Source organism: Pteropus vampyrus, unplaced genomic scaffold (assembly GCF_000151845.1).
Source record: "Pteropus vampyrus isolate Shadow unplaced genomic scaffold, Pvam_2.0 Scaffold472, whole genome shotgun sequence".
Taxonomy (NCBI): domain Eukaryota; kingdom Metazoa; phylum Chordata; class Mammalia; order Chiroptera; family Pteropodidae; genus Pteropus; species Pteropus vampyrus.
The window spans coordinates 735,538-807,626 of record NW_011889253.1 but is presented as its reverse complement, the minus strand read 5'-3'; the positions used below and the strand labels follow the sequence as shown (position 1 = coordinate 807,626).

The 72,089-nt window shown below is 38.6% G+C and overlaps 3 protein-coding genes across 3 annotated transcripts; all 3 read right to left on the bottom strand.

The window, feature by feature from the left end:
* Positions 1 to 12,897: 12,897 nt before the first annotated feature.
* Positions 12,898 to 32,334, bottom strand: VGLL1 (vestigial like family member 1). Its single transcript, XM_023524554.1, has 5 exons — positions 32,292 to 32,334; positions 30,120 to 30,338; positions 19,481 to 19,900; positions 17,656 to 17,715; positions 12,898 to 12,941 (listed from the first exon to the last, which is right to left on the bottom strand). The coding sequence occupies exons 2-5, from the start codon at positions 30,319 to 30,321 to the stop codon at positions 12,898 to 12,900; spliced, it is 726 nt and encodes a 241-aa protein (XP_023380322.1). The 5' UTR covers positions 30,322 to 30,338; positions 32,292 to 32,334.
* A 13,803-nt stretch (positions 32,335 to 46,137) lies between these two features.
* HTATSF1 (HIV-1 Tat specific factor 1) lies at positions 46,138 to 62,364 on the bottom strand. The gene is made up of 10 exons (XM_011382413.2): positions 62,159 to 62,364; positions 61,758 to 61,994; positions 59,467 to 59,647; positions 58,785 to 58,832; positions 58,164 to 58,318; positions 56,051 to 56,214; positions 54,916 to 55,015; positions 50,021 to 50,110; positions 48,990 to 49,127; positions 46,138 to 48,454 (listed from the first exon to the last, which is right to left on the bottom strand). Exons 2-10 carry the CDS (start codon positions 61,938 to 61,940, stop codon positions 47,150 to 47,152), a joined length of 2,364 nt encoding a protein of 787 aa, XP_011380715.1. The 5' UTR covers positions 61,941 to 61,994; positions 62,159 to 62,364; the 3' UTR covers positions 46,138 to 47,149.
* Positions 62,365 to 67,287: 4,923 nt separating this feature from the next.
* On the bottom strand, positions 67,288 to 71,674 carry BRS3 (bombesin receptor subtype 3). Its single transcript, XM_011382412.1, has 3 exons — positions 71,100 to 71,674; positions 69,217 to 69,568; positions 67,288 to 67,759 (listed from the first exon to the last, which is right to left on the bottom strand). Exons 1-3 carry the CDS (start codon positions 71,531 to 71,533, stop codon positions 67,346 to 67,348), a joined length of 1,200 nt encoding a protein of 399 aa, XP_011380714.1. The 5' UTR covers positions 71,534 to 71,674; the 3' UTR covers positions 67,288 to 67,345.
* Between the last annotated feature and the right edge of the window lie 415 nt (positions 71,675 to 72,089).

Below are 72,089 nucleotides of genomic sequence, written 5' to 3'. Positions count from 1 at the left end.
ATATAAAGTTTGTGGATTAAACAGAACAAATTTCTAAATTAAAACAAAATAGTGATTTCAAAGGCCTTTAGAGAGAACTGCCTACTACATATTATTCTGATGTTCTACAGTTAAGTAGAAAACCAAATTAAAGCCCCATAAGTCCAGGTTGGAATTCGTTAAAGTGATTAAATGGATGGTGATGACTTTAGCTAGCAATGGGAAGAAGGGTCCAACATACTGGTAAAGTGGCCTGTCTGCTTGTACTAATTGATGGGCCAATATTATTTTTTCCATTTCACACCAAAAGGCTGCTAAAACTAATGATCTTTCAAGAGAAAGCAAAAGCTTTCTATTTCTTTATCTCTGGCTTTTACAGGGTTACATTTTTAATACTCCTTAATTGCTCTACAGCAGTTGAGTGTAGGGGTTAAAGAACATGGGCTTTGGAGTCAGACAAAACCAGGCTTGAATCCTAGCTCTACAATTCTTGAAAGACCATTAGTTTTAGCAGCCTTTCAGTGGTTTGGAAATCATTGCTATTTCTTTCTGATATGTCTTCTGTTTGTTTTCATGTACTTCTTTTGTTATTTCTGCCCAGATGCCTCCTAAAAGTTCCATCCTGGAGCTTCCAACCCTGCATTTCCTCCTGAGACTTTGAGTCTATAATAGGAATCTGGCCATGTGAATTTAATAGGTCTTAGGGATTAGCTCCTCTGTTTAGGGAGAACCTTGCAAAGCTTATCCACTTTGGAAAGCTTTAATGAACACCTTGCCCAGAATGACTGCACTGAACCACATCTTTCAGCTCTAGGCCAAGAAAGTTATCCCAGTTTGAGAATCTCAAACTGTAAAGTTCTGTAGGCGTTTAAATATTATCACTATTACTCTTATTATTATAGTCTCACATTCTAATAATGACAGCTTCAATAATAGGACACACAAAATCCATTAAAGAAGATTAAACATTTATTGGGTGCTTACTCTGTGGAAGATACTATGCTAAGCATCAGGGGAAGAATAATGTACTGGGGAAAGCTGAATAACAAAATTATAATTTTTCTTTCTTGATAAACTTTTAGAATGAGTTTGACATTTTATTTTTTAGCTTTATTCAAGTATAATAGACAAATAAAAATGTTTAAAGTGTACAACATGATGACTTGATATACATAGCTAAATAATTATCACAATCAACTTAATTAACACATCCATCACCTCACATAGTTATCATTTTCTGTGTGTGTGTGTGTGTGTGTGTGCGCGCGATGAGGACACTTACCAATTTCAAGTATATAATACAGTAGTATTAACTATAGTCACCATGTTGTGTGTTAGATCTCCAGAACTTATTCATTTTAAAACTAATCAATCCCGCCCCATTTCCCTCAACCCTTAGCCCCTAGCAACTCCTATTCTCTTCCCTGGTTCTATGAGTTCAGCTTTTTCAGATTCTACATATAAGTGATATACAGTGTTTGTCTTACTGTGTCTGGCTTATTTCACTTAGGATAATGTCCTCCAAGTTCATTTACGCTGCTGAAAATGGCAGGATTTTTTTTTTCTTTTTATGGCTAAATAATATTCGTGTGTGTGTGTGTGTGTGTGTGTGTGTGTGTATCACATCTTCTTTATCCATTCACCTATTGATGGACAGTTTTGATTGCTTCATGTCTTATCTATTGTGAATAAGGCTGCAGTGAACATGGGTGTGCAGATAGATAGCTTTTCAAGATCCTGATTTCATTTCCTTTGGATATACACCCAGAAGTGAGGTTTGCTTGATCATATGGTAGTTTTTAATTTTTTGAGTAACCTCCATACTGTTTTCCATAGCGGCTGTGCCAATTTACATTCCCACCAACAGTGCACAAGGGTTTTCTTTTCTTCACATCTTTGCCAACACTTGTTGTTTGTTGTTATTTTGATTATAGCCATTCTGAAAGGTGTAAGATGAAATCTCACTGTGGTTTTGATTTGCATTTTTCTGACTATTAGTGATATTGAGCATCTTTTCATATTGTTGGCCATTTGTATGTCTTCTTTGGAGACACATCTATCCAGGTCCTTTGCCCATTTTTCAATCTGGTTATTTGGGGTTTGTTTGTTTTTTGATGTTTTTGGTGGGGGGGGCGTTGCTATTGAGTTGTACAGGTTTCTCATATATTTTGGTTATTAACCTCTTATCAGATACAGACATACTTTGTTTTATTGCACTCTGCTTTGTTGTGCTTTATAAATACTGTGTTTTTTACACGTTGAAAGTTTGTGGCAACCCTGCATCGAGCAAGTCTATCAGCACCATTTCCAACAGCATTTATTCACTTAGTGTCTCTGTGTCATATTTTGGTAATTCTAGCAATATTTTAAATGTTTTCCTTATTATTATTATATTTGTTATGGTGATCTGTGATCAATGATTTTTGATGTTACTATTGTAATTGTTTTGGGGCACCATGAACCTCACTCACATAAAACGGTGAACTTAATTGATAAATATGTGTGTTCCATCAACCAGTTGTTCCCTCTCCCTGAGTCTCTTTATTCCCTGAGACACAACAATATTGAAATTGGGCCAGTTAATAACCCTACAATGGCCTCTAGGTGTTCATGTGAAAGGAAGAGTTGCACATCTCTCACTTTAAATCAAAAGCTAGAAATGATTAAACTTAGTACAGAAGGTATGTTGAAAGCTGAGATAAGCTGAAAGCTAAGCCTCTTGCGCCAGTTAGCCACGTTGTGAATGCAAAAGAAAAGATCTTGAAGAAAATTAAAAGTGCTACTCCAGTGAACACAAGAGTGATAAGAAAGCAGTCTTATTTCTGATATGGAGGGTAAAATGTTATCAAAAAGCATCGCACGCTACAAAGAAATTGTTCATGAAAGGAAGAGTAAATCGATGCAGCAAACTTCATCTTATCTTATTTTAAGAAGTAGCCGCAGCTACCCAAAACTTCAGCAACCACCACCCTGATCAGCCAGCAGCCATCAACATCAAAGCAAGACCCTCCACAAGAAAAAGATTATGACTTGCCAAAGGCTAAGATGATGGTTAGCATATTTTAGCAATAAAGTATTTTTAATTAAGGTATGTAAATTTTTTAGACATGATGCTATTATACACTTAATAGACTACAATATAGTGTAAACATAACATATGCAGTGGGAAACCAAAAAAAATCATTTGATTCTATTTGTTGCATTATTCACTTTATTGTGGTAGTCTGGAGCCGGGCCCACAATATCTCTGAGGTATGCTTATATATGGTTTGCAAATATTTTCTCCCATTCCACTGTTTACTTTTCATTTTGCTGATTGTTTCCTTTGCTATGCGGCAGCTTTTTAGTTTGGTATGGTCCTATTTGTTTATTTTTGATTTTGTTTCCTGTGCTTTAGGTGTCATACTCAAAAAGATCACTGCCAAGATCAAATCCAAGGAGCTTTTCTCCTATATTTTCTGATAAGAATTTTGAATAAAGTTTAACATACATATAGGAAAGGGCACAAATCTAAAGTGGCCAGCTCATTGAATTCTCAGAAAGTGAAAACATAAGAGTAATCAGCACCCAGATCAAACTATAGAAATTATTAGTACTACCAAGATACCTCTCCCTTATACCCACTTTCAGCCACTAAGACTCCACCTCCCAGGAAATCTTGACTTTTGTTTTTATCTTTATTATGTTCTTCCTTGTACTTTCTTTTAGTTACCTTGCTCTTTCCTAATTTTTTTTTAGTTGAGAATTTAATTCATTTCTTTTTATTCTTTTATTTTTATTGATGTAGGTGTTTGGAGCTATGAATTTTCTTCTGGCCACTGTTTTAAATATGAACCACATGATAGCACTTATATGTGGAATATAAACCTAAAAGCAACAAACAAACAGGACAAACAAACAAAGACTCATGAACATGGACAATAGACTAGTGGTGACCAGAGGGTGGCAGGGGTAGGAGGGAAGTAGATGGAGTAAAAGGGGTCAAATATGTGGTGACAGAAAGAAATCTAACTATGGGAGGGGAACACGGAATATATATATGCTTTACTGTTAAATTGTACACCTGAAACTTAGTGGATTTCATTAACCAATGTCACCAAATAAATAAATTAATTTTAAAAAATAATTTTTAAAAATAAATAGCTAAAATTTAATATAAATAAATAAATAAATAACCATAGATTCTGATATGTAGTGTTTTCATTATCATTTTTTTATTTGCAAATTATTTTTTTGTTTAATTTTTATTTTATTATTTTTTTCTTTTTTAAAAAAAATTATTTTATTATTAGTTTCAAGCATATAGTACATTGGTTTGACATTTATAAAGTTTATAAAACAATCCCCCTAATTGCTCTTTCCTCTGGCTCTCCACCTAGTTATTACATTACTGCTGACTGCATTCCCTATGTCATGCTCCCCATCCCCCTGACCATCTATCAACGTGTACCATCTATCAATTTGTACTTCTTTAACCCTTCATCCCATTCTCCTGTTAAAGGTGTGGTTCTGGGCAAAGATACACTAACGGCCAACTTCTGCTTCTGTAATCTGCTTGCTTGTTTGATGTTAACTAGGGTGTGGTTAATCTGTTTGCTTGTTTGACGTTAAACCAGGGTGTGGTTCTAGGCTTTATAAACTGCCTCTTTTGGGAGCTCGGGGCTGATCTCCATCCTGCGTGGTAGAGAGTCAGTCGTCGGCCAGCTAATAAAGGCTCATAATTCATCTCAATTAGCTCCCGTGAGTCTTAGAATTGACTGCGCCACAACACTCCCAGTCCCCCAACTCCTCTCACCTCTGGCTGTCACCAGATTGTCCTTTATATTTGTGAGTCTGTTTTTGATTAGTTTGTTCTTTGTGTTCCTTAGATTCTGCATGTAAGTGAAATCATATGATATTTATCTTTCTCTGTCTGACCTATTTCACTCAGCATTATAACATCTAGGTCCATCCACGTCATTGCAAATGGTAGGATTTCATTTTTTAGATGTCTTTTTCTTACACTTTCACTTCTAAGAGTAGATTTGCTAGGTGGTATAGCATATGTATGTTAAATTCATTAAAAAACTGCCCTACTTTGTCCAAATGATTATAATGTATTCACTTTTATCAGCAATATGTGAGAGCTCCAATTATCCAACATCCTCTCCAACAATTGATACATCAGTCTTTTTAAAATTTTAGCCATTCCGGTTAGTGTGAAATGCTATTCTTAGTGTCTTTAATTGCATTTCCCTAATAATGAAGATGAATATCTTTTCATGGGATTATTGACTATTCTTATACCTTATATTTTGAAATATCTTCAAGCTTTTTGCCCATATTTTTATTAATTGATCATCTTCTTATTGCATAGATATATGAAGATATTTTTAAGTCTGTGTGTATTCATAAAATAAATATTTTCTCCCAGTCTGTGGCTTGTCTTTTCATGTTCTTAACAATGTCTTTTCATGAGCATACTTTTTTATGTGAAAATTATTTTTTTGGTTTAATTTGGTTTAATTTTTAAACAAACTGTAGTAGAACATGTTCTTAACATTTAGAACATCTTTGTAAACATAAACATGGGTCTGTTTATTCATTATTCAAAACTAGTATTATTAGTAAACTTAATATTAATGGAAATAGGTTTATTAGTGTAGTTTCTCTCTTTGATTATGTACTGAGTGACCAAAGTATATTTTTAAAATACAGTATCAACTGTGATAATTTCTAGATGGGGACTTTTTAATACACTAGAAACCATACATTGCTCTAGGTGTTTATTTCAAATCACCTACTGATACCCCTGCTTCAACATCTTAAACTCAGCATGTCTAAAATGGAACCCCGACTCCCCACCTGTTTCTGATGTACTGCTTTCCTCTCCCCATTCCCACCTGTTCCTCTCCTAGTCTTCTTCACTTCATAAAATGCACACCCACCCACCCAGGTGCTTAAGCCAGAATCCTGAGCTTTATTTCAGATTCCTCCTTCTTCCTACATACCATCCATCATTAAGTTCTGTCATTTCCCCTCATAACTGTTTCTCATTTGTCCTCTCCTCCCCCTCCCCAGTGCAACCACAGTAGCCCAAGCCACCATTTTCTCTTGCCCAGACCTCCACAATAGCCTCCTTTTTGGAACAATGCTTTCATTTTTGATGCCCACACAGCAGTCAGAATAATTTTTAACAACAATTCTTAGCATTGCACTTGGAAAAAAAATTCAACACATGGCCCACTAATACGAATGAATGTCATCTGTTAACCTGTCCCAGCCCATCTGGTGCCAATAAGCTCTAGCTACACGGTCTTCTTTCAATTCTTTAACATACCAGGTTGGGACATTCTATAGGACAATTGTCCCTGTCCATGTCTCCATAGTTAGAGATAAATCTGATATCAGAACTTCTATGCCTTTATTCCTTGTCTCATGTTCTTTACATATTATACTACCTTCTGAAAACCAAAGCTTAAAGCCATCATTACCATTATTTTTCAAGAAATGTATAATTTCTGATTCTTTTCCTTTTAATTGAGTTGTTTAATAGAGGTATTTTTTTTAATTTCCTAGTGGGTCTTTTTGTTTTTTAATTTCATTTTTAAATTCTAGTTTTATTCCATTTAGAACCTTGACTTTTTACACTATAGATTTGTTCTGCTTATTTTTTGAGCTTTATGTAAACGGGATCCTGCTACTTCCCCTTTTGGAACTCTAAAGCATTTCTCTTTTGAATATATATTCTCCAGGTATCGAGACCTTCAATTGGAAATGCTTCTATCATAATTTCAATAATTCCAGAAGTTCCTGAGGTTAAGCCAGTTAGAGTAGACACATCACCATTACAATTGAGTTTTGGGACATAAAATGCTAGCCAAATGTTTGGGAAATTTTGAAAATGTGTCCCAATTCTCTCCCCAAAAGTGCCTTTCTCTCATTAGCAAGCTAACTAACAGAATATGAGAATGTAATGTTATTTTCTCTAGTTGTTATTTCAGTGTATTTTACTTTCCAGCTTCACAAAGAACATAGTCAGAGTATTTCAAATTAAATACTCTGTCGTTGCCTTCACAAAATGAGCAAATCATTACCAGAAAACTAGGTTTTTGTACCATCTAGTGGTGCATCCAAATATTGCTGACATGTAAAAATTTTTTTTTAAGTTAATGGTTCTTAAAGAGATTCTTTAAGGGCTTAGGTCCTTGTAGATTGTTCTATATGTAGATTACAGATACAAGGAAATGGTCAGCTCCCTCACTCGGTTATTATGAGCTCTGTGCCTTTACTCTTCACTTTATCATGAGCACCACAAATTCAGGTCTGCAATCTGAAGATTCTAGGTCTGCACTGACTACAAGGGTAAAGGCAAGCAACAAACTTACACTGTTAAACCAAAGAATATATTGTGTTCAAAATCTCTCTCTCTCTCTCTCTCTCTCTCTCTCTCTCTCTCTCTCTCTCTCTCTCTCTCCCTCTCACTCTCTCTCTCTCTCTCTCTCTCTCTCTCACTTCTTAGACATTGTTTAAAAGTCCCCAGAACTCTGTAAGAGGTTTTTTTTTATTTCAAATGTGGGAAAAAAAAGTACATAAGATTAAATTAACCATCAACCAAATAAATGAATGGGACATCAAACTAAAAAGATTCTGTTAAGCAAAAGAAATCATCAACAAAGTAAAGAGACAACCATCTGAATGGGAAAATATATTTGCAAGCCATACCTCCAATAAGGGCCTAATATCCAAAATATACAAAGAACTCATACAACTCAATAACAACAAAGAAACAAATGATCCAATCAAAAAATGGGCAGAGGACCTGAACAGACATTTCTCCCAAGAGAACATACAAATGGCCAACAAATACATGAAAAGATGCTCAACATCACTAGCTATTAGGGAAATGCAAATCAAAACCACAATGAGATACCATCTCATACCTGTTAGAATGGCTATAATCAACAGGACAAGTAATAACAAATGTTGGAAAGGCTGCGGAGAAATAGGAACCCTCATACACTGCTGGTGGGACTGCAAATTGATACAGCCGCTATGGAAGACAGTATGGAGGTTCCTCAAAAAACTAAGAATTGATCTACCATATGTTTCAGCAACCCCTCTACTGGGTATTTACCCTAAAGACTTGAAAACTCATATCTGAAAAGATATTTTCACATTGATGTTCATAGCAGCATTATTCACGGTGGCCAGGACATGGAAGCTACTGAAGTGTCCTACGATAGATGATTGGATAAAGAAGCTGTGGTACATATGTACAATGAAATATTACTCAGCCATAAGAAGAGATGAAATACTGCCATTTGCAACATGGATGGACCTTGAGATAATCATGCTAAGCAAAATAAGCCAGACAGAAAAAGTTGAAAATCACATGATATCACTTATATGTGGGATATAAACCTAAAAGCAACAAAGGAACAAGTCAAACAAACAGAGACTCATGGACATGGACAATGGACTAGTGGTTACCAGATGAGTGGGGGAAGTGGGGAGGGGGGAAAATACAAAAAAATAAAATAAAATGTTAAAAAATTAATAAAAAAAGAAAAAGAAAAAAAAAGAAAAAAGAAAAAAATAACCATCAACCATTTTAGGTGTACCATTCAGTAGTGTCAAGTACATTCACATTTTATGCAGCAGATCTCTACAGGAGGGGAGGGAGGGAAAATGGAGGTGCTCTTTCTTATTCCCAGAGACTCTAATTGAGTAAATCTAGAGAATAACTGGAGTATTCATTTTCACCAAGCTCCCCAGGTGCTAATGATGCAGTCAATGGGGCTTTTGAGAATCACTGATAGAACCACACAGGTTTGCAGAAGTAACCATATTCTGTTATGTAGACAGTTGTTTGCTGGTCTGAAGGATGGTCCAAGTAGGTGAATAAAAATGTGGCTGGACTGACCTGGTGTTCCAATCTGGCACCAACCTTAACTCTACCTGCCGTGTGACAGTGTCATTCAGCCTCATTATTCTGAGCCCAAACTACCTTTCCAATTTGATTTTCAACTAATTGTCAACCTGAATGTTTCACTCCATCTGGACTAGTCTAATCACCATCTATCTAGTCCATCAGTTTTGAGATTTTTCTATGTCTTTGTTCTTAAAATACTGCTATATGTTTGTCAACTGGGTCCTCCAGGAAGCAGGCACTAAAAGTTAGGGGTATGAGAAATTTATGGGGACTTGACGCGTAACATCTGAGAAAGATAAGAGGGGGAGGAAGCAGAATTGATCAGGAAAGAGACAAATTCTCAGACAATTTAACAGGAACTCTGGATCAAATATTGTCCATTAGAGGAGTACCACATTGGGAAGAAGTGGCCAGGCCCAAAAACCCTTATAACGCTCAGTCATTGGCTGTGGGCTGCCCACAAAGAGCATGGTTTTAGCAAGTCCTGAGGTACTATTATGTGAAGGCACTAGACTAACTGCACTCCTTACAATTAAATGGCAAATCCAGGGCTGCCACAGTTCCTCCTTCCATTCCGGTGTCCAGACCCTGTCCTCTACTTTGAGCCCCAGAATGGTAACTATTGATAGGTCTTGTCATAACTACTACATGTATTTTAAAATATAGGCGATTAGAGCTGGAAATGACCTTAGAAATTGAGACCCGTGTGTGTGTGTGTGTGTGTGTGTGTGTGTGTGCACGCGCGCGTGTGTGTGTGTGTGACTCGTTCGAGATGATATAGCTGGTTGCAGAGCCAGGACTGGAACTCAGGTATTCTCTCAGTCCAGGTTTGCAGTAGCATTAAGAAAAGGCTGCTCATTTTGAAAGATTAGTAGAGGGTCACAGTCTTCACCTACAAACTAACTGTAACTACTACAAATAGACTCAGCTTGCTTCCAAGCATACAAAATCATTAAAATGAATAAACAAAATAACCCTTGTCTTTGAGATCTTTGAGGCTTAATTGAATCTTAATTTATAAAGTGATAAAACTGTAATCCTTATAAAAATGCTATAGCCCTGTTCATTTCTATAATCTATAAAAATTCAATGACATATTTTAAAATCTTACACATTAAAGGAATTGAAATGCACCACTGCATTATTACTTCACATTTTAAAAATATAAATGGTTTACAAAATTATTTCCAAGTGATTATGTCAAACTAGGGAAACAATTACAAAAATAGCAGAGGTTTATATGGCAGAAAGATAATTTATATTCTAGTTAGCATTTATTTGTGGAGGGGTGACTAATTTTCAGCGTTACGCGTGATACTTATTTTTAGCATGGAAATGTGCTTAACCACAAGTCTCAATTGGATCTGCAATGCGTTCTTATTTAGAATTCTTAAAAGACAATCTTTGTTACCAGAAAAAGAGAATTGTCACTTTTTTTTTGCTTTTTCAAGGCAAGAATCATTCATGTATGTGAGAGTTAACAGCCCATATAAAGCAATTCTCATTCTTCCAGACTGTTAAATTCAGGAATGGGTGTGTGTCGGGGGAAGGGGAGGAGACAACTGGTTAAGTCAGAGTTGGTCAGGCCACTTGTCAATTTTTTTAAACTGTATAGAAAGATGTGAATGAGGTTTATGGGCTCTAGCCCTATTGGGCTTCAACTTTCCTGTTTCAAATCTTGATCCATTCAATTCCACATACCCCTTCAATTAGCATCTTACAAGATCACCTAGGCATGTAGGTGAAGACATGCAGACAATGCACAGAGGCCAGCTACCCCACCTTTGTGAGCAAAGGGTGGTACACATCTTGTGTATATATTTAATTGCCAGAGTAAAATGCTAAAGTGACTCAAAGAAATGCTTTTCAAGTTAGCTTTTTGGAAGTGAGGTGGGAAAGGAAAACAGGATGGATAAAGAAAGCCAGTAATCTAAGTCTGGGATTATGTAAGAGCTGATCTGGGCAGGGATTTACCTATGTATGTCAGAGGAGCAGGGGTCTCTTGGAGACCAGAGGTCTTTTCTTTTCTGTTTATTAAAGTGGGAAAATTGTCTACTGCTTTCGGTTTTATCTGAGAGCTTCCAGGCAGAGGGATTTGCAGGGAAATGTTACCAGATTACTTCAAGCTGCAAAAGATGCCGGACCTGTTAGAATCACTTCTTTTCCCTAAATAGCATATAAGGAGAGTTCAATTCTGAAGGTACATGTTATCTTCTTACACAGAAGAGTCTTTCTAAAGTGAGCCAAGAAAAACACTCTTCTATAATTGTGTCACAAGTGCTAGAATAAGCCTTCACCCTGAATTTTCCCAACCATCCTCTAAAAAACATGGCTTTTGAAGGTAAATAACTTTAAGATAAATAAAATGTACTGGATAAAATTCTTTTACAAATCTAAGAAACATATGTAACACACTGGAAAAACTGTTTTTGAGATAGAATTACTGTATTACTTCCAAGGTCACCAATTAACTCATGCAATTGCTGCGGTCTTTGCTTACATAGCAGATGGGGGGAAAATTATCTAAGAGCCATCCTGATGTTGATAAGTATTACTGTGGAGAGAAATGAGCTATCAGAGACCCGACTTCAGCACTGACTGGTCATTTATCAGCTCTGAGGCTCAGTATCTACATGTATTATGTGAAAATAATGCCAATCCCAGGGTTGTTGAGAACTTTGCACAAGATCATGGAGATCGTGGGTGTGAAAGAATCTAAAATTAAGAATAACATAATTTGAAAAAGTAAGTTTTATTATTCACCTTCTATTACACAGGAACAAGTGGGGTATGAATGGGAAATATTGGCTGCAGGGACTTCTGGGGTTGCCACAGGGTAAGCACCAAGCTCACAGTGGACACAAGGCTGTCTACCAGATCGGAGAGGTGAGCAAGTTTGGAGCAATTTGTTATTCTATCTAGAACAATCCAAAGGGAGGTGGTCCAAGTGTCATGTCTTGAACCAAGTCTTGCATTTCACCTTTATTTTGTCTAAGATGGTTGGGTTATTATCCACATGGGTGGCCCCAATGGTTCTCTGCTAAAAGGAAGTTAGTATTTCCCAGATGTCACTAACAGTAAAAGAGCTAAAGAAATGGTTACACTGTTTACAGAAGCCAGGTTGGCCCCTGTGGAAGGCAGAAAGGTGCTGCCAAGGTCCAGATGAACACTTGTGAGGTGTCAGATGCCAGAGTCTGCATCCTCAGAGTGAGGGCAGACAGGAACTCATGGAACTGCAGCTAAAAAATGCTTTGGATACAGAACTTACTTTAGGCCAGCTTGAAATGAGGCAGTTTGCTCACTAATTTCTAATAGACTAATTCTCAGATTTCTCAGCAATTCCAGTTGGAATTACTTATTTTTAGAATTAAGGAATCAAATTTTCCCAGCAAAAGTATTTCATCAGGGCCAGTCTGAGGCCTTTTCAGCTTGCTTCGAAACTTTGAGTATGCAGGGAAAGCTCAGCCTCAACCCATTCTCAATAGATCTTGCCCACCCCATTTTCACTGATTTTGGTAGAGGTAGAAGTGAAGCTTGGTCACAGTCTAGTTAAGGATGGAAAGCTTCATGTTGGTCCTGGTATCTCTATTCCCTTGGAAAAGTGGGACAACCCCGTAGGATACTTCACCAGTCAGTCTTGGTTCAAAGGACCCTGCTGGTGGAGGGTAAGGGGACTATGATTTCTAAGTAAGAGAGCAGCGAGTGCAGTGGCAGGGTGGGATGAACAAGCAGGTGGGCCTCTATACTGCCTACATCTAAACAGCTTTTCTAATGATTTTATATGTTGGGATTTCACTTAACAAGATTGAAAATCCCTGCCACAGAGCATAGGTGCCAAGGAAGAGAAGAGTACAATTTTAGGGAAAACAAAAACTTGCTCCTGACTTAGTGTTCTTTAGTGGCAAAAAAGAGAAAAAGACAGTGATGTCTCCAAACCCTCTAGATTCATAGTACAAAATCATGAGCAGGTTTGGGAAAAGAAATTCTCTTTTTCAAACCGAAGTTCAGTAAAAGAACAGATCTTTTCTTCTTTCTGGAGACTCACCATCTGAAAAATAGAATAAGTGTGATGAGGAAGAAGTTGAGTCTGGGGTTAAAAGAGCCCAGGTTTGTACCCTGACCTTATCACTGCCTATCCGTACGACCTTGAGCTAGATATCTAGCTTATCTGAGCCCCACTTTCCTCATCTGTCAAATAGGGCTACTAATGATACCTGCTTCGTAAAATTCTGGTAAGGATTAAGTGGGTTAACTACTTGTAAAGCCCTTAGAACAGTGCATGGCACATATGTGCTCAATAAATGTTAGCTATTATTTTGTCAAAGAGATAGCGTCATTATTTATAGTAGAGTGGAATTATTGTGCGGCCATGATGAAGCTCAGTTTAGAGGGGAAAATCAAGGACTTTGAAGTCAGAAAAAAACTGACTCTGGCATTTAATCACCTTTGCTTTGGGCAAGTTACTTAATCTCCCTAAGCCTCAATTCTCCTATCTGTAAATAAAGATAAAAAGAGCACCTGTGTTGCAGATAGATAGTGGTTGTTATTTTGCTTGACTTTGTGATTCTTGTCATTCTCCTCATTTCTAATGACCTTTTACTTCACTCTACCTCAGCCTTGTTATTTTGCTTTACTTCATGATTCTTGTCATTCTCCTCATTTTTAATGACCTTTTACTTCAATCTACCTCAGCCAAACATTCTCATGGTCACATGCTAGATTTTGTCATCACCTACACAGGTGGCACTCTTGTCATCTCAATTTCAAACATCTGTTCTCCAACTATCACTTCCCATGTCATTGGCTTAAGTAGGCTTATTACTACATTTTAACATAACCTAATCCTATATCAGCCTCCAATATCCATCATCTTCCATCTTTCTCCAGTTCCTTCTTTGTACAGTTTAGAGACCATGGTAACTTATGGTAATCACTCACTTGCAAATACCCTAAACTCTTTTTTCTCTTTCTTCGTTCATGCTCACTTGCCAAAATCTTAACCTTGCCTGAGCCTCACCATTTGCCTTATTTGAGCATTACACTAACCTACCAGCGTTGATGAAAATCACACAACCCAGATGACTGCTTCAATTTGAAACATGATCTCAGACTTGAGATCAGCACTCAGAAATCCTGCTCATGTTTTCTATAAGCAAGCTTGCTTTCCCAATACCAAAGAAGACTTTGTCATACTTTTCCACTCTTTTCAACATCCCACATTTTCACTGTCAGCTGATCTTGCTCCATCCAATAAATTCCTCTGTCCTCTTATTTGATCTCTCAGAAGCCTTTGACACAGTTGATCACTCCCTGTTTTGAAACATTCTCCTCAGTTTCTGTAACATCACACTCACCTGGTTCTCCTCCTGCCTCACTGACTATTCCTCCTCTGTATCCTGTTGGTTCTTCATGTCCCCAACTTCTAAATAAATATAGCCACATTCCAGGATTCTGTACTCTGCCTTTCTTTCTTCTCTGTCTACACCCTCTGTTTAGGAGATCATGTAATTGCTTTAAATGTCGTTTAAATAGTGATCAATCTTAAGTTTACCCAGTCTTCCCTTTTGGACTCCACACTTACATATACAACTCTTTAAAAGATATATCCTCTTGGATGTCTTATAGGCACCTCAGACTTAATATGACAACAGAGTTGTGTCTCCTACAATCATCCTCATTTTAATACATGTATCACTATCTATCCAGTTGCTCAAGCAGGAAACCTAAGAGCTAGCATGGATTCTTTCCTTTTCCTCACCATTCCCATCCAGGGTATTAGCAAATCCTAAGAGCTAAACCTTACAAATAGATATCAAATACCTCTACTTCTGTCTCCACTGCTGCTACCTAGTTCAAGCTACCATTTTCTCATATTTCTTGCCTCTTAACTGGTCTTTTTGTTTTCATTCTTGTCTTTCTTCAACCTATCTTGTCTACAATAGGTTATATGATGTTCTCAAGTGCACATTAAATTTAATAAAGGCGTACCAGGGCTCACCAAGTCACTTAGAATCTAAATCTCAAACTCCCAACATGTCATCTGGCCCCTGCCTACCTCTCCAGCCTGGTTTCGTGCCACTCTCCCTTTCTCACTACACTCTGGGTCTTTGCAGGAGTGGCTTCCTCCACCTTCCTCCATCTTTACCCCAACTCTTCCTAAAGCTGGCTCCCTCACTTCATTCAGGTCCCTGCTCACACACCACTTCCTCTGAGCTTTCTTTGACCAACTTATCCAGAGTTGGCCTCTGTCTTTCTCTATTTCAACACCTTGTATATTTCCTTCACAGTACTGATCATAACTTGCAAATATTGTTTTCTACTTTTTTTTGGAGAAAGAAGGGTTTCTGCCTTCCCTACTAGGCTATTAACTCTTTGAGGGCAGGAACCAAGACAGATATATATACTGTCTAGACATTGAACCAGTGCACAACCAGTATCTATTTATACAGACTAAAAAAATATTAAATTCACTAAAAATTTTGGCATCAAAGTTTTTGGGACTCACCTCCAGAAAGGTCTCTTGATTACCCTTCTGGCTGATCACTCTTCTGCTCCACATGGTCACTGTCTCATAGGTACCTGACAGCCCGCATGAGGGGACTAGGACATATTGAAGGGGCAGGGGACTGAGCTTCTTCCTTTGACAAATATTTATCTGAAGCCTCACACAGGAAATCTTTCAGAACTACCAAAATTCTTACCAAAAGGTTTATCCAGTTCACTTTGAAATCAGGTTAATATGAAATATATAAAGGATCAAACATATGAAGGAGCAACTGAGCCCCATGCCAAATCTACAGAACCAGGAAATGAGGGCTCAGGGTCTGTGCACTTCACAAGATACCCCTGTGGTTCTCACCATAAGGTGAGACCGAAATATCAGCTTAAAAGCATGGGCTTTGCTGGGTTTCCTGGTCCTTTCCAGAGCCTAGGAAGTTACCCTTTCTAGTCCCTATGCTGTGCCGCCTTCCTCTACCCAGAGCCACGGTGACAGGATAGCCACCTCCTCTTAACTACTCTCCACATGGACCATGGAAAGGTCATCCCCTGCCTCTTTCCCAAGGTAATATTGCTCCTTTGTATTTTTTTCAAGCCTTCTGCATTCCTTTCCCCTTATTCTAGGATAGCGTCGTGGCCACAGACAGTGAACCCATTTTGCCAGTTGCTAATTTTCACTGTTGTACACTTGATTTAAAATGGAATTATTCTTGATGATTTATGTTTATTGTAAGTTATTATTTTGATTTTATGACACTGTAAACAGAGATATCTCTACCGTTTGCTATGTGATCTTAAGGAAAGTCCTTTCATCTGTTTTAGACTCAGTCTCATCTGTAAAGTGGGGATATTTATTCATTCATTCAATCTCTATTTACCGAATACCTAATGTGTAAGGCACTTAGGATAAACTCATACACATATCACAAGGTCATTGTGGGAACTGAGCTGGATATTGTGTGGGGTATCTGGCTCACAGTCACCACCCATACATGGTGTTGTTGCTGTTATTTTTCGTCTATGAACAATTTAAAGCCTCAAGTATTAAGTAATTCTAAGGCTTACAATTTAAAAAAATGTATAAACTATTAACAGGTATTTAGGAGACTTTATAATCCTGACTTTCATTAGAGGCTGGCAGAGCTCACTCCCTTGGGCAGAGTCTGAGATGAAGCCTGACTCAGCCATGCTAAGGTTCTTGAACCAGCCCTAAATCTATCTCCTCACTTGGGCATAGCCAATTAATCACTGAGGGTGGTTTTTGCCTTGTTTGTCTTACACAGGGCTTTAAACAAAATAATTTACACTACATTGGCAGATATATTTGCACCATTTCCTTTATCAATGTTTTTATTGTTTCCAGCATTCGCTCATTCATAAAATATGTATTGACCTCTATGCTGGGCACTGTCACAGGTGCTGGGGATGTGGAGGCACACCCCTCAGTCTTGGTCCTCAAGGAACTGCCATTCTACTGAGCTCTATATATTGGCTCCCCCGTAAGTGCCTGAGATCAGGGACTATGGTGGCAGCTGTTCCTTCTGTTCTTCTCAAACATGCAACATGGAACACAGCTTGAGGCCCACAGGATGCCCTCAAAAAAGGCAGTTTTTGATGGTTTACTATGTAGCAGGCTTATCGTGTGCATTCAGTGGTTTACTTCTCATGGTTTAATCTGGCTAATTTACATTAGGATTTTCATCTTTGTTTTACAAAGGAGTCAATTGAATTATGGAGATATTATGAAACGGGACCAAGTTCCTGAAGCTAGTAAAGTAATGATGCTGCATTCAAACCCATGAAGAGCTTCATTTCATTCCCCTCAAATTGTCTTCATTTGAAAGTTCCTACTAACACCACTTTCAAATTGAGTGTGGAGCCAACGGTCCTGGCCTTTGGACTTCGGTGGCACTTTCCCTGACTGTAGAGTCCTGGAGCGGCCATACGTTCTAAGCTGAAAACTGGACATCTGGGACAGAGCAAGCTAATCCTCATGAATTTGTTCATTTTTCTGAGTCACCTCTGAAAAAAATCAATAGGGTTGCTTTTATGGCAAAACAAGAAAATTGTCAAGACATTTTATAAAATAATAAGTACGTGGGCTGTTTGAGATTAAGAACAAATTATAACTATTAAAATATTAAATAAAAGAAATGAGGGTCTTTTCAGCTACTGGAGATCTTGGTTTTTATGCTACAAGCTGCTCTCCAAGTTTGTTCTTAGGATACGGAGACATGCTATCAAAAGCAGAACCAGATACTTACTTTCACTTGCAAGGCTGGCACTGGCAAGTCCATGATCTGAGGGGAAATATATTTTCTTACCTAGAAAAGAAACATGATTAGAAATGATATCTCGAAGGCAGGGTTAAAAAGTGCCCAGTAGCAACTCAGGGGCCTCCAAATCACCTGCTCCTCAGTTTGTGGACACCTGGTATATTTTCTCTAAGATGCTACAAAAACAAGAGAAGCTTCTGGCAACCTAGGTCTCATTCCTATCTTACAGGCCGCATTCCTGATTAAGGGTCACTAACTTCCTGAACAGATCCTGAACCATCAGTCACTGATTAATATGACTAATGTCAACATTAGTAGTGGAGTGTGAAGAGTTTGTAGCAGTTGAGAGTTTAGTGATAAACATTTGTTCGAGTATATGTCTACAGATTTTGGAGACTAGGATGTCTGCATTATAGTTTCACTGTGATGTACCTGTCATAGTATAAGCTCACTAAATATTTGCTTAATTGGATTTGAACTATATACAGTTATGTTTGGGAGGTGATAATTTGAACCATCTGTGTTCTAACCAACTGTTGAACAAGGCTCTGCTGTGTATGCACAAGGCATATATACAAACACAGTTGGCCTAATTTTCCCTCTGAATCTAATAGGAGCAGATTTTTGAAAAAGAGTACAGGGGTGGGAATTTTCATAGGTTTCCCAAGCATTACATTTTTATTATTTACTCCTTTTAAATATATTCTTAATCAAACTCTGGAAATGATGGAGTGGTATTTTAATGAGAAATTTGTTTTCTGCATTAGGATGGAACATAGTACCAGACATAGAGAGGTTATGCTGAACAGGCCCTTTGTGTACTATATACTTAGTTTAAAGGCAATTTCTAGCAATTTCTTTCAGGCACGGGATACTAGAACCACAGATATATATGGACTAGGGAGCTATAAAAGAAAATTCACCCAGAGTAGAGAATGCCAGAGGACTCAGACTTGGCCCAATCAAACTATAAAATATATATTATTACCAACATTTCATACGAAAGGCAAATCTTGTAGCAGAGTGGTTTGCTCTTTTGCTTAAAGTATACCTCAGGCCAATTCTTTCCTATTCTTTTACAAAGAAGGGAGTATTGTTTTGTTTTGTTTTTGATGGGTATTTTGCATCTGATAGGCACTAATTAAATGTTTGTTGAGTGAGTGAATTAAGGAGTGTTTTAGTTCAAGGGGAGGGGTGATGGTCAGGGAACAGGAACCCCAAGGAAAACAAGCAGGAGGACCTCAGTGTGCAAGCGCAAGCCACAAGCAGCCAGGCACTGTGATGGTCTCTAGGCAGCAATGGGGCTGCCTCTACAGTCATTTTGAATTTTACTGTGTAGAGCAGATGGCTGGTATAGATTGCTGTTGTTTTTGCCCAGAAGCCTGGCATCATTACAAGTTGCCAACCTGTTTGGAGGATAGAGTTTGAGCTGGTAGGTATGCCAGAATTCTTGGTTTTACAAATGGATTATTTGGTGGCTCACAGTGAGGTGAATGCAGGGTGAATGCAGACCCTACAATTTTAGGCAGTAACACATCATTTTTCTAGAATAAGTCCAAGTCAACAGACTTGGTGAATATTCCTGGCCAAGTTCATCTGGCTGGCTCTCTATATGACCCTTTAGTCATTAGAATGTTAATGTCAATGAAGCCTAGTGAAGATATATGGAACATTTATGCAGAACATTCTGTCCCTCAGAAGCCCCATGTCCGGAGTGGCAGCAATTAGTCTTGATACCCAATCTTATGCCAACTCACTCTCAACCCCAACCAAACAGGGATAAGCCTCCAAATATCTGGAGGCACTTTCTTACAGTGGGCCGAGCTGGAAGGCAGGTTGAAGGGCAATTCCGAACTTCCGGCTATCTGGGCAGAGCTGCAATCCTCCCACATGGCAGATTGCTGAGGCTGGGCTACACATCTATCTTGCTGGAGGAGAGTTAGGAGAGACTCATATTTCTCATCAGGCGGGGTCTCTGGAATCAGGTGCCCAGCAGAGAAGGCGTGAGCATAGTCAGGCTCTGAGGAACTGGGGCTCTCTGGGGAGGAGAAATGCCACAGCTCCTCAGGCTGAACAGAGGGGCTCCCAGTCAGGGACATTGAATACTGATCCATAGACATGGGATCAAACCCGTTCATGCCGTAGCTGGTGGCATCATCTACAAAAGATGTTTCTGGCTCTGGCTTTGTCCACTGAGAAGAGAAACGCCACTGATTTGGAGGCATGTCAATATCTAGGAAGGAAAAATTTAGAAGACATATTAGATGTTCATTTATTGTTTTCAAAATGCAAGTAACTTAATATTTTTCTGGTTAATACATGTCATATTTTTTAATGTGAAGAAAATGTAGAAAAGGTAAAAAAAAAGTCACTCTAATTATAATATCCAGAGACCACCAATATCCAGCATTAGGTGTACTTTCTAGGATTTGTTTCTATTCATGTATGCATTGTTTTCATATCATAAGTTGTTTTTAAGGCTGCTTTTGCATCATTAAAATATTATGAATATCCTCCCATAGCAATGAATTGTGCCAACACCAGCTTTTAAAATGGCTGCACAGTATTCCATCATAGGTAGCAATGTGACTAACAAACACAGTATTTGTGGGCAGCTCAGTTAATTTTGTTTTTCAATTATATTAACAACACTGCAATGAGCACCTTTGTATGTAAGCTTTGCACCCTGTCCAACTAGCCCCTCAAGGAAAATTTTCTAGAAGAATTGCTTGATTAAAAATGATTTGTGTTTGGTCGTTGCTGTTGTGTGGTTTTCTTTTATAGCTGGCATTTTGAGTACACAGAATAGGAGGACTCCACAGAACTTTATAAAGGGTGTAACACTTGCCTGCGTCAGTCACTTACACAAGTCTAGGAGTCGAAACTCCATTTTCAAGATGGATCTGGGGCATGGGGGTATTATAAGACTGGACCAAATTAGCAAAGTAGGTTAGCCAAGTAGGAATCGAAGCTGGATTGATAAGTGATGAGGTGGGGAAGTGGTTGCTTGGACCTCTTTCTACAAAAGCGATATGTTCAAGATCAAGCAGTAACTTGGTTTCTTCTTGCAAAGTTCTTGTGGACTAGCTAATGGGGTTGGAGTTTCCTTTGGTCTCAGAGACACTAATTCTAATTGTGCCTATAATAGCAGCTGAATCTGAGTTCTCAAGAAGTTTAGAATAGTTCATGACACAGATGGATATTTTCCCCATTCTCAACACCCACTCAGGCAAGAGAGGATGAGGGATGGAGCTCTGACAGATGATACTTAAAGCCTGAAGCCTCTCATCTATCAAAGATAATGAAATGGGGAGGGGTGTGCATGGGTGTAGAGACAAAGGGAGATTGGAAGGCTGGAGAGGCTGTCTGGTCTCCTTCCTCTCCACATGTGCCTCTCCTAGCTCTCTTGACTGTTTAATTTGCCTGGATTTTGGACAAGATAAAAATGTCTGAGAAGTCTGCCCAGTGATACTGGAGTGCTTTCACCCACCACCATAGCTTTTCATGTCATACACATGATAAGGAGGAAAAAGCCTTAACCTATGCGGCAGAGACATTCTGTCCAACATTTCATATCGTTCACAATGAGGAATGGGTGATAGCTGGCCTCTGGTAATGGAACCAAAAGCAAGGAAACATATATTAAGATTTGTTGCTGGGGATGAATGCTACTTTTGAAAACTGATTATCTGCAGGCCAGTAGCAATTCGGGGCACTATATAGCACAAATAGACTGATTAAGCTGACAGTATAATCATTGTCCATGCTTCAAATTCAATGAGGGTACTTCATATCCTAAGCACAAATTAAAAATAATGTGTAGCCTCTGACAACTGGGCAATTTCCATCTAAACTGGCCTTATAATCTCATACATATGACATAGGTGCTGAATGCAGGGTCCTAGTGTGCTTGGAATATTTCTATTAACTGTTTCCCTTCCAGAATTATGACTGAAATGTTAAGGGAAGTGGGCGGTGTGCCACTGTTCAAGGTTCCATTTGGTTACTGAGTGCGCCAAAGCACAGATTAGATGGGAGCAAGTGAGGAAGCGCAGAGTATCCCAATCCTAAATTCAATAGTAGGCATTGGGTAGCTTTGGGAAAACCATCTTCCCAGACCAGGCTTGGGTGTTGGTGTCCCATGGGGTGGAGACCCTGAATTTTGGTAGGTCACCCTTTCTCAGGCTCCTTAGGCCTACTGCTCCCACAACCACAACCATCTACCCCATAAACCAATGAAGGTATCCTAAACCATAGCCTGGACTGGCTTAAGGTTGCTGCTGCTGCTGCTAGAAATGACCCTGGTGACACTTTCTTATCCAAGTTTTTCCTCTTAGTTACCTCTGGAGATGAGATAAGAAGCCTTAGGAAGACTCTGCTGCCTTCTAAAATACCAAACTACATTAATGAATGGAGAACAGGTAAGGAATACTTTGGTTCTGGGACACTTGGGGCAAGCTAGAATTTTTTTTTCACTAGAAATACAAAATGCTTCCAATTCCACATACTCCAACTCTGAGCATCTAGACCCTGCCTCTTACTCCCATCCATGCCTCTAGAATTACTGAGGCCTCTGGTCCCAAGTGAGTCCCTGTTCACAGAGTCCTAGTCTCCATTTCCCACTTCACCCTTTTTGGGTGAAACTCACAGGCCATTCCCCTCCTCCTAAGGAAACCCAGAGACAGCACTCACATCTACCTATATACAGCTCTGAGAGCCCCCAGAACCCTCTAGAAAGCATCTCTAGGCACTAAAGAGTTTGCTTTCCACCCCCAACAACTCTCTCTCTCCTCCCTCTCTCTCCCTCTCTCTATTCTTGCATAGTGGTCCTGCCTTATTCCAGACAAGTCACCCCCTCAGAAAGGCTCTCTCTGAACTTCAAATCTAAAATTTGTTATCCTGCTGTACTCTGTGACTGTGCTATTTCCTTCAAAACAGTAATCCTAACCTGTAATTTCTTCATTTATTCATTTGTTCATTTATTCACTCACCACTTATTTTCCCCACCAGCCAATATGCTTTATGAGGACAGATCATTTCTCTTTTGTTTACTATCATATCCTCAGGAACTCGCATAGTGTCTGGCCCTCACTAAATATTATTCTAATGAATGCATGTGTGCATGCACTCACATGTACACACGCATGCTTACACACACATGTACACACAAACATGTCCACACTTTCAAAACACATGCGCGCGCGCGCACACACACACACACACACACACTCCTTGACACTAAATCTTTCTATACTGAAGAGAGCAGCATGAAAAGTGGTTAAGAGCATAGACTTTGAAAGTCAGACAGGGTTGGAGTCCCATCTCAGTTCTGCCACTTCCTAGCTGTGTGAACACTGAGAATGTTACCTCCCATCTTGGATCCTCTCAGGACTTTTGTGAGGTTAAATGAGACAATCCACATAAAGAGCTTAGCACAGTGCCTGGTACATAACAGATACTCAATAAGTGATAGCTGTTGCTGTTATTATTATTAATCATTGCTTTGATTTGTAAACCCAGGTTGGGCTCACATTCATAGGCTTCTTTCCTACTTTGCAACTCCAGGTAATCAACCTAGGGAAAAACAAAATGATAATGTAGAGGCCCAAGGAGCCTCCCTGCCATTAGTCACCTAGGGCTGAGAATCAAAGAGAGAAAGGGACTGAGTAAAAAAAAAAAACAAAAACAAACAAAAAAAAAACAGAAATAGCAGCAGTATTTCAGGGCTGATGTGGAGGATGGAGTAGATACTGGCTCTTAAAGAGATTTCAGAAATCTTTGCTCAGTGTGTGTCCACTCCCAAGAAAGAATACATCAGAGGTGGGTATGAATGACTAAATCTAGAACAGCTTTTGCTTATTGAGCACTTACTATGGAGCAGGCACCTTTTTAACACTGCATACATGATCTTATGTGATCCCCACAGCAACCCAGATGAGAACCAGAGTGGTTCAAGTAACTTGCCTAAGGCCACACAGTTAGCAAGTGGTAGAGCTATCTGATTCCAAAACTCATGCATGTTCTGGCTATGCCTCTCCAGCATTGCAAAGAGTACAGTAATAAGCTGGGCACTTCCCCACACTACTGGGGTTGGAGGGATAGCAGATGAGCATAACATTTCTGAGAAGCAATTTCTGACAACAGTGTATGTTAAAACCTTAAAATTTGTGTGTATCCTTCGATCCAGTCATTGTGCTGATAGCAATTTATTTTAAGGCTATAATCAATGATGGGTGTAAAAATTTATAATATAGCGTGTATAATATAGCAAAAGATTGACAACAACCTAAATGTCCAAAAGCTTTAATACAGCTATAAAAAGGATACTCTTGAGCTATTAAAATGATGGAGTAGAACATGTAATGGCATACGATTATTGTCGATTAAAAAAATAATTACAACCTGTTATGTACAAAATGATGTTATGTTGTAAAGCTTACTATGTGTGCATAGATGCACAAATGGTTTTGTATCCTGATTGCTTATCTATGTTTTCTAAAATGTTCAAAAATTAACACATCATTTTCATCATTAGAAAGTTATTTTTTAGTAAAAAGTTAAGAAACCTCTTGACTCCGTGAATCTGAGTCACAGTTGTGAAACACCAATACGTAATTGCCTGATTTCCTTCCGTCTATTGTTTCTTCTTTTCTTCCTTGTCCTCTCTGTCTCTGCCTTTCATAAAATCCTGCTTTGTGATGAAGTTGAAACCAAGAACTCTCAGAACACATACCTGCATCTTACACCATGAAAAGTCCAAACTTTGGCCTGCTCAATCTGCACACATTGACTCTCCCTTGTCTGCCTTCTTTGTATTATATTCTTTGTATGAGCTGAGGTGAAAATAACACTGGAGACAGAGGGACAGCTTACAGGAGACAGTCCTCTTTTAGGGCACTGGGAGGGCCTGCTCAGTCCCTCCCCCTCCTTTATTCACCTCCCCGGGGTACCTAGTCTTTTGATGATTACTCAGATTCCTTTTCCCAACTGAAAATGGAGATGAAATACAGGACATGTGCTAGCATTTGAAAGTGGCTAAGAGCTCAGGATCTGGAATCAAACTGATTTGGTTGTAAATAGCCGCCCCTAACTAGCTGTGGAATCCTAAACAAGTCACTTGACTCTGAGCTTTGGTTTCCTTGAGCACAATGAGAGTTAAGCAATAAGTTGGTGTGAGGATTCAAAGAGATAATCCATGTGGCATCCCCTAGCAAGGGGCCTGGCTCACAGGATTGTGTGCTCAATAAATGTTAGCTATTGTAAACAGTATTAGCAAGTCCTTATGGGCATTATTAACCCTCTCATTAGGGTGTTGTTAAGGTCTACAAAGGCAGGACAGTGAAGTAATCAAGAGGCTGGCTCTGGAATCTGACTGACCTGGATTTCAATCTCTATCACTGGCTTGTTGTGATTCGCTTTGTCACTTACCCTCTCTGGGCTGCATTTTCCTCCTCTGTAAAGTGAGGATATGAATACCCATTGTAAAGTGGTTTTGTGAAGTACAATACACATGCAAGAAAATGCACAAGTATGAAGTGCGCAGCTGGAGAATTTTCACAAACTAAGTTATGAGCACCCAGGTCAAGGAATAAAACATGACAGCCACCCCAAAAACTCCCTTCATGCCCCCACCCAGTCAGTCACTAACCTCCCTTTTCCCTGAAGGTAACCACTCTCCTATCTTCTAACACCATAGATTCAGTTTGCCCATCTTTGCCCTTTATAAATCACTGAAATGACTGCAGTAATTGTAGCCTGGTGTCTGGCATCCAATATGGGCTCAGTATATGTTGGCACAGTTTCCTCTCCCTGACTGGAAAGGAAGACATCAAGTTGTCAGTGTTCACAAGGGCCATAAACAACTAGCATGAGTCTATCTCATAATATTCACACTAAAAAAGAAATCCAGAGTTTATTCCTCACTCTTACTAGATTACGGAGGAGGGGAGAGAGGAGCTGAGACCCTTGAGACCAGCTATAAAAATCCTCTGGGTCCTCAGGTGTACACTCTCACCTTCTCAGCAGCCTTTGAACAATTTTGTCAGGCCTGGGGTTGGGCTCGAGGCCACATAGGAAGAAATCAGGGTGGAATATGCACTAGGACCATGCCACTCCAAATGGTAACTACTGAAGCCTCTCAAGTTATCTACTTTGAAATCACCAAAGTCCTTTTTTCTTTTTTCTTTTTTTTTAAGGGAGATTAATTTAAAGATACCTTCAGCTTGTGTTTTCTGAAGTACGGCCAGTATAAATTATACATAAGTAAATAGAAAAATAGCTTTGATTTTGGAAAGGCAGCCAGGAAATTTGATGGCATTTCCTAGCCACATAGGTCTGTATTTGGCCTTTGCATATTTGGCTTGACAGGGTGCCCTTAGAATGTGGCCCAGTCGGCGCTGTGAGCCCATGAATGCAAGCCTGTTCTAGGCATGGCTCAGGGTCTGAGAGGATGCACACAGTAAGAAATGGCCACTTTATGAATTTCCCACTATTTTTTGAAGCTGCATGTATCTCATATAACACCTCCAAGTGAGAACCACTGGGGGACCATTTTCTTTCATGAGGCCTTCCCCTGAGGCAGCAGAACTTCTGAGAAACTTGACTGCTAACTTCGATAAAAGAGAGGCCTTGAGGAAGACAGGCTCTCTGCTTCATTTGCGCAACCAGCCGAACAAACATTTTCCTAGCCCACACCACGCTCTGTGTGGGAGACATCCTCTTAGTCAAGGGAAATGTGAGATTCTCACAGGAAAAATGCAACAACCAAGAAGGTAAGTAGAGAAGAAAGCTGCCTCTCTGTTTGGCCTGCAAAGGCTGGCTTGGGCAAAAAACATGGCCATGTCCGTGTTCCCTTAGTGGGCCAGGACTTTACAAAATAGAGTGAAGTCAAAAGGCATGGGAAACAGCTGCCACACAGTAGAAGCCCCTGGAATATTGGAGGCTTACAAGAGGGGCCTGCTGCTCTGTGATCTTAATGTTTTGAATGCAGGCACTCATATCCACTCTAGCCATTTAAAAACACATGTCAAGCTTTGGCATCACCACCACAAAAATAATTAACATGGCACTTACTACGTGCCACTGGACATGCATTATCTCATTGACTTTCTCTATAGTTAAATAATACTAATTTTAGAAATGAGGAAACTGAGGCACAGAGAGGTGAAACAATGTGCTTGAGATCATATTGTTAATAAAAAATGGAGTTGGCCTGGCCCCAGATTGCCTGATTCTAAAGCTGTACACCACATGATGCTCCCTCTATACAGTGACTCCATCTGTGGCACACAAGCAATATCCTGTAATTCAAATCACAATCTCATTCACTCAAGCAATATTTATGGAGCACCTTTCATGTGTCAGGCATTGGAAAGCAGCAGTTAACAGACCGAGTCTCTGCTGCCATGGAATCCAGACTCTAGGGGGTAGGAGGAGACAAGAAAGAAACACATAAATATATAACATACCTAGTGGTGACAAATGCTAAGAAGAAATAAAACAGGATAAGACAGAGGGTGACAAAGTAAAGATTCTATTTTTTAAATAGATTGTTCGGAGAAGCCCTCTATGAAGAGAGGACATTTGGATGGAGACTTGAATGGAGAAAGGGGAAAATCATGTAATTATCTGAGAGAAAGAACATTTTTGGGAGAGTGGAAAGAACATGCAAAGGGCCTGAGGCAGGACTGTGCTTGGCATGTTCTATAAATAACGAAGAGGCCAGACTGGAGTGAGTGAGATGGAAAATTGTACAACATGAGATCAGAAAAATAACAAGGGCGCAAATGAGGTCGGACCCCATTAAAAACTTTAGGTTTGATTCCAAGTGAAATGGGAAGCTATTGGAGAGTTTTGAACAAAACAGTGCTATGATATGACTTTAATTTTAATGGTATCATTCTGATCACTATCCTGAGAATAGACTGCAGGGGAGCAAGGGCAGAAGCAGTGAGACCAATTAGGAGGCTACTGCAAAAATCCAGAGGGTAGATTAGATGATGGTTTGTCACACCAAGACAATAGCAGTGGAGATGGGGAGAAGTGGTCAGATCTAGGACATATTTTGATATTAGAACTTACAGAATTTTTCAAAGGACTAAACATGGGGTACGAGATAAAGAGGAGTTAAACATGACTTCAATTAATTACAAGGATGCAGCTCCCTTTTACTGAGATGGGGAGACTATGAACAAAGCAGGTTGAGGGGGAGATTAAGAGTTCAGTTTGGGACCTGTTTTGTTTGAGATTCCTATTAGATGTGTGAAGTGAAGGTATCAAGTAGGCAACTTGATAGACAGATCTAAAATCCATTCTGGACTAGAGCTATGCATTTGGAATTGATCAGTATATAGATGGTATTTAAGACCAAAAGACTGGAAGAGATCCCCTAGGGAGTAGGTTTAAGATAGAGGAATTGTCTGAGACCTGAGTCCCCCAAACATTTAGAAGGTAAATAGAGAAGACCACCTAGCAAAGGAGACTAAGAAGGAGTAGTAACCAGGGAGATAAGAGGAAAACCAAGAGTATGATGTTATAGAATCCTAGTGAAGGAGGTATTTCCAAGAAGAGGGAGCAATCAACTACAGCAAATGTTGCTGATAGGTCAAATAAGATGAGGACAGCAAGGACCATTGGATTTGGAAAGTGGAAGTCACTGACTAACCTTGATAAGAGTGGTTTCAAAGAGTGATGAGGATGAAAGCCTGAGGAGTGGATTTTAGAGAGCAGTGGCGGAAATAAAGAGGACAGAGTATACATGGACACGTCTTTTGAGTTTTGCTGCACAGAAATGTGTCAACAGTTTGAGAGTTGGTTTTATGTCAGGTAAGCTTTTACCAAGCAAGCAGGATAGAGGAAGTGAGGGACTATAGATGGATAATACTTACAAGGGAGTGACTGGAATGAATCTGAGCCAATGTATTCAGATGTAGATGAAAGAGTCAAAGAGCCAAAGAGCCAAAAATGGCAGACTTGTCTGTGCACGAAAAGCCTGGGATTTTGACCCTTCTGAGGAGCCAGATAGATGTTCTGAATCTCATTTACCACATACCAATTCCCCAAACGACTCAAGATCAGTCATTCCTGCTTCTGCTCTGAAGTACTCAGTACACTCTTAGATATCACCTCCCCACTTCTCCACCCACCTCTTTGTGCCCATTTAAACAATATCTTCTATAGCATCTCCTTTAGTATGTGCTGCCACTACACCTCCTTCTACATGTTTACTTAACTCAGAGCTCTGAGAAGATCACGTCATTTGCTGGTAAAAGAATTTCTAGGAAAGAAGTAAATTCTGCAAAGGTGAGTATAGATATCTACCAACTTCTGCCCAAACCCAAAGAGCAAAGACAGAGTGATTGTGTCTGAAAACAGGTGATCTCTTCCCCTGCAGAGGCCCCACTTGGAAGCATATACATCCTCCAATGAGAGCAAGGGATTCAACGTGTGTGCTCAGCAACTGCAAAAAAGAGCTCCTAAAAAAATCAGTGAGACCTTGGTCTATTTGCACATTTCAAAAAAGGTGATGAGGAACCTTATCAACTCACATCCAGCTGACAGAATGACGTCTCCATTAGGCACAGCAGGCACAGACAGTGCCTAGGCCCCATGAATACTTTTAGGTGCCTACGAAAATGTTTTAATTTCTTTTAAAATTGGAAGAAAAAATAAAGATAATAATGATGATAAATATATAAAAATGAATCCAGCTTAGGTTATATTTGTTTTTATACCAGTGCAGCCACAAAATGTCCTTTTTCATATTTTTTATGGAAGAAGTTGGCCCATGAAGGCAAAAGTGTCTGGGGTCCATGAAAGCAATACTGCAGCCCTTGCCAGCTTAATTTTTATGTCTTTTTTCAAACCTGGATATTTTGATGAGCACATTTTGACACAGCACTTCAAATAATGTTTTGAGATGTAAGAATGCTTTAAAAAAATTACCAAATAGTATATGCAGTAGACCCTCCTGATACTGTTAAGGGTGAGGAGAAAGATGTAGCGAAACTTCATCTACTTCTTTCTGGCCCTGCCTCTGATCACCAGATTATCCACTATTAGTTGAGGAGTCTGCATGTACCTACATGGGACACACTTTTTCATATCACGAATACTTTGGTGTTTCTGCCCCTGTTAGGCCAGTAGTAGTAGTAGTAGTAGTAGTAGTAGTAATATTGATAATGGTGACAATAGAAAACAGTTGTGGTGCTCTGATTGTGTAGTGAGCAGTGAACCCAGCATTTAACGCAATTGAGGAAACAATGAAATAGGTGGTGATTTGATTAAACAGTGTTCATTTTCACATTAAACTTCTAAGAAAGGGGCGGCAGCTTCTTACCAGACAGTGTGACTTGCCTTTAGCAAATATACACGTGTCTAAGTGCATTAAAAGCAGCAGAGAACCATCTTTCAGTGACAGGGAATTTCAGCCTTCTCCCTCTCAACATGCTTACCATTCCTCAGGACCACATCTTCACTCTGGCTCAAGGGGCTCAATTCCTGGGGGTTCTTGATATTGCTCAGAGCTCTGGAGAAGTGTTCATCCACTACGCTGCTGATGTCCCCTTGGAAATAGGTGAAAAGAACACACCGGGAATTCCACTCAGTCTTTATAGGCCCCTGCATCTGGGAGGCACTCGTCTTCATTTCTTCCATTGTGGCACAGGAGACAGCTATGGATTAAATGAAAAATATTACTGGCAATATTTTTCCAAGTGGCTTGGTCACAGTTTGGTTGAGTGCCATCCCGGGGAGGGGGCAGTTTGCTCTTACTGAGTACAGGCTCAACAACCAGTCTGTGCTGGTCTGAGGACCAGCTGGTCTGATCAGTGTTCAGGAAACAATAAGACAGAGTTCTACGAAGTGCTGAAGGGGTCCTTTCTTACAAATGAAAAGAGTTATCTAGCAACATGACTAGAAGAACATCAGAAAAGGGAAAAGAAAAAGAGATCAAATTGCAAAGTAACTTGCCTTCTGGGGAAGTGCCTTCTCCCTCCCAGAACTATATGTAAATCCCCCTAGACAAAGGAGTGAGCTCCCCTGTAGAGCTGACTATGCAACCCAGTGGGTATTTACAATTTCCCTTTTCATAGTAAGCATTGCTTTTCACCTTAACCACTTCCATGCAAGATAATAAGACACATCAAATTCTCACACTCTCCCAGATGCCAGAGATTATGTATAATGGTGGCCTGCTCCCACTCCCCACCCCATCTTAGAAACTAGCTATTATTAACCACACCAGTCCTAAGGCCTCCAGACACACATATTCTGAACCAAATTCAGATTTTGAAACACACACACACACACACACACACACACACACACACACACACACATTTTTACACTAATATATTGTGGCAGCATTGGTGAAAAGCACCTGAAAGATTATCAGACTGTCAGCTCTGCTCACCACCATATCCTCTGCACCTAGAATAGGGTCTGCAATTGAGTAGATATTCAATAGCTTTTTGCTGAATTGCCTTAAACTTGGCCTCCATCATTTTATCCTACCTGTAAACGCAAAGACTGTTCTTTTGCACCCAGGCCAGAAAATGGCACACAGCAGTCACTCAAGACATGCTGTGGCCTTCCTTTAACTAAAAAAGTAGTCCAACTGAATGTTCCTTTACTTTTGGGCACTCAATCTGACTTCACAGTGCTCAAGCTAAAGATACTTTTAATCTATTAATTATTTTGAATATAATAAAAAAAGAGAGTTGAATAGCCTGTCTCCCTCTGTAGTCTAGGAGATCCTTGAGGATGGAGGCCTGTTTCTTATTCATTTCTTTATCCTTAGCACCTAGAAGAATGCAGGTGTTTAGTAAACAATAGCTGAATAGCTGAACTCCATTTCATGCAGAGACAGCACAATGCAAGGAAATCATACTAATTAGGAGTCAGAGGAAGATCTGGGGTTGTTGGCTTTTGAGAAAGCACTCGGCCTCTCTGGGCTTCAGATTCCTCTTGGAAAAAATAAGAGATTGGAATATATAAACTCTGCAGCCTATTCTTTTATGGTTCTGCTAGAAGCATCAACAGATTATGATGGGGACATTAGGAAGGAATCTAGCAGTGAGCAAAGGACTGTTTCTATCGAGTTTTCCTTTCAAAATCATTCTAGCCCCAGTCATAACTGGACTGTATTGTCTACAGCAGCCTTTGATTGAGCACATCAATCTGTTTCACCCAGTTCATAGCTACACTAAACATAACCAGGCACTGCCTGAAAAATGAATCCATTATATCCTTATTTCAAAAAATATATGAACAACCACTTTTAAAAACTGTTTGGCAGTTTCTTACAAAGTTAAACATACGCTTACCACATCACCCGGCAATCCCACTTCTACGTATATATAGCCAAGAGAAATGCAAACGTATGTCCGCACAAAGACTTGTACATGACTGTTCATAGCAGCTTTACTTATAATAGCCCCAAACTGGAAACAACTTAAATGTCCATCACCAGGAAAATAGCTGTGACATTTTCATACAATCGAAAGTTATTCAGAAATAAAAAGGAACAAATTACCAATCCACATAACAGCATGGAAGAATCACAAAGACATGTTAAGTAAAATAAGCCAAACAAAAAAGACCACATATTATGTGATTTCACTTACATGAAACAGGGACAAATAATCTCTGGTGATAGAGGCCAGAACAGTGGTTGCCTGTGGAGTGGAGATTGGGAAGGGTCAGGAGTATTGAGAATGTCCTACATCTTAATAAGGGTGAAGGTTATACGTGGATGTTTACATTTGTCAAAAGTCATCAAATTGTATACTTAAGATCTGTGTATGTCACTGTAGTTTAATTATTCCTCAATGAAAAAGCACATGATATATTCAGATACTCAGAGTTATATAAATAAAGCAAAGGTGTTATCCTTGAACACATTATAAGATGTCAGAGAAAGACAAGTACAGTATGATATATATGTGTGTATATATATGTATATGTATATATGTGTGTGTGTGTGTGTGTGTGTGTATATATATATATATATATGTAGAATTTTAAGAAGCCAAACTTGTAAAAACAGAAAATTGGCAGTTACCAGGGAGTAGGAGTGGGGGGATAGGACAAATGTTGTGTAAGGGTACAAACTTGCAACAAGTAGTAAATAAATCCTAAAGATCAGGTGCACAGTACAGTAAAATATAGACAACAATGTTGTGTTATCATCATCATCAAACCTGCTAAGAGACTAGAACTTAATTATTCCACCGACTAAAAAGAAAGGATAATTATGTGACATGAGAGGTGCTAATTACCGCTAAAATGGCAATTATGTTACAATATATGAATTTATCAAATTAACATGTTGTACACCTTAAAGTCACACAACGTTTTATGTCAAATATATTTCAAAAATAGCAAAAAAATGATAATAAATAAAAGGTGTTACGAATTATAAAGTAATAATAAATGTGGAGGTAGCACTTTTTCTAAAGCTACAGTTTACAGAATACCTACTACTTTGTGCCAGAAACTATACATATATTTTCTCCAATCTTTACAACCCTCAAAGTAGATATTATTATCCCCATTTTATAGATGAGCAAATTGGGGCTTAGAGACCCTGAAATAAACTGCCCTGGCCCACGGCTAAGAAGGTGGTGGCAGAGCTGCGATTTGAACCCAGATCTCTCTAGCTTCAATGTCTATCCTTTTTCCACTGTCCCTTACTGTGTACCTGGTGGGACTAATAATAAATAGTCCTTTCCCCTCTAGGCCTCAGTCTATCCATCTACCAAATGTGAGGGCCTGGCCTCTAGTTTCTAGGAAAACTTGAGCTAGGACCCTAAACCAGCAGCCATCAGGTTTCCTTTAGGGAATGCAGGCAGATCATCCGCACGCTCCCTTGGGGCATCTCCTTGAAGCCTTTCTTTGCAAGAGCCGCTTAGCACCTTCATAGGATTCTTATTCTCAGAATTGCCCATGGACAGTGCTCTAGGCTTGGGCTTGACACAGCTTACAATCTATCTTTGCTAAATCTCCCTGAAGCCATGAGGGAAGCAGCTGGCTGAACACTTGGGACCTCAGGGTCCTGAAACACGCTCCTAGTCTCCTTGGGTAGAGACCACAGGCCACCTGGCCACCACGATAAATGGTAGAGATAAAGTCAGAAACAATATCTCAGCCCCAACACCTTGGAGGGCTCAGACCGTAGGCAACTGGGGATCCTAAATAAACCCCAAATATGCCCTCTTTTCCTCCCCAAACACATAGAAATGTATTCGAAGCAAAATCATGGGCTACTTTCCCAGTCCAGCTCACAAGCAGTTCTCTGGGCTGCGCTCAGACCTCATTGGACAAGATCTGTTTTTGAGGGATGTTAAAATTGTGAGAGATGCTATTTGGATTAATAGTTTGCAGAACTGTATCCCGCTGCACCTCTGGAGAAACTTAAACAGTTTCATCCTCCGAAGAGCCCTCTGCGAAGGGTCTCTTTATTCATGAGCGAATTGGTCAGGGTAGGTCTGGCTTAGAAGAAGATGCTGCAAAGCTGGAACTGAGGGGATATCAGTGAGGCAGAAGAAATAATAGGACCTTCCTAGAGCAGATGTTTTTGTATCAATTCCTAGCTTGTAATAAAAGCCTCTTGCCGAAAGAACCCCAAGGCCAAGCTTTGCCAGCTGTGCAGTGAGAACAGCATAATTACAAAAGTACCTAGCTTGTAATTTCCCCAACACACAAAATATACAGACACCAAATGCTTCCAAGTAGACCTTGAAATATTGCACAACTATTTAAACAAATATTTTAATCTCCTGCACAAATGTTTTAACATAGAATCTAATGCCAACTATTCGACCTCAACTCTACCACAGTCTGCCTGCACAGACACACTAACCACCCTTCCGCAAAACGGTACCCAGCACCCGAGGGTGGGGTGGGGAGTCAGAGAAGTTGTCACAATGATGACTTGGAAAAAAAGCCCCAAAGGGACCAGATTGTATCTCACTGAGCAAAGCATGTGATGCTCACCGCTCCCCCATGCCTCCCCCCTGCATGCCCCGATTCTTCCCCAGTTAAATTTCCATCCTTCCCCTATCAAAAAAAAAAAAGTCCCCAGTTTCTCCTACCTTAATTCTCAACCATCAGCTGACACAAAGCAAGATGTAGATGCCCAAGCGATGGCTGGGCAAAAGTGCGTTTTTAAGGCCAGAGCTCTCTGGCCCCCTTTAGAGCAGCTTAGTGCTGACGGAAGCAGGGGTTGGGGATTTTGTACCCTCCCCTCTCTGTTTTCTGCCCCTCTGCAGGGCTATACGAGACATTTCCTGCTAGCTATCTATTAAGAATGCAGAAAATGCACTCCAACAAGTCAATCGGGTTGGGCACCTGCAGGAATGAGGAAAATAGGTAGCTCTTTTTTATTTCTTTCTTTTGCATTAAAAAAAAAAAGCACTTAGCGATATTGTCTCTTAAAATAGGCGACCAATTGTTTGCCCGGAAACCACACACAGAGTCAATAACATCTGAAACATCAGTTGTGGGGCTTGGATTAAACTGATGTCACTTTTAGTCTCAGGAATTGATAGTCAGTTTAATCCATCATTAGTTTTTCCCTCTCTCCCCATGGTAGGAGAAGGGGAGCCCAGACCCATAGGATTCTGGACTTGTCAGTACCTCTCTGAATCTACAATAGATGAAGCAGTTTAGGGACTCCAGCTAGAGGTTTGGAGCACGGGGTCCCAATCCTCATTTTGAAAAATCTTCAATATTACCTCAGGAAGTGTCACCGTTATTCAGGCCCCAAACCATAGAGCCAATCTTTGCTTCCTTCATTCTGTTTCAACAATATTAATTTAACAAATACTTATTAAATACCTACTGTGTGCCAGGCACTATTTTGGGAGTTCTGTTCTATAGCGAACAAAACAGACAATATTCCTGCCTTCATGGAATAAATACACGTTCTATGTTTGTGTGTACATATACATATGTGTAGTATATGTATATGTAGGATGGCAATAAGTACTACAAAGAAAAATCAATGGGGAAAATTCAGCCCAAAAAAGAAATAAAGAGTGCCGGGGTGAAGTGCTAATTTATATAAGGTGGTCAAGAAAATATTTTCTTATAAGACAAAATTTGAGCAGAACCCTGAGGTAAAAATAAACAAAAAGCAAACAAACAAAACAACCCACCATGTTGATACCTGCTGTACTGATATCTGAGGGAACATCAAGTGCAAAAGGTGGAATCATGCTTCTTTGTTCACAGAAGGGCGATGAGGCCAGTGTGGCTGGACAGGAGGGAGTTAAGCGGGGAGACTGGGGCCAGATCACATAGGGCCTCCTGGGCCATGTTAAGGCTTTTGACTTTTCCTCTAAATGAGAAGGAAACTCTTTTAGGCCTCTCAGATCTCAGGTCAAGCATTCTTTCTACAGGGAAAGCTCTGGACGAAGTCAGGGTTCCTTATCAGAGCCTCTCCTAGTATAGTACCAGATATTGATTTATTACCATTGCAGTCATATGTTTGTTTGTGTGACTACTTCAGTAATTTCTCTCTCCACCACTACTCATTTATTCATTTATTGATTTTGAGGAGTCTTTGAGCCATCTAAGAAGAGATGACTGTAGTCAGTAGGGAGAGAGGTCTGAGTTAGAGATATAAATTTGGTGGCTGATGATATATAGATGGCTACTGAGGCCTTGGGCTCTAACTCACCCAGGGAGAGTAAAGAGTGAGACACAAAGAACTAAGACCAAGCCTGTGTAACCACAGCATTTACTAGGCAGGTAGAAATGATGAGCCAGCAAATATTACTAAGAAAAAAACTAGCAAGGAGGTGGGATAAAAATCAGGAGAGTGTTAGTATCTTAAAGCTCAAAGAAGAATGTGTTTCAGGATGATGGAACTAATCACATGGATCAAATGCTGCTGAGAAGGGGGAGAATCTGATGCCTGAAAATTTTTCTGTTGGATTTAGTAGCATGGAGGTCATAAGTGACCTTAGTGAGAGATTGAGAGATGTCTGCTGGAGTGTAAGGCCAGAGGCAGATTCAAGTGGGATGGGAGAAGAGGAAAGTATTGGCAATGTGTAGAGTACTTTGCAGAAATTTGGAAGTGAAAGAGAGTGAACAGATAGAGCAGAAACTGGGAGTGGGAGTATGCAGGGTCAAATGAGTTGGCTGTTCTTTTTTCTTAAAGGGATGAATTTTGACATGGTTAAAGGCCAATGGAAAGAATCCATTTAAGAGCAAGAGGTTGAATATACTACAAAAAGAAGATATTATTAATAATATAAAATTCTGGAGAAAGCGGGAAGAGAGGATGGGATCAAAGTCCAGGTGGAAGGATTGGCTTTAAAACAGGAGGGACTGTTCTGGTGTAGGAGTAGGAAAGGGGCACAGGACGGGCACAGAGATATGAAATTTAGAACCTTGGTACCTGTGGTAGCTATTTATCTACTTATTTTTAGTGGTAAGAGAATTGGACTAGGAGGCAAGAGATCTTAATTCTTGTGTAGGATCTTCCCCTAAAAAGATTTGTAACTTTAGGGAAGTTATTTCTTATTTCTTTGCACATTTTTAAAGTGAGAGTGCTCTGTTAGATGATCTCTAAGGTTTCTTACAACTGTGCTATTCTAAGCAATTCAAGAAAAGGTGAAATTTAAGATGGTAGAAAATTAACAACCTAGAATGTTCACTTTTATTATTTTCAAATGCAAGTGCTCACTTTCACTTCAAGGTAATGGACGGAGCCAATGTATTTAATCTCATCCTCCTTTTAGGACCCCACTAAAATGCCAGAAGGAATATAAAAATAAGAAGGAAAAAATACAGAGTAGTACTACAAAGCCAGAAAAGGTATCAGCAGCGGACCAGAAGAATGAAATGGCTGATGGTTATTCAGTGCTCTCAATGGGCCAGCTACTTCACTAAACAATTCGCATGTATTAAACCACTTAAATAATTCTACAAAATAGGTATTATTATTATTATCCAATGCTAAAAATGAGTAGAGTCACAGAGAGGTCAAGAGCTTGTTCCAGCCAGGCAGTGTGACTCTAGAGTTGTATGCTAAACCACTGTTATATAATCTTTAAGAAACAATAAGAAATTTCTGCAAGTTATAATGTGGAACCCACACCCTGCTAACACAGGAATAAGAGAAGGATGTTGGAGAAATGATTATGAATCTTCCAAATAGAGCCCAAGAAAAAGCTCAAAATTCTTAGGGGCTAGGAATTAGGGTGAGTCATGGAGCAGAAAGCAGTGAAGTTAGTTAAGGGTCTGCCAAAGAACTGGGCCATTATCCAACTCTGTGCACAGTGAGAACCTAATAAAGTACTTCTTGTGCACAGAGACGGAGCCCAGAGTGAACTTTGTCATCGGAGAGAGAAATAGGGAGTATGCAGATAATTTCAGGGCCACCATAAGGATATGGGGACAAAAGGCATCTTGGCAGTTAAATCCTCTAAAGCGCTATCATGACACTTTCCCAACCTGTAGCTGCAATCTGTTCCCTATCCATGCTTCATAAATGGGATATTCCTGTTGGCACATCCCAACTATTCACCTGCACAGTTCTGTCACATTCAGAGAGAACGCCTGTCAGGTGGAGAGGGATCTTTACAACTGCTGAGGACCCCAAACTAGTTGCCAAAATGTAGCAATCTAATCCTTCATATGAATGGCCAATTACCACACATTCAAGGAAAACCAAGAGCATGATAGAGAAATACTAGGATGAACAAGCAAAACAACTGACTTCTGAGGGAAAAGTTGATGTGAACAATATTTAAAATTTCTAAGTAGTATCTTGAGAGCTGTCCAAGAGAATATTGCATCCATTGAACAAAATTAGTCTGCTATGAAAAGGACGCACTCAGAGAATAAGACAGAATTCTTACAAATTGAAAACAATTGCCAAAATAAAAGAGGTAAATAGCAATGGACATAACTGGAAAACTGTCCTGGGTATCTTGGAAGCTCAAGTTATGGAAGATCAGTGGGACAGACTATAAAGTACAAATAGGAATTTCATATTTTAAAGATTTCAAATCAGTAGGGAACAGATGGATTAATCAACTGATGGTATTAAGATAATTGGCTGTTCACTTGGAAACAAATATTTTAAACCTCATTTATCTCCCTTCTCTCCCATTTCAATTTATCCTTCTATGCTGAATCATTTCTATCATCATTCAAGTATGTCATGTATCTCCCATATTTAACAATCTAACCACCTCCATTTCTATTCCTCTGTCGCCCTTCACAGCAACACTTTCTAAACTTGTTGTCTGTGACTGATTACTCTCTTTATTTCTCGCCTTCGCTTTTACTCCTAAGCCCACTCCAGTGGGGCTTCCATTTTCACCATTCTGATATATCTGCTCTTCTCAAAGTTACCAATCACTTCGATGTTACTAAATTCAATGACATCTCTCTGTCCTCATCCTACTCAATCTCTTAGAGGCAGTTAGCAGGATTGATCACTCCCTTTTATTCTTCAAACATTCCCTTGGCTCCTTCTACGGCACCACTCTCTCCTGTTTCTCTCCGACTTCACTGGCTCCTTTCTAATCTCCTTCACTTAATTTCGAAATCTTGGATTGCCTCAGGGATTGACTACTTCTGGGCTCTTTCTTTTGATTCTATAATCTCTCCTTTGATGATCCCGGCCCTAGAGTTTTAAATATCTTCTATGTAACTATGACTCAGATTTATGTCTCTAACCCAGACCCCTCCTCTAATCAGCATCTCAAACCTAATATGTCTAAAACTGAGCTCTTAATTCCCTTTACCCCAATTTGTTTCTCATGTTTTATGCGAAGATAAGTACCATAAGATATAAACATACAAATTAAACTATTAAAGTACAAAAAGAGTATATAGAAATGTACATATGGGAAATATATTACAATATGTATATTAAGCTGGGGAAGGTCTTTCTAAGCATGACACAAAGCTTGCGAGTCATAAAGAGAAAGATTTACCAACTGACACACAGAAAACCTGTGTGCCTAAAACCAACATAGAGTTATAAGAGAAAGCGCAGACTGAGAGAAATCTCTTGCAGTACCTATAACAAATGGTTACTATCTATAATGTAGAAAGAACTTTTAAAATTCGTTAAAAAAGGCAAACGAGCCAATAGAAAACTTGACAAAGTCTATGAATAATGAGATGCAAGTGGAAGAAATGCAAATGATTGGTAAATATTTGAACCTCTGCTTAACTTTACCAGTTATTAGGGAAATACAAATTCAAATGGGATACTATTTTCAAGGATCAGATTGGCAAAAATTTTAAAGGTCAATAACACTTAGTATTAACAAAAATATGTGGGAATGGAACATTTTAAACCCTTTCTGTGAATGGTGGTATCAGTCCAACATTTCTGGAAGGCCGTTTGGCTGAATTGATCAAGATTTAAAATACACATGATTTATAATGCAGCAAACCTTTATGAAAGATATTTTAAAGAATACTAAAAGATATTTAAAATTAATTGGCACTTAACAAAAAAATTCTGATTTATAACAAGATAACTACAAGTAAGTTGTAAAGTTTCAACATGAACACTGGTTTATCTGTGCAAACCTCTAGAGAGACTGACAACACTGTTGGTATTTGCTTAATTTAAAAACAAAAATAAACCAAACTAAAGAATGTCAGTCTATAGAGAGATACAGTAAAATTCTCCTTTAATTGGATGGGTAGAGCCTGTGGCAATTAAATAAAGCAAAGTTTTCCTGGGGAGGGGGATGGGAGAGAGGAGGTGCTGAGTAAAAGGAACTTCTGTAAATAGGCTTTCAGTAATCCGGTGGTAAGGTATAGAGGGGGAGGGGAGGCATTCTATAGTCCTGTGATTAGGTCTCAGTCTTTCAGTGAGCCTGTGCCTCTGGAATGCGAACTTCACAAGTATTTCTCAGGTTTTTTTTCCCGCCCCACTTAGGTAGAACAGGGGGCTAGAGTTGGGTATTTCCCTTCCCCCCATCAGTTAGACTCTGACAATGTCTGACCAAGTTAGACTCTGGTAAACTCATTTCTCTTGAGGGCTGGCCTTAAGAACAGTTCCTTTTCCCCTCCACCTGCTGGAAACATGAGGGGATTTTTCATAGATATTCGCTGTGAGAACCTGATCAAGCTCCTGGAGGTAAACTCACAAATTGTGGAGACTCGCCGATGATTGGGTCCCATGGAGTTTTTCTCTATCAGACTTGTCTACACCCAATTACACTTCATATTTCCCTGCCCTGGCATTGCTTCCCTCGGAGGTGTGTGCTCCAGTGAGTTGTGATTCTCTGTATTCGTGTGTCAGTCTCTTCAATGTGGGGGTAGCGGTTTGCCCTGTGATGAGCATTTCAAGAGATGTTGAAAGAATTTCTTTAGAGAGAAGGAAGATGTTACTGGTCAGAAACTCAGATCAACATAAAGAAGAGCACTGGAGAAGGAATAAATGAAGGTTAAACCAATCTTTCCCTTAATCTCACATTCTCCTCCAGAATTTGCCCCATTCTCTGCTTTCCTTCATAGTAAAAGTCCTCAAAGTAGTTGCCTATAGTTGCTGTCTCCACATTCTCGCCTCCTCTTCTCTTCTCACCCCACCCCCATTTGAGCACTCTGCTGAAATGGCTCCTATCAAATTTGCCAAATACAGTGGTCAATTTTCTGTCCTCATCTTTACCTACCAGCAGCATTTGTCATAGTTGGTTACACATGCCTTTATGAAATACTTTCTTCTCTTGGCATCCAGAAACTCATAGCCCCTCTTTTTCTTCCACATCATTGATCATTCATTCTCAATTTCTTTTTTCTGGTCCTTCCTCTTCTGTCTTACCTCCAAATGCTCACATGCCTGAGGGGTTTGGTATAGTCCTCTTCTTTCTCTACAGTCTTTCCTGAGGGCTCCTCATCTGGTCCCCTGCTTTAAATATCATCTATATGTTAACGTTACCAAATTTAACTTTCCAGCTCTGACTTCATCCCTGAGTTTTATAGTCGAATCTCAGATTGCCTATTTGACATATCCCCGTAGATGTCATATAGACATCTCAAACTTAGTATGTCCCCAAATAGAGATTAATGCTACTTGTGAGCCTTGTTTTCAAAATCTTATTTCATCAGTTTCATATTACAGATAACTATAACTCTCCTTCCCTTGCCCTAATTGAGTTCTACACATTCCTCTAACAATGTGGAGCTCCTCGCAGAATACAACACATTCATGATGATTATTTCCAACACTGAAAATGTATTTGATGATCTATTATGTGTCAGTCACTGTTCCAGGCACTGGAGAGAGAGCAGAGACTAGAAGAAAGCCCCTGGCTATTATGGAGCTTACATGCTGCCACACTGGTAAACGGAGGGGTTTGGGGAACAAGTAAGCAAATAAGATAATCTATTGCTGTAAAAACGCTTCAACAGTTAAAATCAAGGTAGAGAGGTGGGTGGTCAGGATTCCTAAGCAAGTGATACTTAAGCAGTCTGAAGGACAAGACAGATCCAGCTTGGCTGGGGAAATGGCATTCCAGGCTGAAGCATGTGCAAAGGTCCTGAGGTAGGAATGAGAAATCGAAATACCAGTGTGACTGAAGAGTGGTCCACTATGGAGAGCTCTGAGATGAGTCTGGAGATGCAAGCAGGGCAAGATCATTCAGAGTTTTGTGAGCAGGCCATAGCAAGAAGTTTGGATTTTATTCTAAGTGCTACTGGAGTATTTTAATAGAAAACCATCAGGGCATTTTAGGCATTGTTTGTTTAAATTTCCCTGGCTGTCACATAAGAAATTACTTGGAAGGGGACAAGAGTACAAGTGGGGAGTCCAGATTGGAAGGTCTTTGAGAGATGATGGTGGCTTATACAACTGTGGCGAGAGTGGACATGAGAAGTATTTGGAGTGTATTTGGAGTTAGAGCCAACAGAGCTTGGGGCTAGGAAGTAAAGTACAGAGAGAAATCAAAGATTCCTAGATTTTTGGTTTGGACAGTTGGGTTGCTGAGCTAGGAAGACTGAGGCAAAAAACAGATTTACTTTGATATTTAAATCATCAAGAATGATAATGAGGTAGAGGTGAAGCCAATAAAACTTCTTCAAATGAATGAATGGGAATGTGCCAGTGTATCCATAGGATAGATTCATTCATTCAACAAATATTTATTAAGCCTTTATTATGTGCCAGGCACTGTTCTAGGCTGTAGAAGTGGTATTGCTGAGTCAATGCCACATCTTTTTGGGGGCTGCCTTGTCTCAACTTAGATTACAACTGCCATTTAAAGAGGGCCCATACTTAACGCTGCCTTTATTCTCACTGCCCCACCTCATCTAACATATTTTGGGCACACACCTACACTTGCTAATTGACTGAACCAAATTACATTAAAAAGATTCCATAATGAGTGTAAATACACTAAATCAATAGTTTAACCCTACTGGTATCAATACGGTAATCAATATATTCCTAGCAAAAGGTGATAGAAAAGCATTGAATGACATACAAATTTTTATTACTCCAATCTATAATTTCTTAAGAATTACCTAAAAAAACAAAGCTTATATTGTTTATTTAAAAGGTAGTATTAAAATACTTTAAAAGGTCAAGATATCACGTTTTCAAACTTTAGACATAGTTGAGCCTAGAAATTTTTACATTCAGGTGTTGCAGGTTTATCATCATTAAGTCTAATTTCTATGAAAAGCCTGGAAATGGCAAATCAATAATGCTTTATTCTTAGAGCTTTACTTTTCTAATATTATAGGTGCTATTTCAGCAGAAACATTAACAAGTGGTATAAAAAGCCACCTCTGTGCTGCTGCTGCTGTCCTAGATTTCTTTATCTGGCCCAGGACTCAGTATCACAGCCTGGAAGTTCTATGGATAACCAAACTATAAACACAAAACCTGCTTATGCTTTCTATTTGAGAGTAACACATCTGACATACAATAACATTAGTATCCTTTTGGTTCCAAATGAAAAATCGAACTTATCTGTAGGACTCTGAACACCTAAAACTAAACTTTAAAATATGAAGTAGTTTTTTTCAAGTAATTCATCCCTGTGATAATTGTTATCCATGAATTTAGACTATTTGCAATATAGACTTGTGATTTTAGGAAGGAAACATTTTAACGTTGAGTTTTTCAAAATTCTCAATTACAGTTGACATACAATATTAATTTCGGGTATCCAACAGTGATTGGACATTTATATAACTTATGATCGTCCTGATAAGTCTAGTGCCCATCTGACAACCATGCAATTATTACAATACTACTGACTACATTCCCTGTGCTATACTTTACATCCCCCTGCCAATTTGTACTTAATCCCTTCCTCTTTTTCATCCATTAACATTTTTTAGTTAGCATTTTACATAGAAATGTGAGCAAAGCTGATCATGTAAATGAGGTGATAAGAGGCAAAATTTGAGCAAACATTTTAAATGAAGTGACTGTCTTAAAAACAAAAAGAGGCATGCAGTTTGTATCTGAGAGGCCTAATTAGGAAAAAAAAAAAGCTATTGACAAATATTCAAATGGCCAGTCTGTAAGCCTTCTACTGTTCTCCAAGCCATGGCTTTGTTCAAACTAATTAAGAGCACTTCTCGGCATTACGTTGAAATGTTTGGTTTACTTTAAAAAAATAAAATTCAGAAACTTGAGGACATTATGCTAGGTGAAATAAGCTAGTCACGAAAGGACAAATACTGTATGATTCTGCTCGTGTGAGGTAGCTATAGTCAAATTCAGAAACAGAAAACAGAAGGGTGGTTGTGGGCAAGGGGTAAAGAGGAATGGGGAATTATTGTTGAATAAGTAGAGTTTTGATTTGGGATGATGAAAAAGTTCTGGAGATAGATGGTAGTGTTGGTGTACAACAATATGAATGTACTTAATGCCACTAATTGGATACTTAAGTTAAAATTATAAATTTTATGTATATTCACAATAAAAAAGTCACATGGGGTGAGGCACTTAAATCTCTAAGTGTCCTCTGGGAGCTTACTCAGGGCCCTGGGAGATGGTGGGGACGGTAGAGGGCAGAGGATGAGGCCTGTCTGGTCCCCAACCCCATCAGCAACTTCCCCATATTTCTACCTCACTCCTGCCCACCTTTCAAAGCCCAGCTCTTCTGGGATGGGATCTCCAGCCCTCACTACTCCCCACGAGAGCGGGTACTGAGCTGCCACTCCCTCGTGCTTCAACAGTCCTGCATTCTTTGTCTTGGGCTCTTTCCTCAAGGACTGAAGCCCCTCTGGGATTGGGTCAGCCTCTATTCCCCCATAGCCTGGGGAAGGCCTGCAATAGCTGCTCAGTGTCCTTGTCTGCAAAACGCAGCTTTTGAGATCCACCTCCCACCTCACAAGGTGGTTGTGAGCAACCAACGACATAATAAAGCTCTTAAGTACAGTGAACAACAAATAAAAATAAGATCCATGTTATTTGAGAAAGGCATATTCAGAAAATCAGCTAACTCCTACCTTTTTTCCAAGCTTCAGAATCTCCAGATAGTTTATATCAGGAAAATAGATTCCACTCCAAAAAGGAAGAGGTAGTGACCCAAATGGACCAGATTTGGCAACTCCAGGCTTCAGAAAGAGCCCAGAGCCATCATTACTTGAGGAGGAAAACAGATCCTTGGAACGAATCACTCCAATTTTGCTGTCAGGTTTCTTTTGTAGAAAGCAGTAACGATTTCAAATATTTCATTAATATTGGCAAGATGAGTATTATTCTTATCTAACAAAGTTTCAAGTTTGTTCCTATACAAGGAACTTGTAGACTCAGAGAGCAGGATATTCAAGTCTTTCAAAAGAATCCCTGAAGCCACTTCTGGTTTATGCATTCGGGTTGGAAACATTATTTGAAACATAAATTATATAATCTTAAGGAGCCTTACATTTGGAAAATGCCAAGCAATTGTTGAACATTGCTGTGCACATTTGCTTCACAATAAATTTTCAGAACCAATAAAACTTGATTACTTAGAACACAGGTGACTGTGTGTGTTGTGTATACTTCGTGACTCTTAATTTGTTTATCAATATCACCTCACAAATTATTTAACAATTTACAACTGTTACTTTCACTTCCAGGGTATTTATATGAAAAGAACATCAGTGTTTATCAAACAAGTTAATGAACAGGGAAGTCAGAATGAAAACAACCCCCTTCTAAAGGTCTTAGAGCTCATTTAAAACTTGTAGTTATATGTCTTAACCATTTTATACGAAAGATAAAGCTTTCTTTTCCTTTCATTTAGAAAAAAACAATTTTGCACTAAATTTAATGTTTAAGTGCTTCTGGCTTTTCTTTGAAGGAAACCCTATTTTGGTTTGCAATTTTTCTATTTAACTTTCTTCGACTCTGATTTATCCCTGGTGAAAAATCCTGAAGATTTTAAGAAATCCCAGACATCAAATAAAAAATTCTCAGAAAGCTGGCTTGAAGTACAAGAACTCTTTTCTGTCTAAAGAGGGTAATGATTACACTTACAGACGATATAATGAAAAAAGCATCAATGCAGTTTATTTTGATGTTTCTAACTTATGAGAGTAACTTCTTAAAGCTACATCAGAAGTCAATTAATACTGAATTTGGAAAGCACAAGCAAGAAAGACCCAAAATTTTACTGGGACTACACAATTTAGCACAGTACTAGGCACGATTCTAGAACAAAAACAAAAACACAAAACTGAAGTATGCATAACAAAAGATGTTCTCAAACTCCAAGGGATGCACGAACCTCCCAAAATTGTATACAAAAAGTTGTGTAGTGTGCGTTCTATTCTGGGGAGAGGTCCTACAACCCTAATCAAGTTCTAAAGGAGCCCAAATAGTACACAGTAGAATTCTAATCTTCTCTATGTTTTCAGTCATAAAAGCAGTGGACATCGGGAAGTTCACTCTTACATATCTAATCGTCAATTTTCGTGGAAAGAGAGTAGAAAAGAAAAATGAAAGTAATTTGAAAGGACTGGGCAGGGAAAAACTTCAAAGTGCTGTTAATCTTTTAAGTTTAGTAACATGTTCTTGGTTTAGAAAGGGGAAATGGGGACGTAACTGGTAACATAAGCTGAAAGCAAGGAGCCTCCTACAGAATTTTTCAAATCCTTAAAAAATTAAATGTAAGTATGAATAAAGCAACAGTAAGAATTTAAAATCCAATTTAACTCAAGTCCAATTTTCAGTTTCTGCATTTAACAACTTATTTTTATTTCTGAATATCACAAATTTCAATCAGAATACTTTAAAAAATATTATTCTGCATGCATTTAACAAATCTGACAAGGGCCGAGTATCCAGTTTACTTGCATTACACTATGAAGTTTTAACTAAACAGCTAATTAACACATATTTAAAACCATTAAGTACAATTAACAATGAAAACATCAATGCATGAATCTGATGATATCCTACCATTATGCACATTTGTGTAACACTACTAGTAGTAATTATCCTGGAGCATAGGCAAATGTAGATGGAGGAACTGCCCTCAAAAGCAAGCTTAAGGGATTAAATATCATCATCATCATCATCATCATCATCATCATCATCATCATCAACATCATCGTCATCGTCGTCGTCGTCATCGTCGTCGTTGTCATCATCAGTACTGAGGACAAAGCTGCTGCCTGTGGACTGGGGCTCTTCTTCCTGAACATTCCCTGTAACACCCACAGTTCCTTTCTCGTCAGAATCATCAAATAACTTCTCACTGGAATTCTCTTCAAACAACTTCTCATTGGACTCATCATCTTCAAACATCTTTTCATCAATATCTTCATCTTCCTTTACATCTACTTCACCTTCTTTTTCGTCTGAATCTTCAAACATCTTTTCGTCTGCATCATCATCTTCCTCCTTTTCATCAGCATCTTCAAGCTCCTTTTCATCTGCATCTTCTTCATCCTCTTTTTCATCAGACTCATCATCAAAAATTTTTTCATATGTATCTTCCTCTCCTTCCTTTCCATCTGACCCTTCGTCAAATTCTCTCTCAGAGCCTTCATCAAACACTTTTCCAAAGCTGTCATCTTCAAATTCTGATTTTTCAGAGTAATTTTCTCCTTTTTCGAGAACGTTTTCATTAAACTCCTCATCAAACTCTTTTTTGAGGCCATTTTCTTCAAATTCTTTTTCAGAGCCATCTTCAAACTGCTTTTCAAAGCAGTCTTCTTCAGATTCTCTCTCCGAGCCATCCTCTTCAGACTCCTTCTGGGGGCCATCTTCCTCTCCAGACTCTTTGTTGGGGCCACCTTCTTCAGACTCGTTTTCAAGGCCATTCTCTTCATAAACATTTTTGAGTTTCTTCTTTTTGGATTCTCTTTCGGGGCTATTCTCTTTAGACTCTTTTTTAGGACTACCTTCTTCAAACTCTTTTTTGGGATTGCCTTCTCCAGACTCTACTTTGGGGTAGTCTTCTTTACACTCTCTTTTGGGGCAGCCTTCCTCAGACTTTCTTTCAAGGCAGCCTTCTTCAGATTCTTTCCACGGACCACCTTCTTTAACTTCTTTTTCGGGGCCACCTTCTTTAGCCTCTTTTTCAGAAGTATCTCCTTCAAATGCTCCCTCATCTTCTGTTTTTTCGAACTTATTTTCATCTATGGGTTCTTCAAATGCCATTCCAGTTGCAGCTTCTTGAGCAATCATTTTAGATGTGCTAGGGTGCTCGGAAAAATGCCTTATTCTAGAAGGCCCTGCCCTTTCTGAAGCACAGATGGAATTTGAACGCCGAAGACCTTTATTGGCCTCGGGAGCATTGAGGAATGCCTCCCATCCTTTCAGCCTTTCCTCTCTTTCTCTAGTGGTCTCTTCCACCTGTGCATAAATGTAAACTTCCATTAAAATAAGTTTTAGGCAAAGAGAAGTAACAATGTCTCTGAGCACTCATAATATTGACAAAAGTGCCCTGATTTCATAAGGCATAGCTTCTTAGGAAATCAAACCAATTTTCTATCTTCAGTTTTCAAACCTTTACATCTTGATTTACTAGAGTTGACCTTATGATCATTTAAATAAATGCCCAACACCACAGTTTTGCAGAAATGTCTCATCAATTAAAAAGTTAATATTTGAACTCTGCCTGTACTTTATAACACAAAAAGAAGATAAACATTTTGGTTTAATGTGTTCTTTTCTTATCACTATTTTGAGCAAGCCTCACATTTCAGATTTATAAACTGAAAGACTGAAACATTTTTCTTTCTATGCTCTGAATGCAAAGTATTATTTAAAAGTGTTACTATTATATTACACAGATTAAACCAAATCCGAAACTTATCTGAAGGACTGCTCGATCAGTACTTGTTGGTAACAAAACAATTTATGTGCCCTTGATAGTTGCAGAATTTACCTGATAATCTGTAGTCCCATCCCACACTTGGGCAGTAATTTGACGGCCACCAAACCACCGTCCATCAAGGGTTTGAATGCAATAATCGGCTTCCTCTGGATCTCTGAAGGATACAGAGGCCACACCATCTGGGTGTCTCTAGAAAGATAGGAAGAAAAAAAAAGAATAAATGAGAAAATTCAAAATAAAACATACACATTTGACAAAGTAGTTAAGTAGGACTGTTCTTTCTGATAATTTGAGATAAAAGGTTCTATGCATGAAGTCTTTCTTCTCTTTTACTCCAGGCAGAGACACACAACTAGCTGCTTCTTTAGCTTCATCTTTTCCAGCAAGAACCAAGCATAATGTCCTTGGAAACGTTTCTGCTGACAACACTATCTAGGAGAGGTAAGACAGTATAGTTGTTACATGTGGACTCTAAAGTCGAATAGCCTTGGGATTCAATCCTGGATCTACCACTTAGCAGTTGAAAGACCTTGGGCAAGGTGCTTGATCTTAAAATTTCAGCTTTCTCATCTGTAAAATGAGTATAATAGCACTTACCTATCTCTAAGGATTGTGGGAATTAAATGAGATAACATGTAAAGTAACTTCTAGTACTCAATCGATAAACGATGACTCTTTTAAGTGATTATCACAGGTCAATTTTAGAAGTAAAAAAAGGGTGAGGAGGGGAACATACACCAGAATATTTCTGATTGTTCTCCAAATACGGAGGAGAATCATTCAAGAGGGGAAAATGTGAGCAAACAGGGAACCATAGGTCTCATATGTTTTTCTTGTACTTTATTGGATCAGATGCTCTAGAGTAATGATAAAGGGAAATAAACGCAGCATACCAAGTCTATCAAAGCTTTGACTTACAATCCGTGTTCATCTAATTATTGCTAACAGATGACTACCACTAGATAGCAGACCTACTATATAAAAACATTAATCTAAAATTTGGGGCACACTGACATCTGATAATAACTTTTAACTGGACGAATGACTGTTTCAGAAATCATTTGTTCAAGCCATGAACTTACATCAAAGAGAAGGAGCTTCCTAATTTGTCCAAACTTTGAACACTCTACTCGAAGGTCTTCTCTGATCTCATTCAGCACCAACGGATCATCCTACAAAAAGACACATGATTCAAACAGGTTTGCCCCTTTAAGTACAAATCCTGAAAATCAAATTTCTTGCTTTGACAAACCAACAAATAAAAAAGGTTTTGCTTAAAGTTAGTTACATTTGTCTTCAGTCTACAAAATTAAAAAAAAAAATCAAATGAAGTTAAACTTCCACGGCTGCTGCTATTATGGGTCTGCCCTGCCTTTAAGATGGAGGAAATGGACAAGCATGGTAGGCGGCAGCTCAAGCATGCAATGGCAGAGGAGTGGGATGGGAAGTAGGACTGCCCAAATAACGGCAGATGTAAGGGAAGAAGTCCTGTGCCACATACTAAGCCAGAGATTACTAATTCCTTTGTGCTGCATGAGCATAATAACTGTGACAATGAGAGCCCTTTGCTTTGTGTTTTGCATAGATTCCTATTTAAGAAATGGTATAATGGAGAGAGACATATTCTTTCCATTGACCAAGTATTGTAAGATTGTTCTTTGAGCTTCCATGATTCTATTTTAACTGATGGGGTAAACCTCCCTTATAAGGATTCCTGTTTATCTGGTCTCCTACCACAATGCAACAGAACCATGCAAATCAGGAGCTGTTATTAAGCACACAATAAAACACATTCTAAAACAAACAACGAACGAACAAACAAACAAACAAACAAACCTCACGTTCTTAGCTGTTGCTTTCTTGCAACTACAAATCTATTAAGAACACTCAAATACTGGTGCTTGAGGTCAGGTGGACTCCAAATTCCATGCCCCCTCCCCCAACAAAAGGTTTAAGATTTCCTGTGGGAATTAACAAATCTTCCTCCAAGTCCCAATGCATGAAGGCTCATAAAGTTACATTATCAACTTGAATTACAACTATATGAGAATATAACCAAGGATACCCTATCTACAAATTTCTATTGAAGCAGACTTACAATTTTTAGGAAACATTAAATTCATCTATCTCAGATTTTTATCTTCCTCATCAACTAAAGAAGAACTGCAAAAGACTACAAAAGGTGGCTTTTCCCTCCTAAAGTTCTCTCGAAAAGCAAAAATGGTTTATTTGTTATTAAAAGTAGGCAGTTACTGGAATCAAATTTAAAATAAAAAATACCCTATAAATCTGAGGCTTCTAAAACTACAGCTGGTAGGACGCTATCACTTATAAAATCTAATTTTGGAGAAGATGCCCATTTGTTTAATATATAATTATCAGACCTGAAAGGACTGGGGAATGGATCAAAAAGTCATTAGGCAAAGTCCTGTGGTGGCTTTTCGTTGTGTGTGTGTATCGTGAGCCCCTATCAGATTATGTGCTTTTTGAAGGCAGGAATCTTGTTTGAATGAGTTTCATACACCTCCCAGAATAAAGCACAGTCTTTTTCCATATACTGAAAGTCACTAAAAGCTTTTTCAAAGTTTGATAAACTATTCCTCATACCTGTATTTTATTACCAAGGGAAATCAAGATTATATTAAAAATAAACAAAAATTGTTTCAAAATATTTAACAAAGTGTGAGTCCATGGTGGGGGGAGGGGAGCACCTTCTTTATTTCTATATCAAGAAGTCTCAGTGCTTTCCCTAGAAGGATATCAAATTTTAGCCAGTCTTCCTAGACCTCCACTTAGATTTATACCAGTTTGAAAATAATTAATGTATCTTCACTGCTTTACGGTATCCTGAAGCTTAAAGATAATAATGCCCTCCTTTAAGAAAACTCTTTAATGTAGCTAAGCATGGAAATTTTCTAAAGACAACATTTTGCAACCAAAACACTTGAGACTAAAATCAGACTGATGTATTGAAATCATCTGTAGTCAATGCCCATGTTTACCTAGGGAGAAATAAACCACCTTTCTCCTTCCTTTCTAGTCTAAAATTACACAATGTCCACTAACCACATGATGCGGTTACTGAGCACTTGAAATGTGGCTACTCCAAATTGAGGTGTGATGCAAGTGTGAAATAAACACCACATTTTGAAGATTTAGTATCAAAGGGGGGAAAAAAAAACAACGTAACATAGCTCATCAATATTTTTGGTAATATGGAAATTACATTATTTTGGATATATTGGGTTAAATAAAATTCATTATTAAAATTTCCCCTCTTGTTATATTTTACTGTAGCTACTAAAAAAATTTTAAATTAAACATGTGGTTCACATTATATTTCTACTGGACAGTGATGGTATACATAATGAGAAACCTATCTTTGCATATGAGTTTTGATTCATCTCGGTATTCAAATTTGCCAGGCATGCATTTTTAAATAAGGCTCTGAATACTGAAAATCCTCTGAAGTTACATTAAAAATATTAGCCTTTACATTGTTCACCCTGATAGGAAAGAGTATTTTTAGGTATTTTGCTTCCAACATTAGTCACCTGTTTGGAATAAAAATATATTCCATCCTCCAAAATCTGATTTCTTTCCGACACCCTGTGTAACCTGAGAATTGTTTTTGTTTTCACTACAAAGTTCAATGTTTATCTCTGTTCTTTAGCTGAATATGGAATCTTCAGTCAAGTCATTCCTGTGGTGATAGAAATGAATATCTGCATTATCCAATAGGGCACCTGTTAGCCACATGTAGCCAGTGCAACCGAGGAATTGAATTTTTAGTTTTATTTCATTTTCATTAATTTAAATTTAAACATCCATACAAGGCTAGAGTCAACTACATGGAACAGGTCTATACTGATACACTCTGAGATTCAGGCCCATAGAGACACTGAATAAAAAACAAGATTGTCTGTTGTCCCTCTGACTGACAGGCTCTCATCGAGCTCAGCAGACACCAGACCAGGCAGGTGGGCAAACAAGGATTTTTCTGTCTGTGAACTCTGAAGCCCATTACTGACCTCCCAGCCTTGGTGGCATAAGCATCTGAAAAGAACTTTCCTTCATTTGCAAAGATGCTAAAGAGAAAATGTTTTATCCATTGGGCAAACGGAAAGACTGCCTTGTGAGTAACAAGGTTTTCATCCAATCATTTTTTTTCACTTTTTCTTCATATAAATATTGAGGGCCTACTATGTGCCAGGTATAGTTCTAAACATGGGCAATATAACAGCAGCAAAGAGGCAGACAGAGTGCTGGTTTTCATGGAGCTCATATTCTAGTACGGGAGATCTAATTATTTCAGATGATAATAAAAGCTATGAAGGAAACAAAGAAGAGTAATACAAAGGCTCTATTTATACTAAATGAATACCAGTTTTTAACAGTCAAGAATTTACAAGCATGAAACTTCTATCCTTAAACATATCCACTGGAGGGCATTTCTACGAGTCAAGGTAGAATAAATGTAGCTTTTTGGAGGAAAGAATATTTGTTAAGCTAGGAAGACATAAGTATGCACAGGGTGATAGCTAGACTCAAATAAGGTGTCTCATTGAGTAAGGCATGAGGCAAAAAACAAAGAGAAGTAATTACACAACAGACTTCTACTTGCAGAGGTTCCAGATATTTTAAGTTTGCATTTATATTCACATTCAACTGTTAGAATGGAATGTGTGAATCAAGGATCTCAAGTCATAGACATCAATAGAACACCTAATAAAACCAATCATTTACCAGGAGGACAAAATGTGATGAATCGTAGGCAATTCTGGAGTTGTACCTGGCAGACTAGATACCATGATCCATCTACACATTCCTTTCAAAGCCCCACCTGGCAAAGATAACGTTTCAAAAAGCATCTAGTATGCATGTGTATATGTGTGCTTTTCCAACATACTCCATTATCACTTCGAGTCTAAAGCAGCTCTAATATATTTCAAGATTCTTCAGGATTTTACTCAGAAGTGATATCAAACATCATAAATATACCACGTTTATCTTTCAAATGACCTCAAAAGATACACAGATGTCATAGCTGCACAGTAAACCCTATCACATCACTATATGCCCATTTGGCAGATCATTTGGGGGCCCTAGTCTCTAAGGAGGATAAAATGATATTGCCATTCTGACTCTAAATGCACAAAAGGAACAAGATTGGACTTTGGTTTCAACCAGATCATTTGTAAACCTGGAATTTTACATTACGAACATTTTTTCTTATATGTAACTTATCATTAATTTCAGAATCCGGGCAGATAATAAAGAACTGTCCTTCCATGAATAATCTCATTGGTCTGTGCCAAGAGAGAGAGATAAGAACAAGAGGCAGAATGTGACACGAGGTACTCTGATGGCTATTAACATTCCTTAAATCTCTCTAATAGCTCTTCTTCCTTTATTTGCTTTTATTCACTGTTTTTGAAATTTTACATAGACATTAATATTATAAAGTCCTCCTAATAGCCACTCCAGAGTTTTGCAAAAATTAGGTCCTGAAAAACAACCTTTACTATTTAAACATTGGGGGCTGTATTTCATTAACCTAAGGAGTTCTAAGGACCAAACTTTTAGTACTAAAGTGAAGTTTTCACTTCCAAGTGTGAAACTGGTCCTCCCCATCAAAATCAATCCATACTTGTTGAACTGCACTCAAAATCCACAAGCAGTTCCCATATATCTTTTAATGATTATATATTTTTGATGATCTCCCATACCAAGTTGTTGCCATTTGGGGCCACAGGATGGGTATTAAACAGCCTCACCTGTTTAATATGATTAAAAGAACACTGGGCTAAATCAGGGAAAATCTGAAAACTCAACTGATTCTTGGCGCCATTTTCCTATCCTGATGACTACATGAATGTGTAGGATGTAACATGACAAAGATGGTGGGAAGCAAGCTTTGGGCTCCCTTGAAAGAAGGCACAGCAATGTTTCTATCAGTAAGAACACTGTCTCCCACCTCAAAATCCATAGGATGAAACATATTTTTGATGATGACAACTCGCTCGTGGCGCATTCGGGATGGCCCAGCTCTTCTCTCAGGTCTCCAATCCAACTGCCTAATGCCATAAAGTAGAAATAATCCTTTATTAGTATTTAATAATGATAATTTTATTCTAAAACAACAATGTATATTTTAGTTACAGTTCCATTCAGAGAACTTCCTGGAATAAAAATAATGGACAGGTGAAAGATGGATCCAGTATCTGAAATCCCCAGAATATATATATTTTTTCAGAACTGCTGTCTGGTTACAAATATTCCAATGAGATTCCTGAAAACTTGCTAATTATTTAGTATGTATAATTACCTAGGACTATATACTTTGAGGACAAAATATATGTTCAGATTGTATTGGTTTTTAGACATTTTGTGATTATGACAAACAAACTGCATTGAAATGCGTAAAAGTACTCATTCTTTGTTACAATCTTAAATTTTACTGACACTGTTTATAAAATTTGTAGGTTATCTATTTTAGCTATTCTTGTACAAACTATAAGACATCACAACTAAATGTTTTTATGATCATTTTATCAATAGTTTAAGCAGTGTTAGAAATGTTATTAGAATGCTCACAGAAATACTTATCATTTTGGCTAATTTCTTAAAACTGGCATATTTCAAAGTACGTATTAAGTAAATGGATTAATAGAAACTCTATGACATGTATATACTATATACAACTACATAGTAAGTATACTGATAAAATATATCATTTCTATTTCTAATTCCTACTACAAACTTGTATGTAAAAATTTACCTCCTGCTATAGCTGATTTCAATCCACGTTGAAAATGAATTAATGGCTCTGGTATAGAAGCCTAAACTATCTTATTTAATCTAATGTTCAGCATTTTCTAGAGAGCAATCTTATCTCATTTAAGCCTCTGCTGTATTACACCCCAGAAAATGATACACCACCGCTGTCAAATCATCCTACAGTACAGATTACAGGTTCCTGATGACCTAATAAAATTCTTTCAAAATAATTTGTAGGTATATTTGATGGAACAAAACTAGGTGGCTATCACCAAAAGCATACTCTAGAATGTTTATATGAAACTTTTGAAAAGGAAAAAAAGGACACCAACTTTTGTTGCAGAGACAGCTTTTTCTTGTAGTCCTTGCACTTCTTCTTCTTCTTTGAGGCATCATATTCCCCCTTCAGTTGAAACTTTGCTACCTCGACATGCAATCTGTAGCCTCTAATTTCATCTTCATCCAAAAGTTTTAATGCGAGATCCACAGATTCTCTCTTTATAAAGGTAAAACGACACATTGTAAGGTACACACTTAAATGAAACTTTAGCCATTTTTTGGATGAATGATGACTATACGCACGATAATGACTGAAATATAACTACCTACTTTGGGATAAAAAAAACTTTAGAATGCATATCAGGAAATCTGCACTCAAGATATAGCTGCTCCCAACCAACTATGTGAACTTGGGCAAATTATTTAAAGATCCTTAAGCCCCAATTTCTTCATCTGTAAAATGGGAATAGTAATGCCTCCATTGCAGGGTTCTTGACAAAATTAAATGGAATAACGCACATAAAAGATAGTGAGTGGCATATGGTAGTTGTTCAATAAATTATATTATTGGAATAGTAGTTCTGCTTCTTGGAGTCTCAATTTCTCAAATATAGAATAAGACAAATGAACTTGCATGATTTCTAGGGTGCATTCCAGTTTTAAAATTCTAAGATATTCCTTATTAAAAGACTAGATGATTCAAGGAACAGGGAATAACATAGCTGGTCTTGCATTTTTTTTGTTCACCAATTAAAATGTAGATCTGTAATACACTGGGAAGTAGATGATTATCTGACAGCTTGTACATTAGACACATTTGTGGATTCTGGGTCCTATACAAAGGCGAGAGCTGTCAGTCCTAGAATCAAAATCTAAAGACTTGAAGAGAACACAAAAAGACAACTGAACTGAGCTGTGCAATCAAGTATGAATCCTGGAACAATTAACTATGTTCTTCTGGAATTCAATTTACTTTTTCCATCTTGCACTTTTATTGGTTATAAATTATACATGTAAAGTTTCTCAAAAGTCCATTTTTTTTCTTTTAAAATCCAATCAAATCCCTTAAGAATCTGTGCACAGATTTTTCATAATCCTTGAAGAACTTATAAAACTCTCAGATCTTACATTTTAAAATTACATAACTATCTTCCTATAACGGTCATACTCATGTCCCATTCCCATCATGTTCAAGAACCAGGTCAAAAACTTCTCTCCCCAAAAGCTGTCAACTTAATTCTACCCATTTCTGATTTCACTGAAGTACTCACAACACACCCGTGGTGCTAGTACCATTGTGTTTTTTTTTATCTCTTTTTTACTTTATAATTATTTTCAGATTCCATGACGTAGGGGTTATGTCATCATTGTGCCCATTTCTTTTACACTCTGCAATAATGGGTAGCACTTGCTCCTAAGATGATAGGTGTTCTAGATATGATGGCTGCCTTTAATACTGAGCTTTCCCTGTGTAATTTATGATACCATGAATGCATAAAGTTAAGCAAATTTCTGTGAATACCACTCTCTTCTCTCCCACTAAAAAAATATTTTGAAGCAGTAAGCACAAGCAATCATTTCCTTTATGGTCTAATTCAGGGTCTAGAAAACTTCTTTTGTAGAGAGCCAGTCAGTAAATATTTTAGGTTTTGTGGGCCATGTGGTTTGTGCTACAACCACTCAACTCTACTGCTGAAACAAATAGTCATAGACAAATGCGTAAGTAAATGAATGCAGTCGTGTCCTAAAAAATTTTATTTACAAAGACAGGCAGTGGGCCAGAGTTTGCTGATCTCTGGTCTTATTCATTCCAATGGGCGAATAATGTCACTGGCTTTCTTTCCTTTGTGGGTTTTTAAGATGTGTTCTGAATTAATCATATGCATACACTCTGAGAGATCTTTGCAGTGAGAATTCTTTTAAGACAAAAGAAGCATTTCAGTCACGTAAGTTAAATAATATTTTGACCTGATACTGTATTTTCTTAGATGAACAAGTGAATAACCTTACCAATGTGATACGCGAAGGCACAATCTGAAATTTCAGTTTTCTTAACATCCTGTTCTGAATAGTTCTCAGTCTTAGTTATTATTTATACAAAATTATAGCCCTGCATCCTGAGTTAAAAATGGAGATCAGAGAAACTTATCTGACCACATGACTAACCTTCAAATAACAGCAAAGTCCATCTCCTTTAAGATTTCCTTGATTATCTTTGTAAAGTTTGACCTTAAATTCTTCTGTTTGAGGATCTCTCATAATAATGCCAAACTTGGACATGAGCTGTATAAATTCATCCACTGTAATGTCTGGAGGCAAACCTATAACAGGAAAAATTTTTAAAAATTTATAAAGGCATCTAAATAAAGGTGAGGGTTACTTAGCATTCTATCAATTAGAAAGCTACAACTCAGATGAGCACGATTTTGATTTTCTAAATGTATGTAAAAATCTCGCATCTATAGATCTGGGGAAATTTCATGTTTTCATGTATTCAAACAAACATTAAAATTAATGCTTTGCCTAGGCCTCTTATCAATGAATCTGAGTGAGGGGGCAAACTGCCATAAGTTACCTAAAGCAGACAAAAAGGATGGCATACGAAGTTACATACATTTAATTTTTCTTAGTTTTGTAATAAACAACAAACATATTCCTCACTAATGCAAACAGCTGAACAAAAAATGACAATAATGAAAAGACTTTAGAGAAACTGAAAATCACTTTGTAAAAAATATCAAAATCAAACATTTTCTACTCTAAATTTGTTTAAAAAGGTATACATACCAGACACATATACATTTGTATTTCTGTCTTCTTCAACATGAAACCATCCTAAAAATCAAAATGAATACATAAAACACATGCAAGAAAAGGTAAAAGTCACATTATGAAATCTTGACAATGTGGCAGTTTCGCAAAACTTCCAAGGAACTTTTCTTACCCTTAGAACAAGACACACTCAAACAATTGTCCAGCTTTCAAAGTATTTGGATCTTTTAACAGATAATTAGTTTCAGAGCCCTGTCTGAAAAAAGAGCTAGTTTATCTTGGTTTAATACTACCTTTAAAAAAAACTCATCCTTGCATTGACTTTAGGCCTTGGCATTAAGTTGCTTCTAACTCCAATCTACTGTTAGACATGGCCGAGCTGAAGCAAAACTGACTTGAGTTCAATTTAATTAAACTCAGAAAGTATAAAATAATAACCTTACAAACAGAACTTCTGATAATCCCCTAATAATAGCTCTATTTTGCAAAGGAAGCAACTGAGGCACACAACTGAAACAGCCTACCCAATGCCCACAACAAATTAGTGTGAGAGCCAACATATGAACCCAAATATAATTTTTAAAAACTCATCTCTATGATTCCTTCGAAGCCATTAAAATTCTCTAAAAAGTAACTATATATACACACACACATTTTAAATTTTTATACTCATGTTTTGTAAGTTAAATCCACTTGCCTGAATCAGCCTTTCTCTTTTCTCCCCTCTTTTTGGGATCAGTAGGTTCAGGGGTTTTTCTTTGTGGAGGTTCTTCTATGGGCCTAGCACTGACATCTTGTACATTTGCAGTAGAGCTAGACGCACCATCATTAGAAAAGCCATAATTGGCCTGATATGTAGCGATGAAATCTTCAGTGATCTGAACAAGAAATTCAACACACACATACAGAGAAATTAAAAATGATTTCCTTCTGTAAAAAGTTTATACTGTGCTAAATTACAGTCTATTGGGTTATACAGCTTAATATAGAAGTGGATAATGGTTGTAGTAATAAATTATAAATGCAAGAATAGTCACCTTATATAGAAAATTGTGAATAAAATGATTAAGAAAATAAGACACAGGTACCTGGATGATCAACACAAAAGACTGAGAAGGCATTTTAAATGATGTTGGCATTTTTTCTAGTTGTTTCATTTATAAGTTACTACCTCTCCACAGTCTATTTAACTAAGGCTCCAAGTACATATAACAAAAGAAGTACCAGATAACAATAAAACAAAGTAAAAACCAATAGTCAACTAGTAATCTAACAATAGAATCAACATTTCTTTAACTATATAAATGCACAAAAGTATACGTACACTAACTTTAAATATCTGTACACAGAGAACACACATAATGGAATTTTGGTGTATAAAAAATGAGGCTAACAATAGTAAAATTAAATGCTTGTTTTAACTTTATCATGAATCAAACCACAGTGGAATTTTGGTGTATAAAAAATGGGGCTAACAATAGTAAAACTAAATGCTTGTTTTAACTTTATCATGAATTAAACCACATCATTTAGTGTCATAACAAATTAAGGACAAATCCAACTCACATCTACCCTCCTGGCTTTAGGGGAAAAAGCACAATTGCACAATGAAAGAAATGCAGTTTTATCTTCATACCAATCAATGTTAGGACACAGAGGAATGGTTAAAATTTTTAACTCAAAGTTTGAAGATGTATGGGCCTCCATAACATAAAAAGATAAGCGTCACAAATTATTCTGTTATCAGACTATTGTTAAAAGTACGCAGAAGTCTGAACAAAACAAATCTGCACTCGAGCTGGCACTACCAGTACCAGCTGAACTCTTGAACAACACACAGGGGGTTCAGTCAAAAATCTACATATAACTTCTGACTCCCCCAAAACTTCACTACGAATAGCCTACTGTTGACCAGAGCCTTACCGGTAACAGTCAATTAATGCATATTTTGTATATTACATGCATTATATACTATATTCTAACAATAAAGTTAAAGAAAAAAATGTTAAGAAAATCTTAAGAAAAATATATTTACAGTACTGTACTGTATTTATTGTTATGTGACTTTATGTCGTCTGTTTATTAGATGGGAAAAAATCCATGTACAAGTGAACCCACACAGTTCAAACCCATGTTGTTCAAGAGTCAACTGTAGTAAATTTAACAATTTGGAGGGAATGGAAAATATAAACACCAAATGGGAAAGAAATATGTTGAAATAAAGGATTTTTAAAGTAACAGTCAAATTATACAATGGAGACAGTTATCACAGGCTTGAATGTCAATTAGTGTGCTATTGGTATCCTTTTTCCTGCCCATATGCGATTTTGATTAATGGTACTTTTATGGAAAAGTTTACAGAATCAAATTTAACACCGGTTATTTTACTTCCAAGCTGAAATAAAATACTTAACGATTTTCAAGTACTCTAAACAAATATATACAGATCTTTTCCATCCATATTCTGTGCACCTCTAGTCATATATGTGTGGTTATATGATTCAAGCTTGTGTGTCTAGGGACAAAACTTAATAGGAAAGTAAAGAGGTGCAGATAAAGTTCAATAAGTGAAGACATAACTGACTAGTTTTTTTTTTTAATCAAGAAGCTGCATTTTGCACATAGTATATAAGCTAAACATTTGAATTCCTAGGATAAGTGACGTTGGCTCCCTGAGAGTAACAGCTACTAAGTTTGCTCTTGGTGTTTCTCCTTTTTGCAATAAAAAGCAGTTACCGAGTAATAACCAATTGTGACCTTCACGGATGAAAAATAATAAGGCATAGAAAAAAGAATTAAATTACTTTAAAGACATCTCCCTAAAGATTTTCGTTCCTTTACATATCGGTTCTGCAATGGACACAACAACAAACGTCACTACCCGTGGGGGCTCTAACCCAGGACTTCCCAAAGAAAACGTACAAGGAGCGCCCCGCGAGGCTGGCCAGCTGGGCCGGCTCTGCAGTGGCATCAGTGACACACTCTTACCTTGGGGAACCAAGCCTTCTTGTCCAGGTCCCACTCGTAGGGGGTGTCATCTGGCTGCTGCCCAAAAGAACCGGTTGCTCCGCCGGGATCTTTCTGGATGTCTCCGTCCTTCGTGTCTCCATACAATTCTTGCATTCGCAACTGCTCATCAAAGTCGTCCTTTCCATCTAAGTTGTCGCTCATGTTGCTACTTAGCCCAGAGACAGGGTCCAGGCGAGCTGAGAAGCCGAAATGAGGCTGGAGAACAGAGAAAATGAGGTCTGCTGCACTCGGCTCGTGCTCCACCGCCCCCCGGCGCGCCTCCCCGTGGCGCCCCAGCAGCCCCCGGGAGGTCCGGCCACACAGCGGCCGCGCGCGCGCGCGCGCGCTGATGCTCCCCGCCCAGCTACGCCGCCGCCCACCTGGCTCGCCCCACCGGGTCTCAGCGCCACTGCTCGATCCAGGGCGCGGTGGGAGCGCGCGCGCGCGCCGCCGCCGCCGTCGCCGCCACCGCCCGGTACTGAGGCGAAAGCAGCTCCCGCGGCAGCGGCAGGAAATGACTTGAAAACAGAGGCCCGCTCAGACGGACGCAGTCGCCATTGACGGCACGTCGAGACGTCGCAGGTCGCGCCGACACGCCTACAATGGCGTCAACAAATGCCGACGCAGACCTGCGGCGCGGAGCCCAAGGGGCGGGGCGCTAGGGGGCGCGCGGCTGCCATGAACCGGCGCCCACGCGGGCTGGCCAGGAGTGTGAGAAGCCGGCCCGAGGCGGGCAGGGCAGGAGCGGGGCCGAGCGGCAGCCCGAAGGCGTGGGAATATTTGCACCTGGCGGGCGGGTTCCCGACGCCGCCATTTTGGGGGGGGTGAATGGGGCGGGTGGAACAGGTTTGTCTTGCTGAGAAGAGGCCGCTCCTCCTTTGCCCAAAGGCCCCACCTCCAAGGGTCCCTCCTCCACGTGGGAAACGTGTCTTCTTTCTTTCGGTTCCTTAGGGTAGGCACCGGCTCTGGTTCATCTTGGTAGCCTAAGCTCCTAGCATGGGTTCTGATGTCTCGTGAGTGAGTGAGCGAACTAAAGACGGAGCGGTGGGTGGAAAGACCAACCTTTTCTGTTCTTCAGGCACCTGCTTTAGCTCTCTGGTACCTTCCTCGGTTCCTCAGGCTGGAGATGGACTGTGTGGAAAGGGAGAGACGGCAGCAGTTAATTGCCTGCTGTTTTGCTTGTACTCCGTGATTCATAGGTGCTTAAGCTCCAAATCTGAAACATAAATATCCAAGCTTTACTGGTTTATTTTGCTGTTTTTAAAAAATTTATTGGGGTGACCTTGGTTAATAAAATTATACAGATTTGAAGTGTACATTTTAATAATACATCATGTGTATATTGCATTGTGTGTTCAACAAAATCAAATATTCTGCCACCATATATTTGACCCCTTTACCCTTCTCTACCTCCTTTCCCCCTCCAGCTTTTCTCTGGTAACCGCTAAAGTTGTATGTGTCGGAGTTTTTGTTTGTCTTGTTTGTTGCTTTCACTTTATATGCCACATACGAGTGAAATCGTATGTTTCTCAGTTTTTTCTGTCGTACTTCGCTTAGCGTGATTATCTCAAGATCCATCCATGTTGTCGCAAATGGCGTTATTTCATCTTTATGGCTGAGTAATTTTCCACTGTATATATGTAACATCTTTATCCAATCATCAGTTATAACCTTACAGTTTTTGTTATTTTTCAAAAAACACGGAATGCTTTTCACCTCAACTTTTTTCCAGAAAGTACACATATCACTAAAAAGGAAGACATCTATAATTTTTAATTGGACGGATATTCATTGAGTTCCTGCTAAGTGCCAAGCACTTAGAAGTATTAATTCCTTTAAAAATAACACATTATGTGTAAATATAAAGTTCATAACCCAGACTTGAGGATGGGGAAGAGCATCCAAGAAGAAATGATTTCTACTGTTCCTTTGCTTCTAACTTAGCGGTTGAGTATGGGTTCTAGAAAATTCTAACTCCCCAAATACCAGCTGTGTGAATATGGTTTCCACCATAACAACAATTTTTAAATAGTATCTTAGTTTTTTGGTAGATTTTTTTTTTCAGTTACATTTTTTTTAATGAAGTTCTTGTGCTGGGAACTATTGGAGGACTGAATTTGCATGCATTTTTATAATATAGGTAACATGAGTTTTAGTAAGTTCATTTAAGCATTGCTAAATAGTTCTTCCTGGATGCAAAAATGAAGAGAAATTTGCTCTCAAAAAGCTAATCTGCTCTTTGTTCTGCTTCCGTAGATATGCTTGCTGCATAGGCCTTACTCAAAAGTAACTAAAATCTCATCCGACCGTTGGCTTGCTCCGTCTATGCAACAAATGTAACTGCCTGTACCCTCTAGCAACTCCCGCTCTTTGTAACTCTTTGTAACTGCCTGCAACCCATAGCAACTCCCGCTCTTTGTAACTTTTTGTAACTGCCTACAACCCATAGCAACTCCCGCTCTTTGTAACTTTTTGTAACTGCCTACAACCCATAGCAACTCCCGCTCTTTGTAACTGCCTATAACTGCCTGCAACCCATAGCAACTCCCGGGCTTTGTAACCATCTGAGGACAAATGAAGCAGTTAGCCCATGCCAAGTAAGCTCTATGTAAGCGATGTTGCAACTGAGCTCCTGGCTCAGATCTTCAGAGCGCTAGCTCCTCTGGGACCACTGGCTAAGTTCTCCAACTCTGCAAGTGCTGCTTGGTTTCTCGCTGGTCTGATTTTTGCAACTTTTCTGCAACAAGGCTGAGTTCTCCAGCTCCAAGTGCTGCTTGGTTTCTTGACGATCTGATTTTTGCAACTTTTCTGCAACAAAAATAGTGTATATCGGTTTTCAGCAAAGTGTTATTGGGCTCCCATTTCATTCCTAAGTGAGGTTTCAGTATAGGTGATAATAGCTACAAAGCTCTGGACATGACACTCTGAGTGCCTGTTGTAATCCACAGGCCCCTCTGAGTAGGTGGTCAAAAGGTCCCATGCGGCCCAGCCACCCTGATCCAAAGGTTGTCCAGAGGCCTGTGAAGTGACCTGGCAGGGTAACTGCATTCTAGACTGAATTTGATGAATTGAGCCAATAAGGGCCTCTCCCAGTGAGAGAAATGAGTATGGAACAGACAGGGACATGATCAGAGTAGCACAGAAGCCAGCAGGCCCTTGTAGGAAAGGTAATAAGTAGAACAGAGGTCTGTGAAGTTCCCCAGAGGTGAGAGGAGAAGCTGACACAGTGATAGAGGGTCACTGAGTCACCATAATAGTGGAGCAGTAGAGGTGGGAGTTAAGCACATTCGTACCTACAATGGCATTCTGTTTAACCATGAGACCGGACAGTTGTTTTTTTAAACAATGCAATTGTCTCTATGAGGCCCACATTTGCTATTTTCAGTAGAGATGCCAGTGTTAAATGTTTTGTGATGCTTTCAACATCAATGACAAACACTTGCCCATTGGACATTTTGGTTATAACTAAGTTCATGACTTTGTTTTCCTGCTTTGTAGCATATTATTATGGTCCATCATTCTCAGCCTGGGTCAGGGCAGACCATGAGCAAAATTGAGAAGTATACAAAATTTGTTTTTCATGTGTCTCACCTCTAACCACAATTAGGACCCTCTCCAAAGATAAGAAATCTTTCATGGTAACATTTCTAGCCCCACGATAGGCAGTGCAAAAGTGTGGATATTGAGGCCTACTTGTAAGGTTAGTCCTGACAAGGATAATCTGTTTTAAAAAAGACCATCCCCTCCAAAAAAAATCAAAACAAGGCCATGAATTTTAATCTCAATTCTCTAACTCTGGATGAGAGGCTGATGCCCTATAAAACTAGGGAATTATTTTATATTAGATCCTTAACTCACCTTGGGATTAATTAGAACAAAGAAAATGCAAGTTTCTAGAGCTCTAGTTTTATTCACTTCTAAAAGGCTCTCTCGGCTTTTTTATCTGGTACTTTTATCAAGTTATCTCTAAAATTTTATGCTTAGGAGAGTAAAGATGTAATTTTTACCCAGAGTGAAGAAAATAGTAAAATATTTGGGAGCTTTGTGACTTGAAAATAATTTAAATTGGGGGATTAAAATGGGTTCTCAGTTATAGTCGTTGTTTATATTGTTTTTAGAATATAAAGTTACACAGTCATTTGAAACTTTAATATTTATTTGTTTTTCCCCACTTATTACAATGTCCATCTTAAAACAATGCTAATACAATATTGACACCCCTACTTAAATAAACCAGTTTTACAGAAATGTAAAGTCTAGTGTTGATATATATCCCCTTTTGGAGCCACACCATTAGCGGAAGTTCACAACTACACAAGCCATTTAAAGAAAGCTCAAAACTACCAAAAGCACACCCCCAAATCAAGTTTTAGAAAATGTAAATTTAACTATCTCTAGTACCAAACATATGCTTTAAATTGCCCCTAAGAAAACTTTTTCTGAAACCACAAATCTAAATCTGATGTCTACTGACAACAGTTGTTTTAAATAACAATTACGAACAAGCTTATAGTGTTAGCAAGTAGGAGCAGAGGAAACCAGAACCTTCCATCAGATTTCCAAGGGCAGAAATTAATTAGGTCATACTCTTACAGGACTTAGGCACCCCATCCAGTTTAATGAAGTCAAGCAGGAAGATAATCTGATAACAACTGCAAATCCAGGTGTTAGAGATTTCATGTGGTACTTCTGCATTTTTTAGAAAGAGGGCACTGCTTACCAGAAAGAAATTAATTTCCGTAAAGGAGGAATTTCGGGCATGCAGATTTTTGACAAGAGTCCTTCTCTGGGGCCCTCAAATGACACCATAAACGTAGCCACTTATTCTGCCTGTAAATAAGGCAAGTTCTTCACCATATGTGTGAAAGGAACCTTGCCCAATTATCAATCAATGGTGGTTGTAAGTAGAACTACATTAAGTCAGTCAGTCAGTGTTGACCCAGTAAGATAAGCTCCTTGCCCCTGATCCTGACTCATTGCTTTATTCTCGCTGACCTGAAAACATTTTCATTGCAACTGCAAAGCTTTAGTTATAATGGAATAGAGATTAATGGAAAAGAGCAGTAAAAAATACCCATGAAGGTTTATTTTTTAGAACTTTGTTTTTTAAGAAAAGTGCAGAAGAGATGTTTTTGATCCCTTTTTCATATGTAACATATAATCTCTAGGTTTACACCACATAATAAACACAAACACAGTTTTATGCAGATCACAGGAGTATATGAGAAATTAGAAGCATTACTGATGTGATGGAAACAAATTAGATTTTTAAGTGTCATCTTGTTTATTTTACCTTGTCTCCTATGCAACCTACCTTAGGACCAACTGACATATATAAACGTGTCTTTCTACACCTGGAAAGTGAAACTTCATTTTATTTAGAAAGCCAAATAACGTTAATGTTTATGCGTTGAAGAAAATCATGGTTTGTCTTTTACTTGTAAGGGCCCTTCACTCCTAAGATTTCAACACAATTCACAAACAAAAATCCTGACACCATACACCTATGCACAATTCAGAATTGTATACACACTCTGGGAGGAAAAATGCCATTTTTAATTTAAAAGCTAGACTCTATCATCTTCCTTCTTCACACTACACCCAGTGAACAATGTCACACTGATTTCAGACACCTGTGTGCTCCCAGCACCCGGGACCCTTCCCATCACAGCCAGGTGGTTAAGAGGAGTATCAGCAGAAGGAGGGTCAGGAAGTTCTGCCTTGCAACAGAATAATTGAGCTTTAAAATGCTGCTGGAAGGTTTTGCTCAGCCAGTAAAGAGCAAAGGGGTTTACACAAGAATTGCTGAAAGCCAGAATCCGAGAGAAAATGGTGACAACAAAATGAATGGCAGAGGAGTCCACGTAGGTTTGATAAGTAAATGAGCGGTAGAGGTACAAGAGGTGATTCGGCAACCAGCAGAGAGCAAACAGAGCCACAAGCACCAACACTGTTTTGGCAATTCTCTTCCGGGACGCAATCTATAAGAGGGAAGAATAATGGCAAAAGGAGAAAATCATTTAGCTGGCAGAGATTTTAAAAAGCCATTCTCTAGATTTTCATAGAAATTTACAGTTAACAAGCTGGTGTTCCCTTGAATATGTGGTTGCGAAATAACTGACTGGGATGTGTGGGAAGGCAGCCTGTGGCTATAGAATACAGCAAATTAATTGGCATGGTAACCCATGATCTTGGTCTCATTAGCTCTAATTTAGAAACTCCCACCCCTGGTTTTGAGGTACTCTAGGATGTCTCCAATTATCTCAAGGAGTGTTATAGAATTCTCAAAAAAATTAATTTAATTAAAAATAGAGATACGAGACTGTTTCACCATAACAGCAGAGGCTGACTAGGTTAAAATATTCTTCTGAGGTTTATGAAAGTTGCCAAGTTGGTACCAAAAATTATTTTTAATCTATAGGAATACTAACTATATAGTCAAAGGAATAAAAACATGTGTCTCCTTCCTATGTAAAAATAATATTACTTACACTTATTAATAAGAGAAATAAACCAGATGAAAACATTGCCTGTGGTCACAGATAGAGCAAAGATAACTCTTCACGTGGGCATTAAATGTGCAACTTTAGCCTCATGAGCACCACCATTGAACTAAAAATGGACCATCTCAAAAAAGAAAAAAAGGCACTGAGCTCTTCAAGTACTGATCAAGAGGTGAATAGAATCATCCTTCTTCTCCCAAGAAATATAGAAATCCTGTTAGGCTTTTAAAAATCAAGTGGAACAATGTTTTTGCAATAGTCTTTTTATTCTGTTCATATTTATAAGAGGAGAGCACACCTGGCTCTTGCAATAGTCTTAAACAAGTTTCTGTGAGTCACTGTGTTCTCTTCCCACTGGCATTTCATCCCTGGAGACCTCAGTTTATTCATTGGTGTGTAAGTGATTGGTTTGCATTAAATAATGTTATGGCTTTTGCCAGTTCTATCATCCTGTGTTTTTCTATCATTGTGTTATACTTTCTAAAACAAAAGAGACTTTATAGTCTCACCTCGTGCAGTGTTTCTCACTATTCCGTGGGGTAAATAATTTTGACTACTCTCAAACTTCAGCTGTCCCCTTTCTAATATTAGTTCTACCATTTGTCGAATGCTTACTATATACCAAGGACTATGCTAATCATTACACACACACACACACACACACACACACACACACACACACACACACACACACACAATCCAGTCCCCATCTTCGTTTTACAGATAAGGAAAATCAGGCTCAGAGAGGTTAAATAACCTGCTCAAAATTGCTCAGCTAGTATGTGATAGAGCTGGAATTAAATTCTGTGTCTGACAGACTCCACAGTCCATGACCATAACGAAAGTGATATACTGTTATTGTATTTCTTGCTCACATGTGGTAAAGTAGGAATTTCACTTTCTAAATTCACATATGAGTCCTGATTAATACATACCTGCTTGCGGGCATGGCTTTGTTCCTCAGTAGGTATGTTCAAGGTGCTTTTGAAAAGAGTTCTAGCAATCAAAGAATAATAGACAGAGATAATAGAGAGTGGAATAATGTAGAACACTAAGAAACACAGCAGAGAATGTATTTCTTGCAGGAGCCTCTCAGAAACAGGATAAAAGGCACATGATTCAAATGTCATATTTTTGCTGGGATCTCGAAAAGTATATACATTTGAAAATATAGCCTCTGGTAGAGCAATTATCATAGACATGATCCAGATGCAGCCAGCTTTGGCACAGGTCTTTAGGATGGCATTGGAGGGCTGTCGCTCCAGTGGCTTCACAACTGCTTTGTATCTAAAAACACATAAGCATAGGCAAAAGTCAGACAAATGTGGGAATTACAGAATCTTAGGGTTAGAAGCGGTCATCTAGTTTTACCTCCTATTCGAATGTATATAACCAAGCTAACAATTAACTGGAATTGGTTATGGTTTCAAATACACATAATACACCCCAGTATTTTTTATTTATGCTAATCACCTCTTCCCTTATTCACCAATATGAGATATATTCCAGGTTTGCAATTTTATAATTTTATATGTAAGTCCTCTATTTAGGACAAGTACATTTTTTTTCGGTGTGATTTCGTGTGTGGTTGAGAATAATTCTTGTGTTCTAAAAGCTTTCCTTTCTGTACAAGTGACTGATGTTAAACCTAATTCTCCCTTCTTCATGAGTGAGCAGTCATCAACCTTCCTAAAAAAGAATTCCATGAGTGTATGGAGTAAAGAGAAGAGGATTAATTTCTTTCCTGTTCAAAAGTGCTAAGTTGTTGCCCAAGCCGATCCGGAGGTAGATTTAGGGCAGGGCAAGGCAAGAGTGAAATTGGAAGCCCCATGCCCATGTAAAGATGCTTGTTTATTGTGACGAATCCACCTTAAAATCTACAGCCTTTAAGTAAGTCTACCCTTAAATAGAATATAAAACCAGGCAAAGCAAAGATCCTTAAAAAACACAGGGAAGGCTTTTCCTTCTTTCAGATTCCAGAATTTGAAGAATCTATTCCTTCAGGTACTGCCAGACATTGATTACTTACAGGCTTCTTGCAGCCTTTCTTAAGCACCACTTTTAACATTTAGAGACTCAATTTTCTCATGCTTTCAGTTATCATTCTACAATAGACACAGTACTTAGACTGAAAATATCCTAAGAGAGCCTTAACACCCTGACTGCCAGAGGTTCTCACATGCTCTATATATAGAGCTCTAAAAGTCAACCACAATTAATTTATTTCTCGGGAAATTGAGAATTTCATTGAATGCCTATAGAGAAAACAAATACAATTAAGTGATGACATTACGCTGAGTTACCAGGAAGCTGAAAACCTCACCATTTTCTGTCATTAATTAATACAATGAATTTCAAATAAATTAGATGCATGTATCTTTTTCTCATTGTTCCCGGCAGTCAATAATGCATACATGGTCAATTTCACACTTAGGCTGATGTTTTAAGGTTGACAAAATTGCACCACTAGGCTGCACTAACGTATAAAATATGAATTGTTTTTCTTTTACACCTGGAACAATTTGTCTTAATAAACTGGGGGCAGGGGGAACGTATTCTTTCAAGCAAACAATTACACTTCAGAGAGAATACATTATCCCCAAAGCACACAATTTTAACCTCTCCTCTGATGCTAACACAAGAATTTTAACATTCTTACACCAACTTTTATTTAAAATGCCCCCTGATTTTTTAGTTTTACACCCAGGTTACAGAGCATGAGAAAAGCAGAATCATAGCAAGTATATGCTAAGTACAAGCTTTTCTTTCTTTTTGCTTCATTTCACATCCTGGCAAATACAACAGAAAAGAAACCCACCTGTCAGCGCTGAGAATTGTTAACGTGAACACTGATACACCAACAGAAGTGAGCCGGATGAAAGAAAGCACCTTACAGCCAATTCTTCCGAACAGCCATCCTTCTGCAAGATAGTGAGTTGCATCCACCGGCACACAAGTTAGCAGAAGTAAAAGATCTCCAAAAGCCAGGCTGGTGATGAAAATATTTGGAACCGTTTGCATGGATTTGGTCTTGAAAAAGACTTTGATGAGAATAGCATTTCCAAGGATACCCACTGAAATGATCACAGCATACATGATATAGATGGCACACAATGCTTCTATTCCTGGAGAGCTGTCTCTGGTCCATCCTTTATTTTTGGTATCATTAGGAACGACAGAGCTGGATGATTCTGTATCATTTGTGATTGAAATTAAAGTCTGATTAGGTGACTGAGGCTGTCTTTGAGGCATTTCTTCTGAAGACTATGCCTTTAATATTTCTTCTGCTCAGTTAAAGTGTAGTTGATTGCCACGTCTAATGCCCACGTCTAGTAATGAGATGGTAGCGGAACAGAGCAGAATGGCAAGCAAATTCAAGACATCCAGATACTCCTTTCTTTCAGTTGTTCTGTGTCTCCCAGCATGCTTGGCTAAGTGCTTACGGATCTGGCACTGAAGAGTGGGAGGTGGAGGAGTTTTATTGATGTTTCAGTGACAGAAGGAGGGGGGTTGGGGAAATGCTCTGCAGTTGCTTGTTCTTCCCTGTTGGGGAATCTTATGAATACCTAGATAGTATAGAATAATACCTATTGTTAATTAGAATCACTCTGTTTCCATATCTAACCACGAAAGATCTATATAGATCTTGTCACTTTTCTGCTGGAACTCATTCATTTCTCTGCAATCAGAATGTGGTCTAATGCACTTTCTTTTACATGATAAATAAGTATGTGTCTTCTGAAGCACAAACTTGAATCCACTCCCCTAGATTTCATATCAGCAAGGCACCGAAGCAACAAATCATTCA

Bases quoted from the DNA above. Each gene is read 5' to 3' on its own strand.
- VGLL1 (XM_023524554.1), bottom strand. From the start codon at position 30,321: ATGGAAGAAATGAAGACGAGTGCCTCCCAGATGCAGGGGCCTATAAAG. The intron at 19,901-30,119 runs GTAAGCATGTTG...TTTCCTTCCTAG, and splicing joins AGATGTGGTCCTGAGGAATG to ATATTGACATGCCTCCAAAT. The intron at 12,942-17,655 runs GTAAGTATCTGG...TCTATTTTTCAG, and splicing joins TGCCAGCCTTGCAAGTGAAA to ATGGTGAGTCTCCAGAAAGA.
- HTATSF1 (XM_011382413.2), bottom strand. From the start codon at position 61,940: ATGAGCGACAACTTAGATGGAAAGGACGACTTTGATGAGCAGTTGCGA. The intron at 59,648-61,757 runs GTAAGAGTGTGT...TTTCTTGTTCAG, and splicing joins AGAAGGCTTGGTTCCCCAAG to ATCACTGAAGATTTCATCGC. The intron at 50,111-54,915 runs GTGGGAGACAGT...GTCTTTTTGTAG, and splicing joins TTCATCCTATGGATTTTGAG to GATGATCCGTTGGTGCTGAA.
- BRS3 (XM_011382412.1), bottom strand. From the start codon at position 71,533: ATGCCTCAAAGACAGCCTCAGTCACCTAATCAGACTTTAATTTCAATC. The intron at 69,569-71,099 runs GTGGGTTTCTTT...ATGTGTTTTTAG, and splicing joins ACAATTCTCAGCGCTGACAG to ATACAAAGCAGTTGTGAAGC. The intron at 67,760-69,216 runs GTATGTATTAAT...TCCCTCTTATAG, and splicing joins AAAGCCATGCCCGCAAGCAG to ATTGCGTCCCGGAAGAGAAT.